This window comes from Apteryx rowi, unplaced genomic scaffold, assembly GCF_003343035.1.
Source record: "Apteryx rowi isolate R43461 unplaced genomic scaffold, aptRow1 scaffold_11, whole genome shotgun sequence".
Classification (NCBI taxonomy): Eukaryota; Metazoa; Chordata; class Aves; order Apterygiformes; family Apterygidae; genus Apteryx; species Apteryx rowi.
Window position 1 is genome coordinate 4,572,778 of NW_020447308.1, and position 70,820 is coordinate 4,643,597.

Consider the following 70,820-nt stretch of genomic DNA (forward strand, 5'->3'; position numbering starts at 1 on the left):
CGGCCCCGGGCCGGGGCGCTCCCCGGCAGACGGGACGCGTTGCAGATTGGGCAAGGGCGAAACCGTGCGCAAGGGCAGAGGGAAAGAGGAGCCGGGCGAGAGCCGGAGCTGCAGGTCTGGGCACGGCCGCGCCGCAGCCAGGGATTTTGCAAGCCCGCGGTTGCCTGGTGGCGGTGCTGGTGTTGCCATCGCRGAGCAGGGAAAAGAGGCGAGCCGGGCTGGAAAACAGCACGAGGCAACGAGGCCCTTCGGGTGCCTCCGCCTTTCCCGACCCGAGTGGGCAGCGCTCGGGCGCTTTGCGCGTGGGGGCGACRCTGCCTCCCGCCCCGGCCTCCAGCTTTTCTTCGATCCGTCGCTCTGGATTTTTGGTCGTCCCTTAAAGTTTTCTCCATCGGGCTGACRGCAGAGAAATAGAAACTGCAAAATCCCTCTCCGTTTCCGAGAGCGGCTCTGCCTTCCCGTGTGAACGGGATTTACTTGGGATGGGGAGGCTTTTCCCTCGGGCACCGGCTCTGCACCCTCTGCCGTAACCCGCCCTGCCACCGTTCCCGCATCGGCCGCCTCTGCGGACGGGGGGAGCCAGGCGTTTTGGGGGGGATTTCTGCTTTTTTCRGTTTTATGGCAGTATATCGGAGACGCGCATTCAAAGGTGAGAAAATTCCCACGTGGTCACGACTGTAGGCGAAACACGCGGAGACGCTCCCAAGGCTTCGCCGCGGCGCGGGCTGCTCCCCGACCTGCTCCTCCCCCCGGACATCCCGAATTGCCTCACGCTTTGGGAAGTGCTAGCGTCTAAAGGGCTGCACTGCYGAGTTTTAATTATTTCAAAGTAACTGTGAGCACTGGGAATTTGGGAACCTACAAAGAGGCTTCACCCCCTGCGCATCATCTTTTACATTATGGGTTTTGTTAGAGCAAAGAACACGCAGCAATGAATAATTTCTCATTTCTGCGCGGTTTGCAAGAGACAATAAAACACCCCAAGATATTAGATAACATTTCGTAGCAGAATACAAATTAATCGCTGTTTAGCCAAGCGGGGGATATACCACTCGAAAATTAAATGCTGCAGTCCTAAAAAGTAATAAAAGTATTACATACTGCCACTGACAAGGACGTCTAACGGGCAGTTTTCTCTGTTCCCATCATACGTAGCTCTTCACATGCACTTTTGATTATTCATTTCTGTTTTATTTTCTTGCTTGCAAAAAAAAGTAACAGAATTGTATTGTTACTTCCATATTAAGAAATCTTGCTCCGTACTAAACTAAGCATTTTTACTGTATTGTTGAAATGTAAGCAATACCTACTTCTGTCCAAAAAGTATCACATGCGAAAGCATGGAAACTCTCATGGAAAGAGGATGGTAGAACTATTCGACTTGCAGGGTCTGAGTTCTTCTTTGGAACTACTGGACCATTTTCAATAGAAATATTTGTCTGTCCACTTCATGAAGAATCATTAAAGAGTTTCTAACTGGTTCCTTAATATCAGATTTAATCTCTTCTTTTTCAGATGAAATTATTTTTAAGCACAGACGTAATGTAAAAATTATCTAGCCCACACATCAGTTGTCATAGTTAAACCACTACACAAATGATATACCTGTCAACTGTCCAGAAAACGGTACAGCTAATTCTTACTTTCCGACTCACAGAATATTTTGGTTTTGTCTTTGTTACCCCTATAAAAAGAACGTGTTTTTTCCAATGCAGGATTTTTTTAAGGGACTAGTCAATAAGCGGAATTAAACTGATTACGTTTTCCAATAGCCTTCTGCAGGGGCTTTGCTGCCTCAGTGACAGCAAACAGCTCTCAAAAAGAGCAAATTTTCCCCTTCTGCATCCCACACGCGGGTGTCTGCTAGCGAGGGCCCGGATACGCACATCCGAGTCCTTACAAACCTCTGTTCCAAGGACTCGTCAAAGCAGCAGCTGCCCAAGCGCAGTCGCGCGGTGGGGGGACACCCGCAGCACCTGGGCACAAATTCCCCAGCCTCAGGAATTCGCACTGATTTTTCGGGAACTGATTGCAGGGTGGGCGGTATTGGCTTCGACGGCGATTTCGACTTTACGTTTTTGATGGCGAATCCACTTGCTCAGGCAAAGCTAAAATAAAATTATACTTTTCTTTAGACCATGAAAAGGTGCTTCGGGCAAAATTTTCCCATCACAGTTTTGTTTACATGATTGCATATGTTGCTTAGGCTTGCGTCAAAATGGGAAATAATAATAACATCCTACATTACGGRCATTTTTTTAGAAAATGAAAAATAAAAGCGTAAAAATATATACTTTTAATTCACACGATTTGCAAGTAAACTAGTAACCTTTTACTCTGCTATGCATTTCTCCCATTGGCTCTTGCATTTCCTGACTGCAGCCACCGCCAGGGTCAGAAACACTGAAATTCAGTGAGAAAGGACCATTCTCGGAGGTGTCCGAGCCAATATTTTCTGCCTCAGAGGTCGGGATCATTCAGACGAAGGTCAGCCCCGTGTCAGAACTTTGGGGGTTCTACCCAAGCAGCCGGCTCCTTGCCAGCTGGCCCATCACCGCTCAATAGTCATGTCGAGTTATATTCGTGGTGCTCATTCGTATTTCACAGGCTATAATAACCACAGCAAAAATTAGCCGAGGGTCCATCTGAGGTTAAATGTTTCCGTGAGATAATAATTTCTGTTTATAACAAGAAAAAAAAACCCAAAGCGCACTATTTTTAAAACCCGGTTTAGACCCCGTGGCCGCAACGTCGGTTCGCGGCAGGCCGTGGACGACTCGGGACGATGCTCTGTGCCGGGGCCGCGGGAGAGGGCGACGCTCGCTCCGCGACGTTTCCCGCGTGCTGCTTCGTTCCTAAAACCTGGCGTCGCCCTAAAGGCAAAGGGCCGGCTTCCCAGGCCTCGCGGTACGGTTTGGAAACGGCAGCCGGAGCGTACGCGGGGGGTTTTCCCCAAGGTCCTACCACGCGCCCAAGGTAAAGGTCGACCGGCGCCTCCAGCATCCGGCTCTTCTCCCAGCATCGGGCTCGCGGCTGCGTTTCCCGCCCTAGAATGAATGAAACTTCCACGATTACAGACACGGACACGTGAAAGAGCACCCAAAACGCCTTGCTCTGGTCTTGCGCTGGTGCAAGAAGGCAGAGTTTCTCCTCCCCTAAATCAAGCAGTTATTGGGAATTTAGAGATTCCTGCTTCCGGAGCCGCAGATCCTGGTTTTTCGTTTGCGAGCCCTGGTCTGAAGTCTCTTTTCAATGAGAAAACAATGAAACGACTTGCTTTTTTGTTTCTTTGGGGACACTGAACATTATACTCGCTAAAAAGTGCCTTTTGGTCCTCTTTGCCCATGGAAGGGGACTATTAACATGTTACCCCGTACTCCAGCAACTGTGATTCATTGCACCGTTAACACTGTGTCACCGACCGGTAGCAAAACAGATAGCTACGAGAAAGCGTCCGGGAGATTATTTTGCAGCTCGAGTTTATTAAAAGCACATCCTTTAGCCTATCTGCCCGAGTAAAATCGAGATAAGACAAGTGGGGCTGATCCCGTCTCCGCGGGGTCGACTGAAGGCTTCCCCGGGAACGCGGTTGCGGCTCTTCTCCCGCGGGACGGCGCGCGGGCGCCRCGTAACGCTGCCCAGTCCCTCGCCACAAGTAACTTTTGCCCAGGCACGAGGCTCGAATTAATGCGCTAAAGGAAAAACATACATTAACGCAGGTGGAAACCCCAGGGAAATGCATGTCTGCTCCTTCCAGGAGACGTAGCTTATGGAGACCCTCCAGTACCGCCGGCGGGAAAAACCGGGGGTCCCGGGAGTTGGGGCTAAGAGGCACTTTATGCATTGGGGTGGTTCAGCCCAGCTGCTTCTTTATGAACTTTACGGATGTATTTGTGTCGCGGCAGAAGTCCAGAGCCCCACGAGAGATCTCAGGGTGCAGGTTCCCACCGCGCCTGGGAAAAGCCCAGATCTCCTGCCAGGAGATTTGAAACTTCCAGGTGGAAAGGCTCGGCTGCCTGCGAGACAGAAAACACCCTCGGCGGTTTCCTCCGCTCCGAGACTTCTACACTGAACGTAATTGATTATTTTAGTTACGAAGGGTACTTGGAATAGAGAGACAACACGAGAGCGTGAATGAAGATTAAATTTTAACTCTGTTTTGCAACCCTAGGAAATTTTTGAAAGAGTTACCAGAGTATTTGAAAATATTTTTAATAGTTTGGAACAACTAAATTTAGCTAAGCTGCAGATAGGCCTCTCTGTATTACAGCTAGAGTCACTATGGCAACAGGCTACAATTATTTATCGCCATGACGATCCAATGTAGATTTTTTAAACGCATTATCTATTTCTGTTTGCACCGGCGTTGCTGCCCGCGGAGGGACGCCCCGGCTCCGGCGGGCTGCGAAGCGGCGCCCACCTCGTCCAGGCCACGCGAGGCGGCAGGGCCGGCGGCTGTGAGACCAGCAGCAGTAACAGCCGATGAACAACCACTCTCGGGATTTTTTTTTTACTCGGAAGGGGGTTACCATTCCTCGGTGGCAAGCGAACGGGAACTTCTTCTGGCTGCTGACGGCACCCCGACAATCGGAGCTACCAGACATGAGCACGAACGGATGAAGGTCTGCGGCGAGCACGAACAGATGAAGGTCTGCAGTGATAGTGAATGGATGAAGGTCTGCAGCAAACACGAATGGATGAAGGTCTGCAGCGAGCACGAACGGATGAAGGTCTGCGGCGAGCACGAACGGATGAAGGTCTGCAGCGAGCACGAACGGATGAAGGTCTGCAGCGAACACGAACGGATGAAGGTCTGCAGCGAACACGAACGGATGAAGGTCTGCAGCGAACATGAACGGATGAAGGTCTGCAGCGAACGGATGAATGCAGCGAACACGAACAGATGAAGGTCTGCAGCGAGCATGAACAGATGAAGGTCTGCAGCGAGCATGAACGGATGAAGGTCTGCAGCAAACACGAACGGATGAAGGTCTGCAGCGAACATGAACGGATGAAGGTCTGCAGCGATAGCGAACAGATGAAGGTCTGCAGCGAACATGAACAGCCGCTGTCTCTGCTCTGAAGAAAGGGAAGTGGGAACTAGAAATATGAGGCACCTTCCCTGCGCTCACGCAACTCGTCGGTGGGAAGGAGAAGATGAGGACCTCGGCCAGGTCCTCCTGGTGGCCAGCAGCGCTTCAAAGGCAGCTCTGGCTCTGTGTCCCCCCAAGTGGCGCTGGGGGTCCGGGCTCGACCGAGACGCGGCACAGCCCTCCCCGAGGCCCCAACATCGCTGCAGAATTTGGCTCTGCCGGGCCCGCCGGGGTGACGGTTAGCTAAGCCCCAGGAGGACGGGGAAGGAGCTCCCTTGTGGTCCTCCTCGGATCAGAGGGCCACCTCAAAGACGAGGTCAATGATGCTTTTATGAAATGAAGACCAGCTCTCTGGTCTTCTCGCGCTCCGGGTCTGGGGAGAAGCAATTCACCGTCCACCAACAAATGCCACCAGCTGCTGGGGGAACGGGAGTGCTCGGGCGCTGCACCTGGTGAAACACCCCCCGGAGGAGCACGGACCGTTCGGGAACACCTCAGCCCAACCAACACCATTTCAATGCTTGGGAAAAAAAAAAATAAAGAAATAACAAATCTTATGCAACGGTTTCGAAAGCATCCTCCTCAGGGAGCCCTCGGGTCCCGCGTCTCCGGCCGCGCAGCCGACGCGGGGGGCTGAACGAGCCGTTCCCGTTCCTGTGCCGGGGCAGAGACGCTAATAGCCACTGATCTGGTACTTTTTCCGCACCTTCCAAGGCTCGGTCGTTGCTAAATATATGCACTGTTTTATATATGCACTATAATACGCAATTTCTTTTTTTTCCCCTGACAATACGAAATACAGGTCTGAGCGCAAAAATCCACCTGCGACTTTGGCTAGCGACGAAAGCCGAAGGAGGAAGGAGTTAGCAGAAAGCCTGGGCACCGCCGGGCTCTTTGCACAGGGCGGTCGGTGGGAACCGGTTGAGCGACCTGGAAACACATTCCCGTTTCCATCTAGCCCTGGAAACATCACTTGAAGGCAGAGAAAGAGGCAGGAGCAAAGCCTGAGCGAGGAGCTCCCGAACGCCGCCATGGTCGCTGCCAGCCGGGGGGCCGGGGGCAGGCGAGGAGGCTGCAAGGCAGGTGGTTCCCCAAGTCGTTCTGCAGCTGTGGGTGGATTATGTTTTATGGAGTTTTGCAGGTCAACGGAGAACCTATGGGAATTATTGATCTTCTTATGGCTCTTATTGGACTAAGCGCTGCAAATGTGCCACGTAAAGGAGAGCATCTGCCTCCAGCTAYTTACGATCTGTACAAAGAAAGGTGGAATTTCAACGAGACGCTGGGAAGGGGGTATATTCCAGGATTTTCCACAGGTGGCACACAAGGCATAGTGTTTTCCTTGGCCAGACTATTTACCTGTGTGGAAAAAAAAAAAAGATCCTGCTCATAAAATCAGACTCAGCCTCTTTGGAAAGGTCTTCCAAGAATGAGATCTAACGAAAGTCCTGAAGCAGCCTGCGGCTAGTGCCTYGGATGCAGGAGGACAGAGCCGGGCTTGGAGCAAGCCTGCGAGCCGGCAGCGAGCCCTCTGATGCTCCCGAAGCGAGGAGCTGCTCCTGCGAGCGGGTGAGCAGCGGCACCAGCCATGGGCAGGCAGCGGCGGGGCGAGACGAGGGGGAAACGGCAGCGGGAGGCAGAAGCAATTCCCTGCGAGAAGGACCGAGAGCGCGAGCTGGGCGCTGGGGCCGCTCCTTTCTGCTAGCTCTGCCTGTTCGACACCCTTCCAAAGTCCCTCTTGCCTTCTCTTTCCGGCCGTCTTCGGGGCTGTGTTTAGACCGTGATTCCCCATCTTCCGGCCTGGGATTGTTTTTAAGCGCAGCACGGTCCAGCGATGCTCCACGCGTTGCAGCCCCGAAAGCTCCTGCGGGCAAACGCCRCCGTGGGGAGAGGGCGGCAGGGCTCCGAGCGACCCTATAAAATTTAGGTGTAAAACCAGACATGTTTGCCTCGTTTATGTGGATCCAGGGCCGTTCCTATCTCCTTTATACAAATGTGGCCACAGGAGAAGGGGGGAGGAAGGAGGGATAAGAGCGAAAGCTGCCGAAACAAACGGAGGGGCTGCAGTTAATCAGGTAATTGCAGTATTTGCATGGAGCGTCTGCAAATATCACCTCCATTTCCAAGTGCAGCACGTTGGACCACGTATCTTATCACAGACCACACTGCCGAAWAGAAAACGCACACACGCCGCTGGAGTGCAATGGATACATGGATAATGGTCAGCCAAAATGCAAAGCCACTGAATTAACTCGTAGCTGTGTACGGAGCGATGCCGATGCGATGATTTAATGAAGCCCTTCCAATAAACGTGCAGGACCGTGGGGTGGCTGTGCGGCCCCGGAGAGCCAACGGCAAGGGAGCAGCCGTGGCGGCTTTTTTGGAAGAGCCAGGTTGGRGGCAGCCGCTGCGGAGCGACGGGACACGACCGCAGACCCTTCCGCAAAAAGCTGCCCCGAGCGGTTTTCGCCGCTGGGCTCCTCCGAGGCCGCTGGCAGCCGGACCGGCAAATCGGCATCTCTCCGAGCTGGCGGATCATCTCCCACGCGCAGGTCTCGCTCCTGCAGGCCGGGCGCCGTCCCAAAGCAGTTAGCTGTTCCCTGCTGCGGAGGCCCGTCGCTGGCCCTTCCCGCTCCCGGCGGAGACGCCCTTCGCTCTCCGGTCCGGGCATCGGTTCCGGTTTTGTTGGCGCAAAGGGAGAAGCGAGCAGGATCGATCGCTAAGGAGCTGCTCCGGCAGCTGGCGAGTGGAAAGTCCTGGGAGCCGACACGGCACCGAGCCYGGGGTGGGGACGCCAATCCGGGGGTGCCCCGTAGAGCTGCGCTGCTCCGGCTCCGCCTCGGGCCGCCTCTCGGCCGGGCTCCTGCCRGGAACTGCGGGAACGCTGCTGCGCCGAATTCCCACGGCCTGCTCGCCGGAGCCCGTAATGCTCCGGTCGAAGGTCTACCAGGCGCCCTCCGACCATAACCTGCGCGCACACCCGCAGACGGAGGTTAACGTGGGGCCGGGGAGCGCTGGGAGCGCCGGGGCAGGCCGCGGCACGTCCGAGCTGACACCAACCTCTCCCTCTCCTCTGGCGGCGGCGGCGGCGCGTCCCGCTCGCGCGCTGTCCCGGATGGTGGCGTGGGACCTGCATATCAGCAGCTCCAGTGAGGACACCAAAGAGGTGGAGGGCACCTAAGCAAGGTCGTTGCTCGCAGCTTTGCCCGGAGCGTTTGCCGTCCCTCCCTGCCCCGTGCTAAGGGGACGGGGATGACCAGCTGGTGCAACGTCTACCTGGCGGCCGGTGGGGATCCTCCCCATTCCCAAAGCTGCTTGTGATTGAAAGCGTTTGGGTTTTTGCATTCCTAAATACCATTAGAAAACGTTGTTCATGAAGAAGATACCTAAGTGACAGGTGATAATTCACATTAAATACTGTATAATAGCGTATTTGGCGAACAGCAAAGGAGTAAAGCCAGGTTTCCTCTRGATTTATGAGCTACATCATCCGCTGTATTGGCTCTTTTCCTCTGTGTCCTCCAAAGCTCCTTCCCTCATGCCCTCWCCTTCCACGTCTCTACCCACCGGCGGGCCAGGACGTGCTGGCTCAGAGCTGCGGACGTGCTGGTGAACCATTGGTCCCGCTGGTTGGCAGAGCAGGTGACTGGGGCGTCAGCTTTTCGCACAGCTGCTGATTTTCTAAAACCTGTAGAAATTTAGTATCTTCACATCTCTTCTCCTCTATCAAGAGTGATTTTGAAGTTCAGAAATTACTGTGGGGAGAGATGGGAGTGATGGTAGACAGGCAGACAAACCTCTTGCGTGTGACCATAGGGAGAAGTAAGAGCCAGCAAACCAGCAGATTAAAATATCGGATGTCTGATGGTCAGTGCTGGCTTTGTGTGTGAGTGTATATGCGTGTGTATCCTTCTGTGCGTCTCTTTAATAAACCCTGTTAGACGTGATGAGTGCAGGAGCTTGAACTTCCCCCAAGCCCAGCAGTGAGCACCAGACTGGCAAGCGATAAGAACTAGCAGGGAGGTTTGGAGATGACGTGGATTTTTCCATGCAGCATGTTTGCAGCCAGGACTTCGGTGAGGTCATGTCTTAGATAAGTCGATTTGCTTTGCTGTCATAGCCGGCTTTGGCTTTCGTTGCACCTGTGATAAGAGCGGTCGGTCTGAGTCTCCCGCCCTGGGTGCAACGCCATTGCCATCGCTGGCGCGACCAGCAGGAGCCAGAGCAGAGCTAGACTTTGGGTTTTGAAGTGTCCTTGTGCCAGCGGATTTATCACCAGGGCCAAACGAATGCTTTGAAAGAAAGGAAGCGTTTCTGATTCACTGGCCTTTCCTCCGCCAGCTCGTTTGCCGTTGCCCTTTATTGCGATTTTAGCTCCAGTGATTACACACATGGGGCCCTTTTGGCTTTGAGGTTCCTCTGCTCTGTTGGCATCTCGGGGCCGTTAATGAAAGGGCCGTTTAAAAACAAAAATCCCTTGTCAAGTGGGTTTAGCTGATTGTAGACCTGGTACCAGATTTGACTGCGCAAGGCTTGGTTATTCACTGCAGAAGAATTGGAGAGTGGGAGGCAAAGGGTTAAGAGCGAGCGCTGGAGAAGGGAAAGATACATATCATTAAATAAAAATGTGACCACCCATGATTACAAGTGTTGCAGTCCTCCTTTTAACAAGCACACCCCGTACTTTCATTAACCCGGGCCTGCTTGAATAGCAGCCTGCCTGGCCGAGCGGCTAGCGACTCTGTAGAAGCTGTCCCCGGTGACAAAGACGGGGCCACCTACCATGAACTTTTCTCTACGACTTGATTCTTCGGCAGTGCTCAAGTGTAAATAAACTTGTTTACTCCCATCAGGACGGTAACGATAATGAAGCCGTATTTGTTTCGCCACAAYGACGGCGTAATTTGTGCGGCGCTGAAGGGGAGCGAGGGGCAGAGCGGGCGCAGTTAGGCTTTAYGGTTTCTCCGTGGCCGGAGCTGCCGCGGTCACTGCTTCCCCTGCTCCTGCCTGCGCGCGATGCACCCCGAGCGCGGCCGGCGAGGGTGGGCTCGCTCGGAAACGGCAACCCCCCCCCCCCCCGAGGAATAACAACGCAGGAACTAACGGAGGAGCCAGACGAGCGTCTGCGGCAGGAGCGAGTGACTAAGTGCGAGGGGTGGGGAGTTATCTGGCCRGGCTCGTGAGTCACTACGGAACACTGCACGGAACAGCACAACCTGATGTTTGAGGAGTTTTTTTTCCATTCAGGCTGGTTGCTTTGAGACATTAATGAATCACAGCAAAGAYGGCGAGAGGAGGCAAAGAGGGGGGACAGGGAACTTGGGATGGGAAGGAGAGAGGGTGCAGTTGGGGTGCACCATGGAGGAGAAGGCCAAGAGGAGCAAGCCGAGAGCTGGAAGGGGAGGGGGCGTCTCCGAAGCCAGGAGGGTGGTTCAAGCTGACTTAAGGTTGTGCTGTGAAGGACAGGACACCTCACCCTTTTGCTCCTGGTGTTTGTGTCCCGTCTCTCCCTCACCTGGGGACCAGGGTTTGCCCAGCCTTGCAGGCAATGACCCGACCCGGAGGGAAATGGATCCTTTCTGTACAGTTACTTTTCAGCTGATCATGCCCGACTGAAGAAAGCACATCTAGGAAAAGATTTGTTTAAAATGTTAAAACAAACAGTCTAAAGTTGACTCTTGCGACTGTTGTTTGAACTAAGACTAGAGATGGGGCAACGTAGTCCTAGTTCTCTGTACCCGTAATGAGGCAGGCGATGCTTGTGTTTATTATTTGCAACTTCCTGGAAAGCCATGTTTAATTAAAAAAAAGTCATTAAAAAAAAAAAAAACAGAATTGAAAGAAAATGCCAGCCCTGATAAAATGCTTGTTGGCAGGCTCCGTGAGAAACCTAGCCAGCAGCTAGGCTTCTTCTCCCACGGTGGGAGAGGCCAAGGTAGCTGGCTGCCCGAGCGGAGTTTGCAGGGGAAGCATCTTATGGGGTCTCGCCCGCGCCGAGGCGGGTCGAGGGCTCAGGGATGGGGAGCTCGAACACAACCCGCAYGTGCAGAGGCGCCCGCCGCGCTCCGCGAGTCCGCACGCGCTGGCCTGGCAGCTCAGTGGCAGTCGCGCGCACCATGAATTCGCTGTTGATGGAGAAGGGCGTAGCGGTGCTGAGCATGACGGACGTCTGTCTGTTCCTCACGTGCTTGATTCGTCTCTGCAAATCCAGCCCTCCCTAAGGAGAGCTTTGCTCTTTGACTAAACCTGCCCGCTGGTTGCTAGCACCAGGCGTTTGGAGGCAGAGTGTGTCCATTTAAGCCAGGCATTCACCGAGCGCAAGTGCAGGGCACTGGGGGGGGGATGTTTTTATCCCAAGATTCACGTGCATCTGCTTGCAAACCCGGCCTTCCCATGGCTGCATGGGCACACAGCTCCATGTGTGCCCAGGGGAGCGTCCAAGGACACCTTGCAAGGTAGGTACCGCTGCTGGGGACTTCAGGGCTGGTGGGGGACAGCAGTGGATCCCCAGGTCACCCTAGTGTGCCGAGTGCTGCGAGCGCAGGAGACACCCTGCCTATTCCAGAATGTATTCCTTGGCTGACGGCAGTCGCAGAAGTTTTGGTGAGACTCCTCCTCGATGTCAGAGCGACCTTCTGCAGCAGGGATGTGGTGGCAGAAGAGCTCTCCAAGAGGCAGTCTGTGACGAGGAGACCCGTCCCCGTTATCCCCGCTTCCACCACGCGCGGTCAAMAAGCGCAGCTAGGACACCAGGGCAAAACGAAAACTGTCGATCCGAGGTAATAGCACTTTGCTCTTCTCTAGCGCCTTCCTCAAGGGCCACGAAGTGCTTCTCAGACGTTAATGAATTCGGGCTTCGCAGCCATCCTGCGGGAAGCAGATGGGCGGGCGAAACGCAGCGGCTGCTTCCCAGCGCACAGCAACGCTGCACGAGCTCGAAACCTCTCCAAACTGTTTCCATGGGGACTGCGGAGCAGCCCGCTCCGCTGCCGGCRCCGGGGCAGGCCCACCCCACCGAACACAGCGGGAGCCGGGAGCAGGGAAGGGGCGCGAGGAGCCCTCGTCGGGGAGAGGCTGAGGAGCGTTATTTGTACAACTGTCTCTGCCCGGTGATGCCTGCAAATCACATCACTGAATCCTCCTGAACAGGCACCTGCTCTGACTCCTCTGGGAAATGACGGTTCCCGTGAAGCTTCTTAATTTGCATGAACAAGAAAGTCCACACCACGCGCGCTCTCGCTCAGGAACAACAACAGTGTCACCTGCGAAATCTCTGGCACCACTTCAAACGCTTCTGCCAGGGCTTTCACCCCAGACCTGCCTGCTTTTGACCTTGCCCAGCAAGGAAAACCTGACAGGAACCCTACCAAGGGGAAATTTAGGAATCAAACTCCTTCCAAAAGTCACCTTTGTTGCACGATTAAGGACGCAAATGTTCTTAGTCTGCAGCTACATCCAAAAATTACAATGTCTTTGTGGATCTTCACTCTTCAGCCAACTGTTTTCATGTCCTCACATGGTCTGCAAGTAGGACCGAGCGCGGGTTTCCGAGGGTCCAGCTCTGCAGCCTTTGTAACCCAGAGCTGCAGCCTTCCTCAGCGAGGCTGAGGTTTAGTCTCCCGGGATGAAGTATGTTGGCAGCTCCGGTGCTATAAAAGAGATCCCAGAGCAGAAATCCGGCGGTCATAATTTTGGCTCTTAACACAGCAATGCACCCCAGTATTGTTTCTGAGATACTGATGAAGGTGAAGTAAGGACCAGGTAAATTTAATATGGAATCTTAATCTTAATATGGAAGAAAATGTTTCCAGAACAAAAGCTGAAAGTTGGACTTAGACTCTGAAACTTGGAAAGACAAAATAATTCCGTGTATTAATGCCTTTGAACAACAGAACTCCTCGCTCCAGTATGGCTAAACTTTAGTTCCTCACTCAGTTTTGTTTCATCTGCTGAATTGGAACTATATTTAAAACAGTAAATCCAGCCTGCTTTATAGGGAGGTCTGTCTTTCAATTACTAAACCAGAGCTAAATATGATGAGCACCACTAGGTAAACGAAAAGGCCAGATAGATTATTAGAAATGAGGATAACACACATAATGAGCACGGAGATCAATAAAAATCGCACAATACAATTTAATTATGGGGCTCTATTATAGATTATTGAGTTATGTGTATCTTGGAATTAATTGCCACTAATAAAACAATGACTATCTTGAAGATGTTCCTGTTGTTACCTTTAAAGGCTTGAAGCAGGACAAATGGCTGAGATTCTCAATTTATTAAAACAACCCCACTCAAGGATTTTTAAACTTGTGCTTAAATGTTGTCCTAAATGAGAATCCTAAGGTTAAAAATCAATTTGCTGGAATAAGAAATTAAATTCACCTCCCTTAGCTTACCATCAAAGTTGGTAAGGGCATGGGAGAAGGAAAATTAAGATATCTCCCTCAAATCTAATTGATGGAGCTTTATACAAGTCTGAGATAAAACTGAGGTAGATCTGAGCTGCTCGGTCCAGCCACTGCTCCTTATCATGCTGACAATAATCATATGGCTTGGAAAGCGCATTTTTTCCTACACGAAGAAACGTAAAACGTGACTTCCATGTGAAAACAAGGGGTACGCTCCCAGCCAGAGCGATACGAAGGGCTGGGTGGGATGCAGACAATTTGGGGGAGAAGATGCTTCATCAGCGTGTGGGGTGAAAACACCCTTGCTGGGAGGCTGCCCGTCCTCAGAGACAGCCTGCCAGGTCCTCTCGCATGGCAGAAATGCTTTTCTCCCTAAAAAACACGTACGGCAGATGTTAAGCTCTGGCTAGAAGACTGTGGGCTGCAGACGAGCGAGGAAATAAGCCTAATTTCGGAGACGATGTATCTGTGCAGGAGCAGCTATAACCCTTCTCAGCACAGCAGACTGTGGAGATGTCCCGTTAACGGCAGCCCAGTTGCTGATGTTTCTCTGAATATTTAGGGCCTGATTAAAATCCTGTTGCAAAAGCTCTTGGCAGTTTCCTTTACARAGTCTGGCAAACACCTCGTTTTGCTACCGTTACAAACGTGCTCAGCAGCCGCTCAGGTGTGTTTTCCATAGCTTAAAATACCCCGGCTGCCTGGCTGGCCCTTCAGGCTGCCCCGCAGAGGCGCAGGTTTCCTGGGCCCCGGGCAGGGGGGCACTGCCRTATGTTGGTGTGACCCCACATCTCTCCAGGACGGAGCCCTCAGACCCCGCACGCTGCTTCTCCCGCAGCCGTTTGCACCTCCCTGCCTCCAGCACCCTGGCGTGGAGGCATCGTCTGAGGAGACGTTTGCCATTTCAGGGTGCTCCTTGTTCTCCGTGAAAATCTAAGCCCATGTCGGCCTTGCCCGTGCAATGCAAACCCTGCTTGGAAACAGGCAAGCATCCATTTTTGTCAGTGCCTTTCTTTTTTCTTTTTTCTTTTTTCAGACGGCTCCTCCATCCGGGCAAGGAATGCCCATAACCCATGCTAAAACTGGGGGGAAAAGAAAGAAAAAACCCAAATCACGTAGGACAGAATCTATAGCACACTTTAATGCCCATCTCCAGAACCAAAGCATCTTAAACCAGCCAAGGAAACTGTCCCATTAAATGAAAACCCAGCAGCAGCCACGTGCTTGCTCAGACGCGGTCCCAGCAACCCGGGTTCTGAGCAGATAGAGATGGGGCTGGGCAGGAACGGGACCTGCCTCTCCGCCAGCACTGCTCTCAGCCGTCAGGAGGAAAAAATCTCATGGTAAAGAGCTAAATGAAAACCTCTAGCAACACTCTGCAACAACCACATGAAAGACTAATTCCTGTGCGGTGGCCTTTTGGCACGAACCTGGGAGCGGAGTGTGAAATGTTGCGTGCCGCAGTGAAACATTCCTCTCTGCGCTCTCCCTCCTCTTTAGGCTGCTACCAGCGAAAACAGGATATTTAAGTAGCTGTAACAAAGCTGTTTATATCCTAAAGTGTTCTTTTGCAGTCGGGAACTGAGACTGTAGCCTCAGCATCAAAGCTAGCTTCATAATAGCCTTTTAGTGGAAATAACCCTTATTTACAAGAAAGTTCTACTGCGAAGCTAAGATGTAAAATAAAAGCAGTAGATAGTATTCATAATGCACTATAAACGTTGCTTCCATACAAGGCTCTTTTTTTTTTTAACTTCTAAAAGCTGCAGTTTCAGGTTGTAAATCATGGGGAAAATCTTGGACCCATTGAAGTCAACGTGAGTAATTTCCTTACCGGTGTTATGAATAATATTTTAGCTTATGAAAGCCTAGCAGATTTTTTTATCTAATTTCTTTTTCATCATTTATTCTATTTGATTCCTTTTTGTACACTGCAGTTGGACAGTGCCAGCAGATTAGTGTCTTTTCTGGTCCAAGTTAACTTAACCGTATCATTTCTGCACCCGAGACCAGTGAAAACAACTACACTTCCTTTCAATTTCTAAAAACAGGGAAAATGAACCAAGCCACCCTTATCCCTCAGCCAAGCCTGGTGATGCTAATTCTCTAAGTCTTCCTCATTTCTTTGCTAAAGCAGCCAAAACTGGGGTTTAAACTCTCTCGCATTGCTCCTCCAATGCAACGAAATACTGATATTCAGAGGGAAATCTCTCAGAATAGAATCAAAAGTAGAAAAAATAGAATCACAGGCCCAGGGACATATGTATGACTACCCTGAGAGCTGTGCATGCCACCACCCAAATTCGGTTTGCAGGGGGTTATAATCCTGCTCCATGATGTCGATCAGATACTCATTTTCTTTAATTCCTGCCCTGCCGTGCGGCGTAGCTGCGTATTGCGAGCTGCTGCCACGTCCTGCTCGGGGCCCAGGACATGAAGAGTACGTCGGGATCACTTAAGCTGCTTCACAGACGGGTTTTAAGTCTTCACGAATTAATATCTGGAAAAGGTGCTTTAGCTTTTTGGGCAGCGCGCCCTGCAGAAACCATCTTCTGGCAGCCAGCAATCATCTGCCCAAGCAGCCGCAGACCTTACCTTTCTGCTCGGTGAGCTGAAAAAGTTTGTGGGAACGTTACGCACTTGCTGAAAGGTTATTTTTCCTCCAAATCTTCGTAGCCTCATTCTCTGCTGTCCAGAGAAAAATGTAAATACTGTGGACGGAGTTAGTTATTGCAGCAACCACCGCCACTTAGGCTTATTTTATCACCAGTCCTTGTCCCTTCCCTCTCTCCTTACATTCAAGTCCAAGAGCAGAGGCATTACATTAGAAAATAATTCGATTTTGTTTTAATTCAGTTAGCACCGGAAGGAACCCAGAAGTCATGCAACACTATCGATTACGCAGGAGAGGCCTCACACGTCCAACCACGTGGCATACACTAMACTTTCTTTGAGCTGCCGAAGTAACGCGTTCTTCTCATTTCTGCCTTACGCTGCAGTCTGATCCTCACGTTGGAAAACAAGGAAATGCTCGGACCTGTTTTGGCTCTCCAGGGTTTGCAACCTGCGTCGGACGAGGAAGGAAAAGCTCCGCCGAGGCCTGGACGTAAAGCTCTCCTGGGTGAAAGGCACCATCTAGAGGTGGGCGCCACTCGTGCAAGCGCTCCGCGAGAGGAGCCGCCGCCGCGGGAGCCACCGAGCAGCCCGCGGAGGCGGAAAAGCCCCCGTCCGCAGGGGCAGCGAAAGCCGCCGGCCCGAACCGCAGGCTTCTGCTCCTCAAAGCGGATATTTCGGGGGCAGACCCAAAAAAAGGGAGCGGCGCGGGCTGGGCGGCCCCGGTGACACCTGCCTGCGGTGCCCACGCCGGCGCAGCCCCGCGGGCGCGCTGCGGGCACGGAGGCAGCTGCCCAGCATCCCCCCTTCCCCGGCCTGGAAGCGGAGGGAGGATCCAGCCCAGGTGGAAACACCCCCTCCGCCGGTAACGATTTAGCCCGTTTTGGGGAGCTCCCGAACTTCGTGGAGCTCAGGGAAAGGGATGCGGAGTGCTGAGGTCCGGCTTCCCCCTGCAAACACCCCTGAGTCCACGGAGCAATGCAAGGTGCAAAGATGAAGCGTGTCCCACTGTGGATTTGGCAGACCCTCCGCCGGCTTCCACTGCAGGCCCCAGGCCTTACCACCCGCACCGGTGTCTCTTTGGAGAGGCAGTCACCAAAATCTCGAAAAAAGAACCTGAAACACCGGGAGAAATGCAACGGCTTGCCTGATTTTAGTGCAACTCTCTACATTGAATAAAAATAAGATGTTGATTTATAATACRTTTGCCCTTCATGTCTGAATAGGTTCTAGCACATATCGGTTATTTATTGAAATAGTAAATAATTGAGGTTTGCTTTATTATCACTATTATAAATGCGGGGGAGCCATAAAAGCCAGCAAGTGAAGATGAAGAATATTGCACTTTACACCCCGTCCCCACCCAGATATGTGTGTGGGGGGAATATTCCTGCATTGATCTAGTTGCAGGATTGTCCGTAAATAAACCTGTACTTTGAAACTCACACATAAAAAGAAACTCCAACATCTTGCACCGTTTTAATAAACGATCTATTTTCTTGGTGCCAATCCGTCTCAGGAGCATCGGGATCAGATCATTTCCCCAGTGACAGCTTTATCTTTCRAGCTTCGCAACCAAGATGATAGCATGCAGAACAGGCTGTGCCGAAACAAGATTAAGAGTTACCAGGGCGACACCTTATAATTTGTGGGATCCTGACAGTGAACCTCCCCAAAGCACATGACCTTCGCTGGAGCTGAAGAGACCGTGGGGACATGATTTGCCTCTGCTCTCGGAGAAATGAGAGTGAAACTGTGAATCCCCCTCGTCCGGGGGCAGGACATGGCCCCAGCACCGCGGTTTTCCCGTGGAAAGAGGGAGGCTCCAGGCTGTGGCTGGTCTCTTGTGCTCAAGGTCCACTGCTTCACCTTCTTTTCCGCCAGGCTCTGCTACTTGTTTGCATTTCGGCTATCCGGGTACCCGCACTGCTGCGGGGACTCTCGGCGGGCTCCCGAGTGCTTGAATCCAGTTCAAGACTTCCAGCTCTGCATCAGAAATGATTTGCCCAGACTTTGCACCTTTCCGTCTTTCCCTGCCCCAGACCACAGGTTTCTCATCTAGCTGCCGACGGTCCTGCAGCTCCAGGCCCGGCAGCGAACCGCAGGCCGTTTAGCAGATGTCAGTGTACAAAACCTCGAAGGAAAAATGTATCCACCAGGCTGAGAAAGCTGGCCAGCGTCTAGAGAGAGTTTTATGGTGTATTTTCAAGAAAGATAAAAAGAGAGGTTCAGCAGCTACTGTATTTTCCACAATGCAATCGTAAAAATGTATGAATACAGTTGCAGTAAAGAATTAGTAAAATTGTCAGTAAGCAAAGATAAGCAATTGCTGGCATGACATTTGGCAGGGTGTTTACAGTAAACCCCGGAAAGCTTGTTCAAACCAGTCACCCTGCTCGTGTCAATGCCGCATTGCTCTGTGCAGCATGTTGGTTGTCAGTTTGCTCTTTATTGGTTTTTTTTTAGGAAAACAGTGACATAAGAGGTAGGAAAAGTCTGGTAAGCCACAGGGACATACCTCCTCCCGGATGCATAGCACTTTCCCTCATAAAAGCACAGCAGGTGTTAAAGTGTCACTGGGGCACTTGGTTTTGACCACAAGGCCAAGAAAAAGCAAGTGTCTTTAGTAAATCTCAGCTTCTCAGTGACCTCTGACACAGCAAATCTGCCAAGGCTAAATTGGCTGACTTTTAGGCCAAGGCCAATGATTTATCTGTGTTGGTTGAGCTCAAATCCTGCAGGCTTTATTGAGATTAAAGGGACACTTAGCGGAGAGCGAAGCAGCAGCCAAAATTTGGCCTTCTCACAGGAGGAAGACGTGCTGCCGAGGCGAAAGGTTTCAGGGAAGGTGGAGGAGAGCAGAGAACGGGGCGCAGCACCGGGAGCTGGCTGGCGCGGGACAGCCGTGCCCCGATTCCCAGCGCCGAGGGCTTGTCCCAAACGCCAGCAGCTTCTCAGGGCGAGCACAGTTTGGGAACAGCCCTGGGGACCGAGCGTCGAGGTGGTGGCTGGGCGAAGCCACCTTCCCGTGCAAAAGCAGCGAACCTTTGCAAAACTCCCAGTGCTGCAGCGCTCGGGGAAATTGAAATGTGCATGTGCACGCGCGCGCGAGAGAGAGGCAGGCAGAGAAAGAGTGCCTGGTGAGACGAAAAAGGTTGAAATGAGTCACTCCTCATCTTTTTCTCTAATTTGGTAGATAGCGCAGAGTGCGATGCTCCGCTGTCTCCTCGCCGAGCAGCTTGCGCAGAGCTAATTCCAGGGCAGTCGCTGGAAGCGCTTCTCTGGGATCCAGCCCATATATGGTGCAAACCGAGGCCGAGGAGCACCAGGCCCAGCGGACGTGCTGGCGGCCGGCGCTCCCACCGCACCGGGGATGCTCTGCTGCTGCGCAAAGCTGTTTTGAGCTGTGCCGCCAGCTCGAAGCTGGTAGCACTTCAGTGACTTCCCCAACTTAAAAGTGTTGTGTTTTTTTTTTTAAAATGACACTGGACACTTTGTATTAATTTAAGCCCGGCAGGGTGCAGTGATGGTGAGCAGTGAAACACAAACTGAATAAATATCCCCCCAGGAGCGGAGTTAGCGCGGTGAGGCCCGGAGAGGCAGGCTGGACGGCAGCCGGTTTGTCCCCGCGGCTCCCCCCGGGGCACGGGAGGAAAAGGGCGACCCGGGGGGCTTCTCGCGGCGCCCCGCGCCCCCCCGGCAGGGCCCTGCCCCGAACCGCGGGGCCCGAGCGCGGCGCAGCGCTGCAGCGCGGCGGCCTCTCCGCCAGGGGGCGCCGCAGGGCAGCGGCGGCGGCGCGGGCGGCGCTGGGCGGTGGCGCGGGGGGGCCGGGCCGGGGCGGCGGCGGCAGCGGCGGCAGCGGCGGGCGGACGGCAGCGCCCCGCAGAGCTCCGCGGCCAGGCGGCAGCTGCGCAGCGCTCGCAGCCCCCGGGGCTCCCGCGGCCTCGTCCTCCAGCCCGGGCAAGATGTGGCGGCGCTGGGAAGCGGGATGGGACGAGAAGCGGGAGCTGCAGGAGCTCAACTCCCGGCTGCGGCTCTTCGTGGCCCGCGTGCGGGAGCTGGAGGAGGAGAACCGCTTTCTGGCGCGGGAGCTGGCGGAGCTGCGGCAGCAGGAGCTGGTGGGGCTGCGGGTGCCCGAGCAGGAGCTGGCCGTGCTGCGCGAGCAGCTGGACGAGCTGACGCGGGCCAAGCTGGAAGCGGAGCTGGAGCGGGACGGGCTGCGGCGGGAGCTGGAGCAGCTGCAGCTGCTGGGCGCCGAGGTGCTGGCGACGCGGCGCCGCCTGGAGCCCGAGCTGGCGGCGCAGCGGCAGCTGCTGGAGCGGCTGCGGGGCGAGTGCGCCGCGCTGGAGGAGCTGCTGCTGCGGCTGCGGGCCGAGCACGGGCACCTGGCGGAGCGGCAGCGGCGGGAGGCGGCGGAGGTGCGGGCGCTGCGGGTCGACCTGGCCGCCCTGCCGCCCCCCTTGGCCGGGCTGAGCCTGGAGGAGCTGGAGGAGACCTACGAGCTGCTGCTCGGCCAGAGCTGCCGGGAGACCCTGCTGCGCTACCAGGAGCAGATCCAGGCGCTGCAGGAGCAGGAGGCGCGGCGGGAGCGGGAGAGCCTGGAGCTGCTGCGGGAGGAGAGCCGGCAGTGCCGCCAGCACCTGGAGGACCTGCAGCGCCAGGGCCGCGAGCTGTGCGGGCTGCGGCAGCGCCTGGAGCGGGAGCTGCTCGCGCTGCAGGACCGCCACGGCGCCGAGGTGCAGGAGTACCAGGTGCGCGGCGGCCCCCGGCGGCCCCGGCCCCGGCCGCGCCGCTCCCCTCCCCTCCCCTCCCCTCCGTTCCCGCCCTCGGGGCTCGCCTGGGTGCTCCCCCCCGGCTGTGGCCCCCCCGCGTTACCTCAGGACCCCGGTTCTCCCCCCTCCCCCCGCTCCCCGGGTTACCTCAGGCCCAGGTTACCTCAGGGCCCCCCAGGTTCCCCCCTGCTCCTGCGTTACCTCAGGGCCCCGGTTCCCCCTCCCGCTCCCCAGGTTACCTCAGGCCCGGGTTACCTCAGGCCCAGGTTACCTCAGGGCCCGGTTCCCCCCAGCCCCTCAGGCCTGGTTGACCCTGCTCCCTCAGGCCTCAGCCCCACGGCTCCCGCTCCCTCCGCTGTGGGAAGCGCCTAAAATCCTCGGCGGGCCCCTTCCTTGCCCCCGCTGGACCCGCTCGGGATGGATGGAGGAGCAGGTGGCCGGGCAAGAGCTGGGCGCTGCAGAGGAGTGGATGAGGCCACGGCCTCTACCGGGGGCTCCCCGCGAGACCCCCAGCGCCGTTCGGGGCAGCCGGCTGGCAGGGTGGGGGACGGCGACCCCGAGGACGTCTTCTGGGTGGCAGGTGCTCCCGTCCCCGCTCGCCCTCTGCCAGGCACCGGCAGCGCTTGCCAGAGCTCCCCAGGCGAGCTGGGGCCAGCACACGGGATGCAGCGCCATCCTGCCAGGGCGCAGCGAGTCCCCGTGCCGCGGGACGTGGCACTTGTGGTGGGCGGATGAGCTGGGTTTTCTCCCCGCTCCGCGCACACCGCTTCCGTGTGCCTTGAGCTTAGGGAAGAGCTGGTGGGCCCTGTGCGAACGAGGAAACTTCTGGCCTTTCGAAGGCGGGAGGCTCGTTACTGTGCTGTGGATTGGGGGCCGAGCRAGAATTTTTCAAAATAAAACTTCAACAGTTAGGAGACCAATATCTGTTTGAGGTGGATGTTAAAGTGTTTGGTGTTTTTAAGCAGAGGGTTATCGCAGCATCTGTAGCTGAGAACTTGCTGCCAGAGTCACGTTTGGTACCGTGCGTAATCACCACAGATACGCGGGGACAGCAAAGCATCAGTCCATCAGATTTTGAGGGGAAAGCACGTACCGGCTCATCCAGGCCATCGCTCCGTTTCCCGAGCGCGACATTTCTCTTGTTCGTTGTTAGCCCTCTTATGAACGCTCTGCTGGAGCTCCCGGTTGGGCTGAGCCCGCAGTGTTAACAACCGCGTTGTGCACGACAGCCGCGGCAGGTTAGGGAGATGCTGGCCACCGCGGAAGGGCTGGGACCTGTCGCTGCGTGTYGGGGTTTCGTAAATTCGTAGATTGTTTGCGAGTTGTGTAGTTTGCAGGTTGCTGTGAACTGAGGCAGGTTAGGTATGTAAGAAGTGATCAGAAGGACTTTTAACTTTGAAGTCAACGTTTTTTGATTTTTGACAGGCTAGTTTATTCTTCTTCTGAACATATATGTAAACATATCCAAGGCTTCAGAAGAAGATGTTACATGTAAATCCCTCACTAATTAAATCTGTCCATCAGTCAAAACCCTGTGAAAAAGCAAAAAGGAAAAAAAMCCCTTTTTCTTTTTCTTTTTCTTTTTTTTTTTAGGAGTATAAATTTACATAAAAGTACATATGCCTACGAGTAGTTAAAGTTCCTTTGTTTTCCAAAATGTGTTCTCCTAACTGTCTATAAAACTGTCTAAGAAACAATTTATAATAGTTTAATATCCAACTTGAAAACATATGAGCAGTCTCATCTTTGAATATATATCTAGGTAGTATTTAAGTTCTGGTATAAATTCAATCATAAGGTTTATTACTTCTGAATGGTTCCATATTTAAACTGTTCAGTTAACAATGAAAAAGATCTTTTCTAATGGCCAGTCTATTTCACATGAGAAAGAAATGATTTTCGTTCATGTCCAGAAAGAAAAATTACAGAATGTGTAGAAGCAAATCTTTTAGGTTTTGTTCTTGTGATAAGTTTCTTTTTCCTCATTGTTTCTTTTATTGGTGAAAATATGTTTAGCACGRACTCTTTAAAAAGCATCTCTTGCATGCTTATTTATTTTAGAGTGTCACATAGAAATGATATGTATGTACAGATTTAAGTCAAGTGATTATTGTGTGAGTGTCCATTGCAGCTGCAATAACAATGAGATTTATTCATATTTTCCATATATCATCCAGTCGCCTTATATGTCCATCTTTGTCTCCTGCACCGTCTCTATGCTCACTAAAGCTTGGGCAATGTTAAATAGAAATATCTGTTTGCAGTTGTAATTAAGCTGAACCAAGCAAGCTCTAAATCATATATTGTAGGGAAAATTTTCGCTGGTCCTGGGTGCTGAGGGATAAACTCAGTAGATCAGTTGTGTCTTACTTCTGTTCCTCCAGCTGTGTGGTGTGACAATACTTGTGCAAAACCTCAGTGAGTTGAGTGGCAGCTCCCATATGGAATGACAGCAGCAGAAAGCCCCATATTTTTTGGTTGTAAAAAGAGGCCATGGCTCATCCTGCTTCCTTGAAAGCAAGAAGATATTTTTCACTAATCCAGCGGGTTTAGGATTGGTTCCCATATCTGATCAATGGGGCTGCGAGCTTCCAAAGAAGAAGAAATCATCTTGCCTAATTAACATTTAATACCAATACGTCACATGCATTTTTTGGTACCAGTTTCCAGCCAGTTAAGCACAGTGTCAGAGTGTCCCTCTGAATAAATTGTAGATCAGTAAATAGTACCAGGTGGAAAGTGCTGGAGCCTGGAATCCTGTCTTTATTCCCTGAGCAAGTACAGCTTGGACAGCCACGTTCGTTCTCTTCCCCCCACTGCCCTTCTAAAATTTCCTCCTGCTGGCCAGTAAGGAACATCTGAACGATGAGAAAATCACTTCTATTCAGTTCTAGTGGAACTTCATTGGGATTCTTTTTTTTTTTCTTTTGGGGGGTGGGCAGAGCTGATGTGGATGAGAAACAAATCTTTCCAAGCTAATCCCTTTGAGGAGGCTCCTGGGCCAAGAAAACATGGATGCAACAATACAGGTCACCTTTTACAAGATGGAAGTTTGTCAGCTTCTGATCTCCTGAACTTTGCCGAAGTGGTTTATATACCCTTTCAGCATGCTTGGAAATGGGACTTAAAACCAGTTGTCCTCTGCATTACGTTTAAATGTCAGTAACTGGAGGGCTGTATGGGTGGCTGTCTGCCATCCAGTCTATGCAACGTCTGCCCTGGTGGAATGAGTTCCTTTGGAAATATTACGCAGCTGGCCAAGTTCTGCATCCCCTTATGGTAATCATTAGGATACTGTATTTAACTCAGGCTTTTGGATCCCACGTGCTTTCCAAATCCAGTGAATGACATCTAGGTAACTTCTCAAAGTCTGATTCTGCAATCAGACCTTAGACCTTAGAGAATGAGGGACTAGAGTTCATATGTCTTAAGATAGGAATGAATATCCCAAGTCTTTCAGAGCTCCACCACTTTGTTTAGTCCAGTGTACAGATTCATTGTATAGATTTTTCTGTGACTGTGGCAAGACCTGTGCACTGTGAAGCTCTTCTTAACATATGCATGCATATATACACTTTAGTCTCAGTTTAAGAAATTTGTATATTTAATGGGGAGACAACAAACACCTGAATCACTTCATGCTTTACATCAGAGTTCTTACCACCTTTTGGAATCCTTTAAGGCTTGGTCCCATAGAAATCCTTTTTTTTGTTTTGTTTTGTCTTATGCCCCTTTTGCTGAGTCTTCTGGTCTTGGCAACACTCAGTCCAGTCTTCTTAGATAGCCTGTCCCTTTTAAAAGCAGGGCCTGGCACTTTCCTTCTTCCCTTCTCGTCTTGGCATTTTCCATTGTGTCAGTTCTTGAATAGGACTGTTGCCTCAGCGTTGTTAAAGGTCAGTGGTTCAGCTTGCCATCCTACGTGGCAATACAAGACATTACCTCCACCGTAGTCTGGATTAGGCTGTTGGATAGTTGATAGTGCTGTTGCAGACATACAGATGTGATTTGTCTTTTGCCATAAAATGGGAGTCTTCATGAATATCCGAATATCAGCTTAATCATATAGCAACATCTGCAAGTGCAAATGAAGGAGTCAATGAACATGTGTAGTATATAGAGGGATAAACACACCTATATATCAAAGCAATTATAARCAGCTTCCTTCATAGTGCTCTCTTTTCACTCTTATTTAAAAAAAACTATTAAATATCACATTGGTATTAACCGATCTGGAGGGTCCCCTGCTTTATCTTAGTTTTTATGCTGTTGCCCATACTGTGATACTTGAACTTCTGCTGCATAAGAACAATGTATTTTGAATTTTTGAAAACTAGGCTACCAGTGCCTTGCTTTTTTCCAGGTTGTATYGCAAAGCATTTGTTAAGATGCCACACAAAACACGTTGTCCTGAATTCCTTCAGTGTTGTACATGTGTGAGGTTTTGCTCTGTAAATGACAGTTTTGTGGCCTCGCAGAGTGATGTGAACAAAGCAGAAACTGGCCTTTGCTGAGATTTCGCTTCCACTTCCTTAGCCTCCAGGTGAAGGCCTGATCTCCATCACGTTGGTTAGTGTCAGTCTGCCAGCTGGGGAGGGTTAGTCTGGGTTAGTAGATCCTGGCCGTGGAGAGGAAGCCGTTAAGGACAGCATGCAGGAGGTAACTCTGATACTTCCAGTTCTGAGCCTGTGCTGAGCAAACGCCTCTTCGTTAGCTGGGGAGGGCTTTTCTGGAGCTGCGAATTCACCCTTCGTGTGAGTGGTAACACTGGGATTAAAGCACTTACATTCTGTGATGTGCTTTTCGAGAGCAGGAGAGGCAGTTGTCTCGATCTAAATCGGATCTTAACGTTCTGTTGCGTGACCTTGCTTTTGCTGTTGTGTACGGTTATTCGGTGCTCAAACTTCTGTCTAGTATTTCAGTGTACTTTCACATTTAGACGACTTCGGTATTTTTCTGATCGTCGGTCCCTTGCTACTTTTCCACAGCTTGTTAAGGAAAAGGTGGACAGCCCTTACCCTCCATCCCATCAGTGCTGCTCCCAAGTCTTTTATAAGAGCCATATAAACTACCTAGTATTTCCCCCCTCTCCCCCATAAAGGTACAAAGTTATACGCAGTTAAATTTCACAAGATGAAAATGAGCAATCACTGCTGTATCTCCCGAGTAGCAGGCAGGACAAAGCTGGGTGCGGACGACAAAGGTGTCCAAATATTGTAGACAACTGGGCTGGAAGGGACCTGTGGAGGGAGGTTCATCATTCACCATCTAGGCACGATGAATATCCCCAGATGCTAGAATCCAAAACTGGCTTGGCCCCACGTGTCTACAGAACTGAAAATGCTAATGAAGAGAATTAGGCCCTGTTCTTGTGGCAAAGCAACTGCCAGAATTCATGAGCATCTCAAGTATGATTTAAAACATGTACATCTGAGCCTTTAAAATGACAAAATGAGCCACAGTTAAGTTGCATTTATAAAGGAGCATATTCTTCTTGCTGTGCATACTGATAACTCTTGTACAGGGCATCTGAATGGGTTTTGCTTAAATTTTTAACTAGCTTAGTAAGGCATAAAATGAAATCTTAACATAAAAATCTGCTTCAGCAGCAATGTATTACAGGTTGTATATGGGGAGGTCCTAGGGTAGTTTTGTTCTGTTTACTGAAGTGATAGAATATGTTGATTTATTGCTCTTTTAGATTTTATTAATTAAAACTTTTAAGTTGCTAGGCATTCAAGTGTGACTTTTTTGTTTCTTCAAAACTAAAAAGCAGTATTTCTCTTTAGCGGATAATCGATGCCCTAGAAGAAGAAAAGCAGTTCCTGACCATGTCGATCACAGATTACCTAAAGGACTATCAAGAACTACTGCAAGTGAAAGCAGGCCTCATCCTTGAAATTGAAACTTACAGGTAAGAATTTCAATCGCACTGAGCTGTCTAATGATAGGAAAATTTAAATCACTTTTTACAGACATGGGAACCCCATTCATCCTTTTCCAGCATTTTAGAATGTAGACAGCTACTCTTAGGGTCTCAGATCAAGATTCCGTCTTGTTTGTTTGAACAGAGTGAATGGAGTCCTAATATCAGTTCTTAGCTTGCTCTTGGCTTGTTCTGTGACTTTGGGTCACCAAGCCATCCTGTGCTTGACTGTGCTGTCTGTGAAAGGAAGATATGCCCCTTCAAAAGGCTGTTAATACAGGACGGTTCTCAGAGATCTCTGGGGAGACTGTAAGAATTGCAAAATACCCTTATTCTAACATGTTAGAGAAGCCAATATTATCCATAAAATCATTTTAAATTTGCACAAATATGTTGGTACTTAAGAAACCTTTTTAGTCCTGGTCAAGTTGATATCAAGTTGATGTAAATTGTTGATACAATATTTGAATGCAAGCTGAAGAGCCAGTGTCTCTAAACTGTAATCAGTAAAACATGAGGTAGCGTAGCTGCCGTCTGTCAACTTACAGGCCACATTTTGTTGTTTGAATGTGTTGCTTAGTGTCCACTTATGGCACTGATATAGGTAGCGAGTTCCCCATTCTTGTCTTGTTTCAGTTGTAGAATAACAGGAGGATAACAGAAAAGTCTATTTGATAAATCCTAGCTTTCTCCATCCTTGGTTTGTTATGAAAACATGTCTGGGTTTGAGATGTCAACATACAACATCTCTGCTAATAAATCCTCGGTACTGTATATCTCTCTAGCCGCTTGCTAGTTGTGCAGTTGAAAAGCCRGAGTAATTCTACTGTCTGGAGAATCAGGATGTGTCAGTTGGCACATGGCATAAAAGTGACTCAGAAGAGGAAAAATAGGAGAGAAGCTTATGGATTAGAGATGGATACTAATTTTATTGTAAAGATCATGTTTTTTCTACAGCTAGCACAATATTTTCAATAAACGTCACAGAGATATTGATCTTCAAATACAGAGGAATGCAGTTYTTACTGAGCAAAGCAATAATCTGCAAGTTTAATATCAGCCTACTTTCATGTTCTTTGTAAGCAGTGTGTCCAGATATTCATTATTTTGTTTACCTAGTGTGCATTATTCATATTCAACCTGTGTAAACACACAGTGTGGCTACAGGTTATATATATGTGCTTCTGTGCCCTGTAAACATTGTGTAATGTTGCTATGAACCAATAAGCACCTAGTCTGCATAAAGATGGCACCATCTGAATTATGGGTGAAGTGCACAGATGAAAGTGATACACTGAAATAGATGAAATTTAATTGTAGTTGTACTATTGAAAATGTGAGGAGCTTGAAAGAGTAACTTATGAGCAAGCTGATAATAGACTAATGAGCAAAGCATGTCTGTAGCCCATCAAAGAGCAAAGGGGGTCCATGCAAAATGCCCAGGGTTGTATGTTATGATGTGCAGACCAGAAGGTTACAAGCATGGTATTTAAAGATACATATCATGACCTAAATGCAGAACTTCTAATTGCCGGCGCTCATATATATATATGCTTTGTGTATAATGGGAGCAATGTGTAAGAAACTCCATGACACGTACCAAGGAAGGTCCCAGAGCTTGGATTTTTCAAATTCAAGTTGCTGTGAAGTTAGGCACCACTGTGTGATATTTGGTTACTTTTTATAAAGAGTTCTACTCTGTATAAAGAAACTTGCTAAACTGAATTGTACAGCTAGGAAAGAGTGAGCGAGTCTGGCTTCTGGAAGGGAGGAAATCAGAAACAGTATCTGGGACAAGTCATCTGCGGTGAATTGATGAGTAGCAGTACCTAGAGGTTCAGTGGGATCCCTGTGATCCTTGGAAGGCTGGTAATGTTTGGAGTATCACTAGTGGAAGAAGCAGACCCTGGAAAAGGCAGCCAACAGTGATCCTTTTGTGTGTGAATTCTGTTATCTTTGCTAAACCATATGATACTTCTATAATTAATCCTAGCTCCGATGTTGTCCTTTAACCATTCCCATAGTTTATTCACCCATAAAATGGGATTATGCGCTTCCACAATAACAGAAGTTTCATGATTGCTTGATTCATGACTGTTAGTATTCACCCAGAAGTAGGAATGACGATGCTCAGATATTTAGTTGTTTTGACACATTCTTAGCTAATAAGTGAACCATCAATATTTCTGCTCTGTAAAAACTTGTTAGCCCAGTCAGTCCTGGAGCTTCTCCAGAGGCTGTTTCACTGATTATCTATAGCATTATTGGTTGGTCTGAGGATTCCCAGCCCTTGTTAATGAGAAGGGAACAATTTGGCATCACCTGCAGCATATGTTCATTGTCTGATTAAGATACTTCCTGAACCTGTAGGGTTTCTTCATCTGTTTAGAGAATGCAACTTGTCAGTATAACCGATTACCTAGGCAAGGCAGACTTCAGTGGACAAATGAGCATCTACCCCCTGAAGAAGATCTAGAGATGAAAACAGAGAAGTGGCCCTTCCTACATGTCAGAAAACAGGCTCTGTAATGCCTGCAAAAAAAGTTCTTTTAAAATCTCAGAGGCTAAAAAGTGATTGCTTTGATCCCCCCCCCCCAAACACACACACATTTTATGTGTTTTTCCCTCCTCCCTTCTCATTCTCTCTTCAATTAAAAGTGTAATGCTTTCCCTACTGGATAACCTGTATCAGCACTGCTGTGGGAGGGGAACAGTATGGATCCAGTTAATAAGCTGTTTAGTAAGAGAGTTCTGGACTGCTGATGTTCTTTTGTATCCAGTTTTATCTGCCAGGCTTTTTTCATCTGTGATAACCAGGGCATGTGAAGCCAGCTTCAGTTCATCTTCAGGAAGGATACTGGCATGTACCCTTGCTTATTCTTATAGGGAGCCAAAGGTGCCTATACACACCCAAGTTCAGCATTCGGAACTTTCCGTTGAGAAGTTTCCATGAGGGCTTTGGCACCTCTTCTCCTGCTGGCATTGCAGGCTAAGGATGTGGTGTCTGGCCAACTTCTTTCCATGGAGCTTCCTTTGTACCTCACACCCTGTATTTTCCCTTTGTTTTACAACTCCTACAGATCCTGATTTAAGGTTAGTTTCTTCCACTAGTAAACGTTGCTCCTGAACTGGCAAGAAGGATCACTGTTGCAAAGAACACCCTTCCCCAAGGACCAGGCGTACTTCCTCTCTGATTCTGCCCACCCTTCCTGCTTTGGGAGCTGAGACTCAGGAAGTGAAATGTATCTTATGTGGCTTTATGAAGTTGTACCTCGTAGAAGCCTTCCTTGCGATCCTTTTTCTCCAGTCCCAAAGTAAATATTTATCAAATACCTCGCAGTTTTGTTCTGTGATGCTGGAAACCTGCAAAACCACAAAAACTCAAACTATGCCTACTTTTATTTCCAAAAAGAATTGGTGAGCTATCCATCATTAAGACTCTCAGAAGTAGATGAAAAATCTGCCTAGGATCAGCATTACCATCAAGCCTCTTCCCCCAACTGCCAGAAGTTCCTTATCTTCAAATATCAGAGGATGCCTAGAGCCTGTCTTAGGATAAATATTTTTTTGCCCTCTCTAACCTGTGTTATTGTTCAAAGGTAAAAAGTTTTGCCTTGAAATCCTAGTGTCATGCAAGTGTTCTAGGTTACTGCCCTGTATTTTGAAGCAGCTGCTTCCCAGAGCCTACAAAGCATCTTTTTGGTCTTGGTCATTTTCAGGGCGTCTTGCTATACCTGTGAGACCTACTTTCCAATCCTTCTTAGGTTGGTTTCCTCTGCCAATGCTTATCCTAAACCTTTCCACTTGTCTTCCTCTCAAGAAACCATCACCAGCATTTAGGCCTCCTCAGCTACTTACTGTAGTTTTTCCAGTCAGATTTACTTTTTCCTGTTTATACTTGTACCATCCAATATGTCATCATTCCTGTCTTTCTTTTCTTTCCTGGAGAACATTCAGCATCTTTTACGTCCAGGGCACTTACTGTGTAGTTACCTGATTTCCTTCACACACTTCTTGTCCTCCCATGCCATGATGGAAAAAAGATGTGTTGGAGTAGCCTTTCCCCCCTAAAAGTGCTTCCTCCATTCCACTTCTTGGAGAGGTTATTTTATAATTCTTTCCCACATAACCAAAATAGAGAGGCTGAATTGTTATAGCCTGTTGGCTAAGTGCCCCTATCTGAGGTTTTGGGTTTCTGTAACTGAGATGGAACCAGCTACTGCTGTATGTGAATGACCATGATAGCGTTTGCACTGCATCCTTTTGGTTTTGGTAACTTCTCTCTCCCCATCCCGACCAGTTTATCTCATCCACCCGCTCCTGAGGACCGTCAAGTTCTAGTTATTTCTATTATCATGCAGCACACAACGAGGYTCCAGGTCGACTAGCCCGTAACTGCTAATATTAGATAAATGACTCTAACAATGAGATGAATTAATGGTGCAGTTGGATTTTTTTTCTGGCAACATTTAAACTAAGCCTTAGCACAGCGTGGGTATATGTCATTTGGGATATGATTTCTGGGAAGTGTCTGACATGGTTTCTTTATAAGATGCTGCTGCTTGGAGAAATGTTTTTTGACATTACTCTGAATACTTAGAGTTCATACAGCTGAGACTGATACCCTATTCTGAAGGTTGTTTAAATGCATAGTACAAACAGTTCTTACCACGAAGAGCTTATGGCTTAAATAATTAAGATTAGAAAAGATCATAGAGGAACACAGAAGTAAAATGACTTGCCTAAAGTGAAGCTTTAAGCTATTGTCAAACCTGGAACAGAACCCGAGTTTGCTGGCTTCCAGGCTGGTCCGCAGTACATTACACTACAGTTTCCTATGCTAATTGATTAAGCCAAAGTCAGTTTAACATTTTCTTGTTTACATTATAAGGTTGCGGAAATACATTATGAACGGTGTGCAATAAAACACCGATTCACTGTCCAGTTTTATAGAGGCTTCATGAAGTTTTGCCTTTGGTTTTCAATTACAACATATTTTCAGTAGTAATATTTCAGATCCGGCTTTTCTGTCTGCTATTGCCCTTTGCCATATACAGTTACCTCTTGGAACTTATTTTTAGTGACTTCATACGTTGCTCCAGCAACTGAACAACTGTTGCTTTAACAGCAGCCAAAAATCCTTAGTCAAACTACCCACATTCCTAGTTTCCTTCGTCACGGTTAACACTTTCAGTGCCAACTCCTTGATATGTTTCTCTAACATCAGCATCAGCCTCTCTAGCGCCTGTCTGTCAGAGCAGTTTGCTTGGCACTCACGTCATCAGATGAGATGTTTGGTCTTGGAAATGTTCTTTAGATGTGTTGAAGTGATCTCATTCCAGCCAAGCTTCTCTTAACTTGGACAAAGTCAAGTAGCTTATACTTTAATTTTACCTGATAAAGCTTATCCTAGGATTGATTTTGACTAACAAAATAAAAGTAAAGGTATTCATCTGAGCCTGTACCAAGGGGGAAAGTGAGCTGTTAACATGCTAGGTAATTCTAACCTGGCTTTTCTTCTGAATCTAGGCACATCTGTGGTTGCAAAGAAACCTTATAAAGGATATTTGCTGATGTAGCATTGTCCTACTAGATCTAGATGTAGTCAGAAACCAAAAGAAGCATGAAATGTCCCAAGTGATCAGTCAGGTATAATGTGAAATTTACAGGTGACATTTAAAATGCCTGTGTTGTTGTTCATTTTGACAGAAATGCCCAGGAAACGTGTTTATCCCACAATCTTAAATTGCTTTCAGCTCCCCACTAGGGAGTCAGAAGCCTCCGCTATCACAATCCTCCAGCCTCACCCATGACAACTTTTATGTTGCAGCTGTATGTTATCACTGCAAAACATCCGGCATTTCCAAAACTGGAATTGATGAAACAGTTATCTTGCTAGCAGAACTGAGTATAAAAACAGCAAGGTTTCTGTACTGATTATAGCATTCAGTTGCATATTTAAAGAACCTGCCATGGAATTTCTGGTCTGTTGCACCAGAAATGCTGCAGTTTAGCACGTTTTGGGGGGAGAACATAGCTCACACCCCCTAGAAAAAGGGACAAATTCTTTTTTTTTTTCTCCCCTCCTTTGAAGTACAGCTGGACATATTTCATGTTGTATAAAACAAACATGTGGGCAGCAGGAGAGAAGAATGCACACAGAGAATTTAACCGAAATTCTGCAACTTATTGGATCACTGTATCTAGAAACTGTAGGAGTGAATAAGATGTCACTCTGGTATCTACCTTTTGTATTTGGCATACAGAAGTCAACAATTTCATTTTGTGTGGCGACTCTAGAGAATGTACTTAAAGCCCTTTTGTTTCCTTCCCCAGGGGCACAAAAGCATGTCGTGTGCCTGTCTGGATATTCTTAACATAGAGCAATTACTGTTGAAAATGGTTTATCCCTTAGCGGTGCTAATCTCWATGGGAACTGTACTTCTGAAGTATTCTTCACCCTTGTAGAAAGCAAGTTATGCAGGAATTGAACCAGTCTGTGGCTGATGTCAGGTTGGTCTAGAGATGAGCAGTTGTCTTAGTACMTACATGCTGTGTAGGGAACAAAGTTTGGTATAAAGGTATGATAGCTAGTGTTCTCAAGCAGTCCGCTGGATATAATGTCTTCAAGAACAGCTAATGCATGTCCCTAGCGTAGAGGAAGCAACTTAACCGACTCCATTCTGTCCATTAGCACCCTGAGAACAGATAGTAGACAAAACCGTGAAGCAGATTATCAACAATTGTTGCCTCCTGCAGAATCTTTTATTCAGGCTCTTTTGCTTGTGGTTATAAAATTTCCTTATAGTGAAGGTAAATAAAATTAGTGTCCTGTCCATTTCTGATAAACTGCTGCTGAGCTAGCATGATGTCTAGGTCATTCAACACAAGCAAGCTTTGGCCAGGATAATCCTGTGGCAGTGGTGGCTTCCTGGAACTACAGAAGCTGTTACAGAGGCACTGCAAGAAAAAGGGATGGAAGGCTGAGGAACAGAAGGGGAAAACCAGAGATGTCTATTAAAAAACCAAGCAGTTGCTATCACAAAGAATTTTCCTCATTCTTTGTAGTAAAATATGTTGCATTTATTTCAGCCTGAATGAGAACAGAGCATACTTTAAAAGTGTTCTCCTCCAGGCTAGCCAGTGTGTTTGACAGCAGAAGTAATACTTTCCTCCCATTTTCATTTGAAAATAAGATGGGATAGAACTTAGGAATCCTGGGTGTAACAATTCCCTAATATACCACACTGCAACAACACTTTTTACCGCATTAGCAGCAGAAAAGCCACTGACTGTTTGTTAACACTTACTCATTTTTGCCTTTTCTCTCTAAAAACATCTGCATGTTTTTCTCTGAGAAAACTGTCCTGAATATTTGTTGAGTTTTGTTTGGCTTTGTTTTCTCCTGACTCTGTCACAGGTCACGCTTCTGGAAAAATTTGCTAGTTTATGTTATTCAATAGCGCCATTCCGTGAACCTTGTCAATGTCAGGAAGCAGCATATTGACTAATTTGGAAGATTTTCTGTACTGTTTCTGCTGCTATCGCCTGCTGTAAGCTTATTACACTCTTCTCAAGACCTGGACTTGGAAAACTAAGAGTCTGAAAGATGCTGAAGATTTCACACTCCCATTAATAAAAATAAAGGATAATAAAAGCACTCAGGATCAGCCCCAACTGCATGATGATTGTTTCAGTTTGTAAGACTTAAAAATTTTAGATATTATGACTATTCTTCCCATTATTTTAATTGAATGCCTTTTATGTGTTTTGCAGAGCTTTGTTAGAAGGGGAGAGCAACCAGTGGATTATTACATGGACAGATGAGCATTTAGGGAAAATCCCTCAAGGTAAAAAATGAACATTAAAAGATTAATGTTAAATGAAATTAAATATAACTGGAAACTATTGTGCTATAGTATTTCTGAAGCATACTTTTTTTTACCAGTGTACTGCAAAGTGAATATTGAATTGTTTTTCAGTTTTAGTCAGGGTAGTACTATACTATATGACAGAAGTTTAGAAAATCATGACTCGGGTGGAGAAGGAAAGTAGGGAGTGATGTTTCATATCTCTTCTAGTGCAAGAACCTGGGGATAATCAGAATTCTTAGGAAAGTTTCAAGCTATATAGCAAGAGGTATTTAATAGAACATGTARTTAAAACCATGGCATTCATTTGTACAAGATGTTGTGAGTGTTAAAAATTTACATGGGTTTAAAAAGAAAACTTAACAGAGTAATGAAAGAAAATGCAAAGACTTATTCAACATGAAGATACCATTTTTGTCTTAGGAGCTGCAAATCTCTGGAGGCTGTGAGAGTATACCAGGGAAGTATCACTACTTACTTTCCCTGTTCTTATACTCTTCCATATGTATCTATTCCTGGTCACTGTGACCAGGATACTACATGAGATGGACCTTTGATCTGACTGCTATGGCCATTCTCACTAATAACAGAATTAGTCTGGATAATACCCCTGAGTTTAGCAGTGTGTGACCTTAAAATCATCAGGCTATCATAGAATGTAGCTCTGGAAGAGATTTGAAGACTGTGTACTAATAAATTAAACAGGGCTAGGGTCAGGGCTGAAACGCTGGCATAGAGTTGCCTATGCTGTTAAATTGTTAGCGCTGTCCCTGGCATAGTTTTGATCTGGACCAGCCAGTACCTTTGCAGACGATGTTCAGGTGTGTTCAGTGGTTACCAGACCAGAAAGCACTCCCCAAAGTCAGTGCAGATGTGGTACTCTTTCAGGAGTAGAGAGATTTGAGCTGTGCAATGCTAGTTGGTCTTAGAGCCAGGGAATGATTCCTGGTCCATTTAATTAACTTGTATAGGTATAGTCTAAGAGGTTTTTTGTTCTTCTCCCTTGTTGTGTCTTGTGGCTATGAAGAGTTGTATTTGTATTTTCAATTTCCAGCATATGGTGCTAGGTATTTTTCACATCCAAGGTGCCATTAATTCGCAGTAGGAACTGTGAAACTTCAGGCCACTTTGACTAAAGAAGCAGAAAACCAAACAAGCCTAGGATATTTAGCATATATTATTTAATAATAAATTGTAAACATAAATGAACATTAAGAGAAATCTGAAAGGTGTAATTCTTAAGTAAATACCATAACAGCTAGTAGCTCGCAATGAGTTAAAATTAGCAAGTATTTGCCACTTAGTAAAAAGCTTTGCTTTTAGTTTTAATATAATTCATGCACAGGCATAATTATCATGTAAAACCTACAGAAATGCCTATCCAAAGCTGCACTGAAAATGAAGAGACATTGTTTCTTTCAAAATCTTAGTCTAAAATAATATTTCTTAGTTCATGCCACCTTTTATGTAAGTTATTGTATATTATTTTTAGATACAAGCCATTATCTTAACTTTTGCTCATCTATGTTCTGTTGCAGATGTTATAAACACTTCATATAACTATACCGATATTTATTCTACTTATCAAGAAAGGAATAAAAAGAAAGCCTTTCCAGCTATYAGGAGCACTGATACAAGACGCAGAATACCAATGACAAATATTAGCAGCTCTGCACGTTATTCAGCTCAGTCAACGCAGGCTGGATCACAGACAACAGCTAGTGGAAAATCTTTTGGAAGAGATGTGCTTGGTTCAATATATCATCCTTCCACAACTGTTAAAAAGGATGAAAGGATTGTGACAGACCACAGAGAAATGAGAACATTTACTCCAGCTTACAGTAGCTGGAAAAACACTGAAATGCAGCAAAAAACATTTCCAGAAACAAAGAAAACTGAAGTTACAACTTCATCCACAGTATCTTTTTCAAAAGAATCAGCACACATTGAGAAATCAAACAAGGACCACAAAGTTGACACAACGCCAGGAATTGCTGGAAATATAAGGACAAAACCAAGCTTCACCAAATCATCTAAATATGAAGAAACCATAACTGAAACTCAGACCTCACTAAAAGAAAAAAGAGGAGGCAGTAAACCAGCTGAAGAAAAAAAGATTCTGTTGAAAGAAAAAGATAAACTAGAAAAACAAACAAAGGAGGAGAAAGATAGTGTACTGGAGAAAAAGAAAATGGACGAGAAGCCTTTTATGGAAAACAGAAGTGTTAATTTTGGGAAGAAGACTGAGGCTAAAACAGGAATAGAGCAGAAAAAATATGTCCGTGAGGAAGTGATTACCCAGAAGGTAACAGAGGATGATATTCCTAATGCAAGAACTTGGAAAAGTGAATCAACCAGAAAAGATACAAATGTGACCTTGGAATCAAGAAACAGAGAAGTTACTGAGATGCCCATCCGTTCTGAAGTGCCTGCTCCTGACAAAGTATCTCAGAATAAAAACAAAGACATAAGGTTGCAAGGTTTAAAAACTTCCATAGAAAGAGAAACTGATGAGCATGTAACTAAGCCTGTTGAAATTCACAAAGTGACTGTTTCAGAAGCAGAATCTGTTCTGAAAGATGAAGAGAGAATTAGTGACAGAAGTCATAAAACGAGGTCTCTGTCAACTGAAAACATAGCGGAAAATATTGTTGCTGATATTCTTAAAAGTTTTGCGCAGTCTTCTAGTTCACAGATATCATCAGACACAAAAGTGACTTATTTCAGCAAGAAAGAACAGCCAGATGATGGGAAAATAAAGACTGAGATCACAGTACAGTCTCAAGTTCAAGAAAACATAGACATTTCTGATGAAGTTGATCTCAGAGGTCTATCAAGCCAGGATATTAAAAAAGTGGTTCTAGAGGGTGTTGAGGGAACTCCTTCGAAAGAGGAGATTGAAGATATAGTACATCATGGCCTGAAAGGAAGTGAGGGTGGAAAGAATGTATCTGTTAATGTTGAGATTGTAGAGGAGCCACTAGATTATGCCACTGATGAAAGGACTGATTTTTCAACACCTTTTGAAGTAGAGGAAGTGGAAGATGCATTCCCTGAAACAGAGAGGCATTATGGTGATGAGGAGGAACAAATCATAACGTCTACATATGAAGATCTTAAAAAGAAGAAACAACGCCATGAGAGTTACACTCATGTGGAAGAAGTAACTGAGGAAGATGACTCACCTATTGAACAGAAATATTTTGTATCTGTTCCTGACGATCATCCTATTATTCATGAAAAAGGCGATGACTCACTATATGGGCAAATTCATATAGAAGAAGAATCAACTATTAAGTATTCTTGGCAAGATGAATTTTTGCAAGGCACGCAAGGTAAGAGAGATGAAGGTGCAAGCTCTCCAGATGTAACATATCAAGTGGTAGGAGAGGAAGCAAGTGCCCATATTTTAAAAGAAGAACGTCCAAAAGCTGAAACATCCCACGTTGAATCCATTGTTATTGAAAAAGAAATTAAAATACCCCATGAATTTCAGACCTCAATAAAAGGTCTTTTATCAAAGGAAACTAAGGACCCTAAGCATCAACTGAAAGAAGCTTTGGAGCAGTTGGAGGGCAGTCTCCCAGAAAGTGTGAAAGAGGAGTTGTCTGCTTTAACAAAAGAAAATCAAGCTGACTCCAGGAGCTTAGAATTTGATATCAAAAAAGTTGATCAAACAGAGGATGGTGGCTTGGTGACAATTGTTGCTGAAGTCAATCTGTCACAGACCCTAAATACTGATGAGTTTGATGTAGCTCAGCTTGATGAAGTAATTGCAGGTGAGAAGAAGATACCATTCCATTCCCTGAAAAAAGAGAGCTCGGAAAGAGTTGTTGATGATAAAAGCAACATAGAAATAAATGTTTCTTCAGGCAGTGATAAATACACTCCTCTGGCTAATCAAGAAGTCTATAGCTCATCCACAATGAGAAGGAGTGGTGGCACAGGGTATCATACCACTGAACAAGTTATTTATGACAGTTCAGGTTTGGAAACTGCACATTTTGGAGAAGTCTCTCACTTGCCAGAATCAACAGATAAGAGCAACTCCATAAGGCAAGTTAAGATTGGTCCAGCAGAAATACAGAAAATAGAGCAGATTGTATATGAAAGGCCTGGTTCTGGAACTGTAGAGCTCAGGGGTACAGAAGATCTTGTTCATACAGAAGGTTCATCAGAGATTAGCAGGTCTGTCAGGCATTTTAAACTGAGTCCTAAAGAAATCCAAACCACAGAAGAAATAATTTATAGAGGCCCTGTTACTACCACTGTAGAGGAAATAGAATCTGGAAATCTTTCTCAGCAGAAGTTTTCAACAGACTTTAACAGGTCCACAAGACATGTCACAGTAGGATCAAGGCAAGTAACTGAAGAAGTCACTTTTGAAGGGCCTGTTTCAGACTCTCTGGAGCTCAATACCTCAGAGAATCTTTCTCAGACAGAAGGGTCTGTGGATGTCAACAGATCAATAAGGCACTTTAGATTAGGTCCAAAAGAGATTCATACTGAGCAAGTTATCTTTGAAGGACCAATCTCTAGTAAAGTGGAAGTCAGTGATACTGGAGACTTTTCACAGACAGCAAGTTCAGTAAGGCACATTCAGTTAGGTCCCAAAGAGTTTATGACAACTGAACAGATCATCTACCAGGGGCCTGTTTCAGAGCACATAGAAGTCAGTGAATCGGGAGACCAGATTCTTTCAGAAGGTTCAATAAAGCACATTAGACTAGGTCAAAGAGGAGTTAAAACTACTGAACAAATCATATATCAGGGCTCCCTTTCTGAAACTCCAGAGCTCTTTAACAAAGGAGAACGTCTTTCCGAGAATGAAGGAAGCTCAGATATTAACAGATCCTTGAGGCACATTAAAATAAGTCCCGCAGAAACTCATGCTGAGCAAGTAATCTTTAGCAAGCCTATTTCTGAAATGCTGGAAGATCTTTCACAAACAGAGTCATCTGAGAGCAGTAGATCAGTAAAGCACATTAAATTAGGATCCAAGGAAACATCTTTTACTTTTCAAATGGATGTTTCCAATATGGGTGGAGTATCTACAGTGGCAGGTGGAGAACAAGCAACAGTCTTCATATCCAATAAGCAAGATCCCTCTGTTAGTCAATCACAGGTTACAGCTGGAAGTGACCAGATTGTAGAAAATGAACCTGACAGAGGAGGTTCTGTTCTCTCCAATTCTTCCCATGATCATGGTGAAAAGGTAGTGGAGAAATCATTTTTTGATAAAACTGTACAATTGCAAAGAATGGTAGACCAACGGTCAGTTATTTCTGATGAAAAGAAAATTGCCCTTCTCTATTTGGACCATGAGGAGGAAGAAGATGATGATAATGATGGACAGTGGTTCTGAAAGGACTTTTTAATGAAAATTACCTAGTAATTTGTTTATACAGATTTCTGATTATCTTTTTTTAAAAAAAGAATTTAAAAAGGTAGGGAGGCACTCAAACTATTTAGGTACTAATAGTGGACTGAAGTATTGAATCTAAGCCTCTACCTATTCAGCAAACTTTTCATTTCATTAAAAAATTTATTTTAGGGAGAAATCATGCTCTCAGTATGCTTTTCCTCAGAGACCTGTTTCCAATAACTTCAGATTTTTCTACCCATAGAGACAGGAATTTTCTACTGGGGAATTCAAAATATTGTATTTTTGTTTGTTTTATAGCAGGTTAATCAACAAGTATGTGTTTGAATAGGATTTTTTCATTTTTTTAAATACTGTATTGTATTTAGATACTAAAATACTCAGCAGTTGTGTTTAAATCTCAAGCTACTAATCACAAACATAACAATATAAGACTAATGAGAGTGATAGGTAGCTGATTTTCAGTTCCATGTCCATATGCTTATGTGCAATACCTAATGAAAACATTTTAAGAAAAGATACAGTTATTACAGCTATTAAAAACTAAATACAACTCTGTAGGATGAAACCATGCATAGCAAGAATTGACAAAAATGATGCTATTTATATAGTTAAAATGAAATGTAAAAAGAAAAGGGGTAACACTGAAGCAAGAATTCCTCACAATATTCATTGTGAGGAATAATGATTCGGTGTTTAGAGTAGTGCATTTTAAATATTTTAAAAGAAAGCAAAAAAAAAAAAAAAGGCTAGATACTAGTTTCACTGAAGTAAGCAGAACTCTTTACAGCTTCAGTGGCCATACACATTAATAAGCTCAACTCATTATTTTGGGATATAGCGTTACCTTGATATTAGGTATTGCTAATAAGGTTAAGTGTGCAGTGTCAAACATCATATAATACATAATTCCTTAACACAGAGGAGTTAGCTAATATGTGTTTTATTCTGAAGAAAACTTGTAAAATTGCATTGATTGGTTCTATGTTSATTGTGTGTCAAATAATTTCCAGATCATCCCTTCTTCGCATACAGATGACAAGATGCCCTTTCCAATTACTGGTCCTGCAAACCCAACCTGAGATCTGAATGTTCCTTTTTTTTTCCTGGTTGTAATGTTTTTTTCTCAGGCCAAAGTTTATATCTACTTACATCATTTGAAAAGCCCCGAATTTCACTTGTACTGCACAGCTGGCTAAATGAAGGCTGTAATTCAGCTTTACAATTATAAGTCAGTGACTTCAAAGTCCAGATTGGAAGCCAGCTCCGATAACTGTACGAAACTGTGCAAGTGCTAGCAAAAGTAAAAATAGCAACCAAAATATTTTTGTCACTGGGGTAAGAAGATACGATTCTGGACGCATACAGGAAATAAGATACACAAATGAGAAGCTGCTATTTTTACACGCGCACACCCCTGCTCACTCGCTCACTCGCGCTTTTCTGCGGAGCCGAGCCCCACCTGTGCCYGGTGGCCGCGCTGTGCCATCTGGTAGCTTTTCACTCTGAATTCCTTTCCTGTGGTTATGTAAGCATGGTTTTGTGTGTGCTAACCCAAATTAGAATCCAGCTGATCCATTTTAGTCTGGCGTGCCTATTCACCTTTCAGTTTCCTTCAGATTAACAGAAGCTAGGCTTTTCAAAACTGACTGCTACTTTATAACACAAATGTAGATGCAAAGCTATGATCATGTCTGCTGTTTCAGGTATGGGGCAGATGAATTCCTTGCTGTGTGCCTTAGTTACCAAGCCTGAAACTGTACAAAGTATTTTAAAGCTGCTATCAGTATTCCAAAGATTAATTCATGAGGTTTGTCTACATTGCAAAAACTTCTGTCTATTTTCCTGACTTTGTGTAAGTACAGCAGTGCGAGTACCAGCGTAGATCAGGATCAGATATTTTTCAGTCACGTACTTTGAAATCATCCTTTGAACTAGGAAGGGTAATGAACAGCTGGAAAATGAACAGGAAACTGAGTTGTGTCGAAGCGCCGAAGGCATGTGTACCAAACTGATTTATACCATTCAGCATAATGGATAATAATAATTTTGAAAATTATTCATATGTACTCATAAAAGATCTTTTGCTTCCATTTATAAATAGGATGTTATTAACAGTCATACCTCTAATATCATCCTATGCTATTTGTTTCCTTAGTTGATCATCTGCTTATTTAAATAATCCTATATAAGCCAGATTTTTCCAGCTAGATGCCTAACTGTAAGCACTCAAACTCTGTACTTGAAGTATTAAATATTTGCATAAAGACAGGAATCAGGCCTGTAATAAGCCCCAGAGTTGGAAAAATATCAGTGTTAGTTTTCTGAAACTTTGGTTGTAAGTTGAAACTTAAGCAGTCCTCTGTAAAATAGATATAAGAATATCTGCAGAAAATATATTTTGTAATCCACAAAAAAGCTGCTTATAAGGTCAAGCCTATTTATTGATACCTCGTGGATCTTTGACAGACATTCTCCTTAGGAACAACCATACTGACACTCTATTATGTTTATCTTCACCTGCTCAGAGGATTATAGTGTCAGATGATGGAATAAAGCAGTAAGGAGCAAGTGAATCGTAACATGAAGATGTCCTTAGCATTGCAGGAGGAAAAATATCAGTATTGTTTCCACTGAGGCAGTAACAGCTCTTTAAAAATTCCTGTAGACGTCACTGTCAGATGTAGCAGCTTATACCAACAAGTATTTCTGCATAACTGATTGATTGTCTGGAGGGAAAATTTATTCTGCGTACTTATTTTAGTTCCATTTAAGATCAGGATTTTAATCAGCTGTTGGAACGTTAGTTTATTGCAAGGAACTGGAAATGTGCATTAACATAACATTAGAAGATGTGAACAGTTCCTGTGCGTGAATACTTCCGTGCTTTTGCACGAATACTTTCAGGCTGCTTTGAAAACACAGAAATGTTATGAAAAAAGGGTACAAGTTTTAAAAACATTTTTATAAGCAGCCCATTCTCCATTTAGCTCTCATTAATCTGAGACATTTTGGCATAACGATAGCTTTGCTAACGCTACCTCCAGGCAACACGATGTGGCGAGGTGGACAGTCACGTTCTGCAGTCCCAATGGCTGCATGTGCACAACTGGGGCCATAGGTACGTGCACTACTAGTAAAAGCAAATATAACCTACTGTCTAATGTACTAACTCACCCTGTATAATCACTTTGTGTGCAAGTATTATAGCCTGAGGCTGAAAGGACTGGTGATATAACCTTGGTCAGCATGCACCTCTGAAGCTTACTCATATAAGTTGTGCTTTTCATTAAATACAAATAAGATGAACTTTGCTGAGTTTGGATTCAACCAAATACTTTTAAAATATAATTACTAATTTTGAGGGTAAAAATATATATATTTATATGCTGAGATAGATCAGAACTGGGGCACTCTTTTCTAAAAGTGTAAACCACTGGTCTAGAAAACAAATATAATATAGAGCATAAAGAAAGATGTACGAGAGACCTAGAACTTTTGACTGACGTTTGTGAATAGCAGGTGTTTAAAAGACAGTAAGGATGTTGAAACAGGGTTTGCTGATGTTAGCTATGTGAGACTTTGCAGGCAGCTTGTGTTTTGGTCATTTGCAATGAAACTGCGTTTGCGGGGTGGTATCAGCTTTGTGATTTTACACTTTTTCACTCTTGAGTATTAAACAATCAAAATCAATGCAGATGTTTCTCTTTCTTCCTGACTGATATTTTTAAGGCTGCGTTGTCAAAGCAAAAGGAATTCAGGTTTAAAATTAACTTGTTCTGAGGCCTCTCAGATTGGCGAGTTCATTTCAGTTCAAAGAACGAATCCAGCGTACCTCTTTCGCCTCGATAATAGAAACGATGGTCAAACGTAGCACGTTCCTTATTGCACTACGCATAACACGGATGGACAAGCAGTGGTTCTCGAGTTCAGCAGCAGGTTGCAGGAGGGGCAGGATACGTTACAGCAACGAAGGTGGACCTCCTGGAGCCGAGAGCATCGTCATTTCCCTTGGGATCCTCGGACTGGACCGAGGCAAGTCATCCCGTAGCTTTTACCCTTTCAACTAACCTTTTACCCTTTGACTTGCCTAAAAACCTTTTTATGCATGTTTAAACCTTAATGGAAAAGGTGGGGGGGGGGTTGTTTTTTTTTACAGTACCTGTCTATGTGCTGTCAAGTTTATTTTTCTCTTTCATCACAGACTTCATTTTTAATGAAGTAAAACATCAGACCTTTAACCCAGTGCAGGCATTTTGGAGAGCTTCCTGGTGATTTAAGAAATGGGTCATGAGTTTTGCGTGAAGAAATGAGGTTTTATATAGAGATCCGCCAGTTTTAATACACTGAGGAAAAATACTTAGTTCTACGTTTGCTGCAAAAGGGGGGAAAAAAGGTATCTGAAACTACTGACAAATCACAGCATATTCTGAAGAGGGTTAAACGGTCAGCAAAGTTTCCACTGAAACTGGCCTTTGTCAGAAAAGTGTTTTCTGCCTTCATCTACTAAATGAACAAGTATTGCTGCTTAAAACGTCAACCGTGAAGATGTAATTTCTCTGAAATTTGAGGCATCTCTCTGAATAGTAAGGAACGGCTCTCGGTGGGTTGGAGTTCAATACTCTGTCTAAGATTTCTTTTCAGTTTCCTGGTTTTGACAGACTTGTCAGCTGTACTAACATTTGAAAGATGCAATGAAAGTATGCTTGGTCTGGAAGTTAAAATCTTGAAAGGGACACTTAATGAAACAAAATCCATGAATATTCATTCATACTCCAAATGTAAATACTTTCAAAGCTGAAATTCTTTCTCCTGATGTGTCCCTGGACCAAATGTGAGCGCAGAGAGTGTCACACCCACCAAACGAGGGAAAGCTTTCTGGCTAGGAAGAGCTCTGTGTTTCAAATGATGTTTTCTCTAGCTTGTGTTTATCACAAACCACTGGTATTGTTTTTATTTTTCATTTCCAAAAATCACTTCATGGTGTGAAGTTGGTGTGGCTGCGATTTGCAGCTGGAATCAAGCCCACGTTGTTCAGCTCCCAGCCCTTTTCGGGTGAGAGAGTTATGACGTTCTGAACCCTAATACTAGGCAGAATTTGCTACAAATTTTATAGGTCTGATGGGAAAAGCGATCCGTTCTCTTCTAACCAAAATGTCTCTGACAGTCTAAAATTACTACTTTCAGTTTATTTTTGTAATTCATTCTGCAGTAGGAAAAGTGCCATAAATAGACTAGAAAACTAAAATCCAGATTTATGGAAGAAGCTAATAAGTAGACTTGCAATCCAGAAGCAGCTACGCCTGCTTGAATTTTAGTCTGGTTTTACTTCTTTACTGAATTTCAGCACATTTTCTTCCCCACAAGAAGAAATAGAGGCTGCAACTAATATGCTGAAAAGACCCGGACTGGTTTAAAAAAAGCTTTTTTTATTTTCTCTCCTGTACTCATCTACATAACCAGTTTATCCTTAAAGAAAATTATCTTCTACTCAGTATTTCATGCAAAGGAGAGACACTGGGTCTTCTCAATGGATAAGAGATGGGGAACAAATTCAGTCAGCTTTGCTAAGGCTGGGAAGGCTGCCTTGTACTGGCCTTGGTTCGTGACTCTAACACGGTTGCTTGGGGCAATAGTCTCGCCGTGGCTTGGGGTTTCAGCATGTCCGTCTGTCTTATCTGATCTCTGTTTTGTCAATATATTTGGGGCCCTGAAAAATGGGGAAGCTACAGGTTATTACCGAGTCAACATTGTTTGCTTATTCAATATTGTAGTATTTACAGTTGCTGCAGTGTGCGTGTGCCTGCAAGATGCCCAGCTATTTCATACAGCTCTGTATAATAAGGCAAATTCTTTTCATAACTGGAAACTGCTGCTATCAGTAGGTTTTTTGGTTTTTTTCATAATTCTGACTTTCCTTTCACTTTCTATCTTATTGTGTTGTCCTGTGAAAGCAATAAGATGCTGTATGACCACCTCTGGCAATATTTGCTATTATCACTGAAGCAGAGGAGTTAACCCCGTGAATTTTTCCTATAAGGTAGAAATAACACTGAAGGTGAACATACTGTCGTCCGATTCTTTCACTTGGTGCTTTGATTTATCAAGAGGGGTGATAGAGGCACGTAATCAAATCTCTTCAGGCAACGGCTGTTAAATCACTGACACGTCTGACATTTAGCGAAGGGAAAAGTCTGAGGAGTTAGCTGTCTGAACTGCTGCCCTGGGAACTTTCTGACGGTTTGACTCATCTGTCTTTTCCATCAGGCGTTTGTGCGACTCTTGTGCCTAAGCATCTCTGACAAGTGCCAAGGAAGGTAGTTTCTAATAAGATGCAAAAGGATGCTCAGCCAACAAGAGATCTAATTAAAAACTCACTCTGAATATAAGTCAGCAGTTTCTTGTATTGCTATCAGTCTTTTTTTTTTTTTTTTTTTGTGGGTGCCGAACATATTTGTAAGTGAAGGAACTGCATGATACGATTGAATACCATACACTTTTTAGACTCTCGTTGGAGTAAACATAAAGAAAAAACCCTAATACATCAATTTTCCCCTAATAAAAGCAGATATATTGAAAAACACCATTAGTTTTATTAGAGTTAGCTATATGATGGTCAAATTAAATAAGGATATGTCTAATTTCATTTGGCCTCTTAGCTTTCATGAAGGTATTGCCTCTGGAGCTGTGAATTGAGGAGGGAGAGTGGTTCAGATAGCTGCTTGTATTTGCTATCAGAGTACTCGGAAGTGAAATGTATTTTTTCTTAAATGGCTTTGATTATACAGTGGTGTATATTTAGGTAAACACAGGTTGTTATTTAGCTATCATTGAAAATGCAGAGCAGGTTCTGTTCGGCAAGGGGTTTTGGCAAGAGCTTCGCGTAAGGTTTGTTCCAGGCAAAGGGAATTGCTCTTACAGCAGAGCCTTATATCATTTCATAAGGATTTTTTAGAGTAAGAAATTACTCTAAAATCCTTAAATTACCAACCAAATCTAGGAAAGAAAGAATAGCCTGAAAATGAACGAGTAACCTTCATACTACTAACTACTGTGTGTGGGGGGGGGGGCTGTTTTTTTTTTTTTTTTTTTTTGAACCTGTGAGCTAATGTTTGTTTTCCCTCTTTTATCCTAATTCTGTGAAAGCTAAAGGATGCTTAGGTGGCCTGAACAATCTGAGGTCACAATGTTTTAAAACTGCATTTACTTAATGTAGAAATGGAGACTGTAGAAAAAATATGTACTTTTCTAAATCAACTGATGTAGTTAAAAATAGAACAGACATGATTTCAGGTACATGGATCTCTTAAAGAAAAGATTTAAAGGTTTTAAAGAAACCAATTTTTAAGAAGTATTTTTATGGTTGGTTTTAAATGCAATATTATAAAATGTGAACCTTTGATTTTGCTGTTCAGTAACATACGAAGTTACGAGTTTTCAGAGATCCACGTTTTAAATGCCAGTGATACTTCATATGAGGGTATTTCTTGTTCCTGTAGTGGGAGGAAATCTGAATGCTTTCAGCCAGCCTTAAATGTCAAGGTTTAATTTCAACACTTGATCTATTTAAAAGAAGTTATTTACACCCCCCAAACTTTGAGTGGCAGTAACTGAGTAAATGATGGACATTAAAAATGTGATAATCAGCACTACTTCTGAAAAATCAGATTTTTTTTTTTTAATAATCTGGGTGACTGACTCTAAGTATAACGTACATCTAAGGGGCCTGCGGTGGTTTGAAGAGGAGAGTGAGAGAAAGGAGGAGGAGGAAAAGGAGGGTCCGGAAGGCAACGCTGTAACATTATGCTGCAGAACATCTGGGAATACATCTATCCCCCTCACTGAATACTTCAGTAAGAGCCTCCAGCTTTCTCTAATAAAATAGTCTGAATTACAGACTAGGTGAGATAATTTAAAAGCTGTAAATTTTTCAGTTAGGAGGCTCAGAAGAAGACAGCTGGAACCTTTTCCATGTGCCAAAACTGAGCAAGAATGTGCCATTAGCTGATAATAGACTAAAGGCAGCCTTGACACCTGCAGTTACTGGACATGCCTGAAAATTAACTACTACTTGTCTTACTTGGAAGGAAATTGATCCTGCAATACTGCAAGGAATACTGTCTTGAAAAATCACGTTTCTCTATAATAGCATTTAAAAAATCAGAGATTTTGATTTTAGCTTTTTYTATTTTGTTCAAGTGAGAATATCTTATGCATATGCAGTTAAATTCAAAAGCTGATTCTTCTTTGATAACATGTACGAAATCCTCTAAATGAAGAAATGCATTTATTTGTCAAAAGTGAAGCAAAAAAAATGCCTACAGAACTTCTTAAAGGAATTTAAAAAATAATCAGGTTGATCTTTTTAAGAATGGATTCAAGGACTCAGTTTGTAAAACCCCAAAACATACAAATGCAAGCTGAAGGGATGATTTTAAGCCCAAGGAGACTTTAATGACTGCAGATGACGTGGCATATTCACCCAGCCTGGCGTCATTTCAATAGGTATGTGGTGCTGGCACAGGGCAAGGAAAATCCAGGCTTCCTAGGTTCCTGGAGATACTTAATATAAAAATGACCAGCTAAACATAATATGGCATTTGCCATTTATCTTTATTTTAGATGGTATTAATCGCAGCTTAAGGTGCTTAATACCCTCACACTACAGTGGTTAATCATTTTAAACCATTCCTCCTTTCACTTACCAGTTCGTAGTGCTCGAGTATCTGCGGCTTCCAGAGCGCAGAGGTTTGAGCGGAGGGGAGGTAGGATGGGAAAYAAGCCGCAAAGTACCTGGCTGTTTGGTTCAGATCCATCACATGCTGCTGTGTTAGAGAAGTTTAGAATACCAGATTGTAAAATACTGTCTCAAACGTACTCAGCAAGACTTGAGCTAATTATAGGATATTGTATAAACATTGGTCTTTGCTAGTCCTTTTTTTTTTTTTTTAAGTGGGAGTGTTAATGCTTATAATTTCTATAGCCTGAGAACTAGCTATGTTACAAAAATGCTTTTCAGATAGGTAAGTTTTACCCTGGCAGAATTTGTTTTTTTCTGTAAGATCCCATCTTGTTTCATGGTATATAATTTGGATTGTTGGATAATTGGTAATCTATACTTTCCTTGTATGACAGAGTAAATACGTAAAATGTACAGTATTAACAGGGATATTTTTATGCTTTGTCCTGCAAACAGTCATTACTAGAAACATAATAATATACTACATAATTTTTTTGTGGTAATTACTGATTGGGTACAATATTTATTCTCTGAAGCATCCATGTAAAGCCTTCTAACTTTATACAGAGATCGGGCAATTCTATATTACTGGGGGAATGGGGAGAAAGGGGCGCAAATGTTTTCCTCCCTCCCCCCCCCCCTTTTCAAAGGCTTTGACACATTTTTTTTATCCGTCTCCAAATTAAGCCCTATGGAACCATTACACTCCTTCATGGCAGGCAGGTTCTTTGAGCTGAGCATTCGTTAAAGCTGCTTACTGCTAAAGCAACACAGACTCAACTTCCAGCTTGTTTTTCACACTGAAGAGCCAGACCATTTGGCACATTCAAAGCTACATCTGGAAAAACTTCTATTCAAATGGGTCCCATGCAGCTACACTGGAAACTACCGCTGCCGCCGCCGTTAGGATGCGGAACGGCCAGTTAAAACAGACTGCAAACCCAGCCCACGCAAAGGGACCGTGCTCTCGCCTTGTGAAGCCGCATCAAGCAGCCTCGGTGACGCCCAAGTTCCGTGTTTTTGTTAGCTGTCGCTGCTCAGCGTTTGACTGTAGTTATTACAAAGGAACAGTCTGCACAATGCTCATTGAGGAATCTGTCTCTAACGCCTGCTGGGCTTAATAAAATTCTTCCAGTTAGGCCAGTAAGAGCACGTTATGCTGTAAAGCACAAGGAAAATATCTGCTGCTGAGCAGTGTGTGAAAAAACCCTACTTTGTTACAGTGTTCTGTATTCTTTTTTAAAATGAAGCAAGCCATAAAATTGCTTAAGCTGCTACAGATGTTCTTGAAATGAAGTCAATGACTACGCTTCCATAAAATCAAACTATTTACTTTTTTATAGAAATTTTTTGTAACAAATGATTGTTACTTTACATGCTGAATTTACCAAAGCAAACATAGCAAGCTAATTCTTTGCTTTCTTTAAAAGAAGAAAATTAATGAGAATATAAATTAACATACTAATTCCTTAAAGGGATATGCAACACAGCCCAATTTTTCTTTATTTATAACTAATTTTACCTCTTTTGCACCATAATTCAGTTAGCGTAAATAACAATGGGTTCAACTGGTGTTATAAAACCTGATTTGGAGATAGGCTGTTTAATTTGGATATCAAATATGTTTTGCTTACTTGGAGCTGAAAACAGATTAAACCTCATTTGAAGCATGGGAATTCACTTTAACTGTACATTAACAGTATGGAAAAACAAAAAGATAAATACAGCTTGTCTTGCTAGTGTTTCTAAGGGAATACCACTTGTGTCAGGAACAAAAGGGTGCAACACAGGGTTCTGCAATAACTCTATTCGTTTTCCTGTTCCTGGAAACCTACAGGGCCCATAGCCATTGCTAAAATCACCCCACTGATCTGCTAAATTGAATTAAAATTGTTTCATGTAAATCAGTTGCTGGCAGGCTTTCGATATATTGATGGTTACTGATGACCGTTCTCCTGGCACGAATGCTTTCCAGTTTAAGAGGGGGAAGAAGGGGGGGGGGGATGTTTCTCACCAGTGATTGACTGTGGTATGACTTGCAAAGAACTGCTGGTAGTTGGGCCCTCTTCCCACATCATCAAAGTCAATAGTAAGCTGGACATTAACTTCATGGCAGCAGATGACCAGACCCATAGCAATGTAACCCGGCAGCTCCCTTTTAGGACTTGTTTTCAGAAGAGTAAGGCTGAAACAATTATTTTTGGAAAGCAAGCAGCGATAAACCCTTTTTTTTTTTTTTTTTTTTGTCTTGAAGCAGAGCAAATATTTTTGTGAGATCATAAATAAAACACTTCCTGCAGGCTGGAGCAGAGGGCAGGAAGCTCCGTTATCAGCGCCTGAGAACCACCGGCCAAATTCCCAAGAGTGTAGGAAGGCTCTGGCAGATGGGCCCTGTCACTTGAGGAGATTATTGCATCCAGCTATCTGCCAGCAATTAGCTGACACTGCATCAAGGACAACAGAAGGGGACACGGACAAATTCTTCAGCCTCTGCAGTTCGCAGACCCGAGTTGCAGCTTAGACTGAAACAGGCAATGTTAAATTTCTATTAAACCATGTAGCTGACTCTGAGGTCTGGATGGGAGCAGATGAAGAGCCTGCGGTGGTACTCCTGCAGGAACCCAGTGGCTCAGTCCCGCAGGCTGATGTCCTAACGCTGATGTCCTCACGCTGGTGCCTGCCTGTAGCATCAGGGCCATGATTCACAGGAGGGAAAAGTAGGGAAGTTAGCAGAGTTCATGAGAAAGTCCAGTACCCCCGATGGAGGAGAGACCTGGACTCCTACCACAGCAAAGTTTTTTGGAAGTGCTGGCAGAATTAGAAATAAGTTAAATAGAGGATAGTATTAGACGGCAGAGCTGAAAAGCTGAGCTTTTTTCCTCGAGTTATGGAGCACAGATGCCAGTGCCAGATCCTCCAGCAGGATCAGTCAGCACCAACTACAAATATGGGATTTATCTCCCCCACTTCTTTTTGCACTTCCCTAATTCTGCAGATGATTTGGATGAGCCAAGTTCCTGTTACTGAGATGAAGAGCCCTGGCTCATTACGAAGAGTCAGCCAGAGTAAGTTCTGCCAGGGTATAACTTACCTAACTGAAAAGCATCTTTATAACATTGCCAACTCTTAAGCTAATGGTTTTACCTGCTTAGGTTTCATCTATGCTGTATTTGTGTGCCCTTTTACCCCTTCTGTCACTTCCCGGCGCCAGTCTGTCTTGGCTGCTCCTGGGCTAAGATCCCTGTAYGTAGCCAGCCTGGTTCCTAGCCCTCCTTTCAGCAGCAGAGCTGCTTTTTGTGAGAGAAACGAGGGCCAAAGCATTTAAGAACACATGGTCAGGGACAGCRAAAAATATCAATTCTGAGAGGAGCTAACTAACTTCTATTCTTATTACGAGATAAGATGAAAATAAATCCTACTTATTACACTTACAAAAAAACAAACTTTCTCTGAATATGCCCTAATCTCAAAATGTTGTTAGGACAGGATATAAGTACCTAAACTGTATGTGCAAGACCACATAGGATGTTGCCATCTGAACCTCTTTATTTTAACACAGAGAGGCCACCAAAAAAAAAAAAGAAAAATTAAAGCTCACTTGTTGGCATTTAACTAAGCCAGGTAATACAGTTTCCTCTGTTTCTGCCAGCTTCCCTTTGCATACTGCCTCATCCAAAGCCTTTTTGGCAGTGCAGAGCCTGCCATTGTCTTCCCTGAGCTTTGGTTTGGTACTGTAACAATCATCCGTAAATATAATCCAAATGCGTATGTCAGAGTTTTTGTCTGTAAAGCCTGTTGATCCACTGCGTTGATATTTGCAACCTCTAGCATTTGGAAAAATGCAGCTGAGCTCTTCATTAGTAACAATAGAGGAAGTACATTGTGACTACCAGAGCAAATACATAGTTGTGCAAGTTTTCCACTATGGAAGTGCTCTCCTAGCGTTTTGAAAATCTGTATAATGCATTCAAGAGTATTCGAATCTTGTCTACCAAGACAACACAGGGTGCCCGAGGTAACCCATTGCTTTCTACTCGCATCAGCACGTGAGATAGCTTGCTCATGTATTGGTGCGCTGAGCTAGTACTGAAGCATGGCAAATAAAATTCTTACAAATCGCAACTGATGTTAGTATTAGCTGTGCGCATTAACTAATTCGGTGGGAGGAAAAAGACCAAATTATTACATACTTCTCTCTTCTCTGTCTCCTCTTTCTTTATTGCTGTTCTATGGTAAGCTGAGTGGAAAAGTGGTCTTTTTATGGAAATATTATACCAAAGAAATTATATTTATATTTATAGATATACACTGCTACTGGTGAATGATGTTGATGAGTGAAGATGGACAAGCTGTTCCAATGACCTTTTCTTGTTTCTTGTAAGAAACAGCTAGAAACAATCCTCAGTTGTAAAGCATTAGTTTTCTCCATATTGCATACCTTCAGCTTCYTTGAAAGAATATATGCTCTTTAGTAAATATTTTCCAGCCACTTAAACAAAATCTAAATGCAGTCTCTTGAATTCTATGCAGATGCTTCCATTAACTCCATTATCTAAGATATCACAAAATACAACTCTAATGCTAAAACATTTTTTTAAATACAATTTTCCAACAAACTTGGGGTTAAAATAAATCCTATTCCAATAATCTGGTCTCTAAATTTATTGTTAATCAAATGTTGTTTTTTACCAGTTTTACTAGGAATCAGACTGAAATATATCGTAGCTCCTTATAATAGTGAAGAATAAAGCAATTCACTACTCTTCAGTATGAATGATATAAATTGCCTATTTCAATCTGAAAAAAGGGAAGACCATAATCTTTGCTTTTAACAATAGACATATAAGTGAAGAGTACTAGGAACAGGTTAAGAATTATTTAATAATTTCTAAATATTGAATGCTTTCATTAGATCAAGGCAATAATGCAGTATTCTTCTGGATTTCTATTAGAACATTTTTGTTGCATTTCTTTAAAAAGATCTCAACTTGAAGGAACACAGAAGTATTGATTTATTTCTGGTGAGTGGAAGAATTAGCAAAATTTCCCATACAAATTATTTGGGTTTTGGCTCTTTGCACTCAGCAACTGCCCAGTTAAAGATCATGCTTGGGGCTTTTTCCTTTCTGCTGTCCTGTCCCTGTGCCCCCAGAAATTGCGCATATGGTATGTTTTCGCTTTTTACCTTTCAGTACAGTTTAAACAAGCTTTCCCCTTGCTCACAGGGAAGTTTTAGAGCAGCAGAGAGGCAGTGACTGCTCTGGTGCACTTTGAGAGAAAGAGGTATATGCAACTTCTACATTTCATTAGCTGAAGCAAAAATAAGTTATTTGTGCATGTGCATCTGATGTCCTATTTTTCTAACTGAAAAGGAAGCTACGAAACATTTAATTCGGCCCCTGTTCAAAACTAAACAATCAGGTTGTAGTTGCTTTCTGTGTTCCTGTTACTGAGCAGCATTAAATTCTGTTCTTGACTCATGAGTTACCTAATATATATAGTCTTGTTTAGGGTGTTAGCTCACTTTCTAAACCCCTGGCATGCGGGTCACTCTGTAACTGGTACCTCAGTGGTAGCTATTTTAATCTTTGCAATGATCAGTCCTCACTACCTGGTTATATTAAGGAGCTCCTCCTGTTTTATTCAGGAGCTGTGCGAGAGGAAAAAAGTATTTCTCCAGCAGCTCCTTACCATTATCTTAATTCTGTGCATGGCACCTCAGCTCGGCGAAGTAGGAGGTGGTTTCTCTTCCTATATTTGGTGTGTGGTATTTGTTTGTACATACAAATATGTATATCAAAATTCCCTTTCTAGTCTGTTGTACTCAGCCACATACTATTTTAGGCTGACATTTTCAAACCAGGCCTGAGGGAGTTAGATGTCTAAATTAAATTCAATTTGACTGATTTGGACATTCAGCATCTCTGAGTTAAAATCCTGGCAATAGACAGCGGGTCAGTGCCTAAATGACATTATTAGCTCTTCAGTAATGCAAGTAAATTTACATCTACTGTTTTAATTATTTTATGAAGATGGCCATATAATTGAATTGTGAATGCAAAAAGTAGGGCTTGAAGACTAGGATAATATCTTTATTAAATGAACCTGGAAGATATTTACACTGAAAGTGAAACGGTCACGGTGTCATTCTGAGGTGTTTTGCTTTGGAGATGAAAGAAGCACTTTCTATGAAAATATTACAGTCTTGTTGATTCAAATTTGCATGTACTTTAAGTGACAAGTCCTTATAGCTAGTTGTCTCATAAAAAGGAATTCATATTTTTTATGCTTGACTTCTGATGGTAGAGGTTAGATCTTGAAAACCAGTAACATTGAACATGATCCATGTTAAACCTCTGATCACGGTCTCAGACTAGTATTATACAGGTATATTTCTGGGCAGAAATGTGAAGAAGTAGGTCCTGAGCAAGAACTTGAGTTCTGTTCCCAAATCCCCACTTATTATTCTGAGCATTTTGAGCAAAATAACATGAGTATTCTGAATCCCAGTTTAATTATCTCTCAAATGCATTTTAAAGGCTTGACAAGATTAATAAGACATGGTAGTGTTTATGAAGTGTTTTAAGAGCCTCAGATCAAAGGTGCTATAAAAGTGTAATACCATAATTTATATAATAAATTATATGGAAAGTACTAATGTGTTTTGCATGGCATAAAGGATGACGTGTATATATATATATATATATGCTTAAATTCTGAAAGTTTACAGCAAATAGAACTGATTCCAAAATAACTGTGAACATGGTCCACATCCGCTATTAAAATTCAGTACAATCAGCCGTGTACTGAACTGTAGCAATTGCAACCTGGGGAAGAACAGCAAAGTTAAAGAAATGTCTGTCTGCCTGGTGCCTGCTGTGTTGTGCAGACTTTATATTCAAATGCTCTTTAAAGAACACAGCCTGGAAGAGGCTCAAGCATTGAAAAGCAAAGAGGGAAACAATTCCAAACAAGGCTGCCTGTGTGCAGCTCTGCTTTTGGTATCACCCTTTGAAGGTTTACACTGAAGTGCTCTTTGTCTCACAAGCTACTTTATATCAATATCATTTATGGAAAAAGCTATAAACAAAAGGCAAATGTCTTGAATGCTTTTCAGTGCTGGGGAGAAGTGTTATTATAAAAGTCTGACACCAGCTGACACTGGCTGCCCTAGCAGGCTGGTCTCACTCAGGTTATCACTGCTTTGCAGGCAGCATTGTAGAAAATAACTAATAAGTTGTAATCCTTTGACTTCCTCTCTCCAAATTAATTGTGCATCCAGCAGAAGTGTACTGAAAAAGACCCAAACTTGTCTGATATAGCTGCTTCTGCAGTCATCTAAACCAGTAGGAAGCAGTTACCCAGTGGAGCATGTAAAATCTGAAAGGACATTTTATCTGCTATGGAATTGGGAAAAAATACTTATATTCTGAAGGCTTAGAGAAGATGATTATTTGTGATCTGTATGTCCTTGGAGTATTAGAAAGTCTACTGCACATAGTGATAGTGATAACATGAGGACCTCGAGAGGCAGCCTCAGAACAGACGTCTATGCCCTTCCTGCCTGCAGACCACCCAGCCACGCTATGTATATATAAGCATTAGAACTTCCTTGGAAAGGAGCTGAAGTTTAGGATGGGTGAAGTTGCCAGCATATTCTACCTCAGTGTGCACTGTCAATTGGCTTTTGGCACAATTCAAGCTTTGAATTACAATTTCATAAGCCTTGAATGTTCTGAGAGCTTTACCTGGGTGATCCCTTCTCATCACCACTGTTAATTAAGTCAGGACATTTGTTTTAATGGCATCTACAACTGACTGTCTTTTGTGATAGAAAACAAAAGTCTTTGCAGAAAGTTCTCACCTTTGGGGCTAATCATTCAAGGGACTTCTGTGCTGTAGGGCCTGATCCAAAACATTTTGAATTCTTTTCCCCATCTTTCTTCTGTTGACCTAACAATAGCAGGACAGTCTGACTGCAGAAACTTTTCTGGCTGCAACAAGAGCAGTGGCTTTTCTTACCCTTTTAAGGAAGTTCTCTCTGTGGTCTTTAAGATTTGTAAATAGCTCCAAGAAATTAAAGCACTTAAAATTCTCAAGTGGATAATTTAAATGGACACTTCCATTTTGCTGGGAAAAGAGCTGACTAGTAATCTGCAGCTGGAACTTACAGGGCATTGAGGTTGTCAAATGTTGCTACCCTAATCAGATGCACTGGAGAATTTGACTTTAGACTGTTTGCCGTTTTAATATGTTCAGCACTGTCCCCTCACTGCAGATTAAGTGCAGCTGTAAAGTCCCAGCAGGGGAATAATCCTAATGGGTTTATGTAAATTGGTATGTTAGCCTGGAGCACAAACTGTTCACTGTGCTGGCTACATATAGGTTCCTTCCTGCCTCTCCAGGGAGGGTTAGACACGGAGGAGGTTTGTACCCAAGCCCTCCTTCCAAGAGTGGTGTGGATGCCACTAGCTAGAGCTATGCAGAGCAGTGAATATGAGCCCACATCTGGGTATAATACAGACAGAGCCAATGGAAGCTCTCCCCAGAACTGGAAATTGGCTGGAAAGGAACCAAAAATGAAAGGGGTAAGGTGCTACCTGATGAGGGATAGCCCCTGCTAAAAAAGATCTACAGGAAAGCTCTAGTGTGCAATGGAAGATAAAATTAGCTCTGACAACCCAGGAGACAAATATTGCTGTTCCAGCCCATCAAAGTGTAGGTCTGAATCAAGGCTATAGTGTCCTGAAATGATCAAAGCTCTTTGCTGCAATGCTCAGGAAAAATTGAAAGATTTTGTTTAGAACAGAAGATGTTGCTATGGTTTCATCCTCAGTACTAAAAGCAAGGAAGCAAAACTCCAGATAATCCAACTACTAAGTGAAGATAAGAAGACAAATACACAGAAAAGCACAAGGAAAATATAAAGGTTTCCTGGCTAAAATACTGATAAGATTAATGTAAATTTAGATGTAATAGTAAGTTTGCTTTTCTGATTAGTACATATTCCTACTTCTGTAATTTCTCTGCACTTAAAATAATATCTATGCCTTTTGAAGATAACATCTCTTCATTGAGGGCTGGGAAAGAAGAAAGTCCAAGGGATTTGAGAACAGTGGGGATCACTGTTAAGTATCATAAGAAATGCTGAAAGTGTGCTAATGCCCATCACATGGATTAGGAAAGTCGAATACTGCTGGAAAGAATTTGTATTTTCCCTCCATTTATTTTCCTTTTATAAATTTGCCATCCACAAATCTTTCATGGCCTTCCTGTCTCTGGTCACTTGAAATAGCCTTTTAAAATATGCATGAAACTACTTTGCTAGTAGCACTTCTATAAACCAATGAAATACTAAGCATAAATCATTCTGTGGAAATATTATCTTCTCCCCACACATTGCATATAACTGATCTGCTTAAACTGGATAGCTAGTGCATATAGGAAAGTCAAAGTAGGTGGGCCTGTCTTTAGCTCTGAGTGACCCTATGTCTGCAGCAAAGGTATTAGAAATATTTTAAAATAATTTTCTCAATTCTGCAGAATCCCTGTTTTATTTTGGTTCAGCATAGTAAATAAACATGGTTTCTTCCTTGTGCTAATGCTCACTAAAATTTGCTCTTATTACACTTCCTTCCAGAGGTGAGTCTGTTCAACGCCCCACATTTCACATTGTTGCGTGTAGAACTATAATGTGGAGTACAATATTATGAAGCACATTCCAGATTTCTCTGCACTGAATTGAATTTCAGCTTTACTGTGTAATGTATTTTTTGCAATAACATCCTCTCTGGTTCTAACTTTGTATCCAAAGAATCATAGAAAAAAATTATAGAGAAATACTGCTAGCTTTGGGGTCGTGTTGCAATATTGTGATTGCAATATTTGCATATTGGAGAGTTTTGTACCATAGACAGAATTTAAAGTGTAAAGATAAAACTAAAAGATCCCAATTAAAAAAAAAAAAGCCACCATGCCAGTTGTGGAAGAATCCTAAGCAGACCTTAGTTAGGATGGTAAAATTTGATGGAGTCGACCCTGAGACCAATGTTTTTCAGTTGTAGCAAACTTGTATAGCAATTTACTCAAACTTATAGTCAATTTGATTCTACACAAAGAAACAGCAAACCCTTATCATCATTTTATGACCTGTCACAAAGTAGCTGTTCATGTTGCTTCAAGTCTCTCTCTATAGCTCCATCTGGTAATTTAGATACTGCTCATGAAAGCCATGGATTAGACAGAGGAAGGGCAGAGTAATACATAGCACTGAAAACTGCCAAGATGCCCTGAGAAAAAATAATTCATCAAAGGTACACTGCAAAATGAAATAAGAAATGCAAGAAGTCTGAAGAGTTGACATAATGCCACAAATATGATCACCCTCTGTGGGATAAAAAAAAAAAGTCAGTAATAATATTTTTTTGAGGGAATCAAACTTTATAAATGCAATGCTCTACACATACTAAAATGAATTTTCTTACTGCCTTCAGCTGACTTTGTATCAGATATTCAGCTACCAAATCCATTTTTTAGTCATGTGAATCAGCTTCCTTTCTGAAGTAAAGTCCTCAGTGTATGGAGCAGCTTCCTACCAACTTGCTGAATTAACTAAATAGTCATGTCATTTATAAGACATAAATGAGCTCACATACTTTGTAACAGTCACTAAAACGTTTAACAGAAGGGAAAATAGCAAATTCCTTCTTACCTACCCACCTGAGTTACTGTCATTCAGGGGAAAATGTATTTACTGCAACAACAGCAAAACCTCAGCAGTATTTTGAGAGACTTAAATCAGTAAGATGAATGGCAATAATAATCTTCCACTTATTACAGACCTTCTAAATCTGACAGATTCAAAATTGGTTTTAAACTAGTATATAACCTGTGCAAAGAGGCTTGGTCTTCCAATATTGAAAATAAGCCGTTCAATAGTGCTGTGTCACAACCCATGACAAACACAGAAAAATAACAATACCCCTTGAAGAAGGGGAAGGAATGTAATTATGTATCTTAACGTGAAGCCACAATACTAAATTTAACAAGGTGCCTTAGAGCAGATGTCTGTTGCTAGTTCTCTTTAAGATGGTGCTTCTGACTGAAAAGTGCCGTCTCTCAGGGCCTAACTTCCATCCTTCCTGGAGAAGGAGAATTCCCCCTGCATACTAAATCCTCTGTATTTTTTGAACTCTCTTCCATCGGGTACTGAACAAACTCAAATACTTTATGACAGCAGCTAAGGCCAGAGCGCTATGAGACTCACCTAAGCACTTATGTTGTGATGCTTTTATCTGCTAAACTTTGCTCCTCTCCCTTTTTGTTCTTATCTTTCAATATTGCTGTTGTGCATTGATCCTTGACTTTGTCTTTCTGCAGGAAAAAAATCTTTAGTAGTTATTTCATGTTGTTTCAGTACAGTCCTTCCCCCGAGGAACTGAAGGAGAAGGTTTGGAGATTTTCACACACAGGATTTGATGTTCGCCCTGCATTGCTTTGAAAGTCACATACATGTGGTAACGAGGTCAGAGAGGGATCACCTGCAACTGGAAGCAGGAAAACATTATTTGCTTCACTGACACAGCTTTCTCTGTAACAAGGATGGCCAAATCATTGGGAGCTGAGCCCCCACTTCAGGAAAATAAAACTTATCCTGTCATCAACCCATGCAAACTTGACCTATGTTGTTAAATGTTGGCATATTGTACCACATTAATCTTCCAGGGAAGTGTGCCTCTCTGTTTTGTAATATCACAACACCTTAGCAGTTTCCTATCTTTCTCCCCTTGTTCAAAGGTATATTATGACTATTTAGACTGATATTTTAAAACCTAAGAAAAGGCCAAACCATGATGCATTTATGTACCTGTTTTCCAGATCCAGACCGAACTATTTCTCATCACAATAAGGGAGGGGTCCCTCTGGGGAGGGACCTCACCTTGGGTGAGCTCTGAAAAGCCTGAGAGCGAAAGCCTGAAAGGCTTTTTCAAATTTCAGCACTACTCATTGCAAAGATTTTGTGCCCAATCTATAACAAGAATTTATTAATGCTATAACAATGACCACATTAGTTATAATAGCAGCAAGAACTCTAGTACACAAGAGAAATAAGGAGGTTATCTGGTCTGACCCCCTGCTCAGAGCAGGACTGTTCTTAGAGCAGGTTTCACTTAGATCAGGTTTCTCACTACTTTAATTCTTCTTATTTAGAAACTCTGTCTAAAATATAAGCAGCAGCAGGGAGGTTGTTTATTAGAATGAACTTCTCTGCGAAGTCCTGTGTCTATAGCTTAGAAATTGAATTTGTGCCAGATGGCTGTTTAGCTGCCTGATCATAGTGTTCAGAAAACTATAAGAGAACAGTAAGATAATTGATAAATCTAGAGTGAGCCCATGTTTCTTTCACAATATACTCTGATTCCTGCTTTCTTTTTTAGATTATGTTAGCCTGCAGAACTTGGTCATCTGTCCTTTATTTAGGCAACAGGAAAAAAAATGTTCATTTTTCTACTCTTGGTTCTAGAATGTAATTGGAACCTGCCAAAAGAGTAAAAGTTTGAATGAATAGTCTCTTTGTTTGTTGGATAGAATGTTAAAGTCATATAGTAATAATAGTACTGAAAAAAAAGTACTTCCTCATCTTGGAAGTTTTGTATCCCAAAAGAAAACTAGAGAGGAAAATATGGCATAGAAAAGTGAACAGATCTTCAGTAGCACCCAAGTCATGAATGAAGCTGTAGCAGCTTCAAGGTTCTATAAGAAGGTGACCAATGCATAAGCCGAGTCTGAGATGTAAATGTGTTTTATTGCACTTTTCTATGAAGAGATTAACAGAAGTGTTTTTATGTGTTGAGACAATTTTGGGGTTCATATAGACTTTGTAGTGCAAGTCGGCAACCTGAAGTTATGCCTTTCTTTTGTCTGTTGATACCAAATTACTCAAGTTAGAATTTCAGTCTGAATTATGGCTCTCTTTAAATCTTGATTCTTTCAAACATTTAGTAGTGCGATTAGTCTTTTCTGTAGGGAATAGTCCCGCTCATGTACAACAAGATTACTGAATATTTCTTCTGTGTTTGTGGTAATGAGTACAAAAAATGTTGTTACTTGATTAATGCAATGACTAAAAATCTTTTAGAGGTGATAGCCAAAACCACACGTTTGATAATGATAACAGAAATATACAAGGAAACAGTATTTGCCCCAAAATATTTCTATTCATAAATGTAGCATAATATTGGTAAACTCAGATCCTTATTTATTTTTGATTTTTTTCTCCATATTTCAATGGAGAATTGGAAAAATGGAGAAATGGAAAAACTGCTTTTGACTTTAAAAGGCAGACTGTAGACCTTTAAATTAGATTAATTACAGACATTATATTCTTGTAGCAAAATAACAAATAGAAGTTCAGAGCATCTTTTGAATTAGTTTTCTTCCCTGTATTGTCCTAAGAGACCCTCAGCAATTCCCTGAGGTGGCACTGCTTACTGATCCACCAGTTCAAGGCAGTGTAAAACGTGACAGAAACAAAAGCTCACCTATGAAAAATCCATTTCAGTTCCACAGAAGAACGGCAGTGTTAGTACACTGACAGACATGTATTCTCCAGCAGCCAAATTTTGTAAATGTTTTGTATGTGTTTGTCTGTCTGGCTTGTATTTTATGAAGAAAACAAATACTAATTCAAGGATAATAACAAAGTTGCAGCTGTGGGTCTTCTGTAATCTGTACTGGTAGGGCTGTCTCTAATGCGTAGCTCTATCTATCTGTGGATTATCAGTATAAAGGTGCAATCACTCACTAGAGAATAGCTGTTCTAAGCATATCAGTGTGTATTTAAGAAACTTGAGTTCACTAAGCCTGACTTACCAACCTGATAGTTTTCTATGAAGGGGGAGCAGCGGATGTTGTTTACCTTGATTTTAGTAAGGCTTTTCACACTGTCTCCCATAGCATCTTCATACACAAGCTGATGAAGAGCAGGCTAGATAAGTGGTCAGTGAAGCGAACTGAAAACTGGCTGAACTCCCGGGCTCAGAGGGTTGTGATCAGTGGCACCAAGTCCAGCTGGAAGCCAATCACTAGTGGTGTCCCCAGGGGTAGATACTGGAACCAATACTGTTTAATATCTTCATTAATGACCTGAACGATGGGACCAAATGCACTCTCAGCAAGTTTGCAGTAGATACAAAACTGGGAGAAGTGGCTGATACACAGTGGCGGATGCACTGCTATTCAGAGGGACCTTGACAAGCTGGAGAAATGGGCAGAGAGGAACCTCATGAAGTTCAACGAAGGGAAGTGCAAAGTCCTGCACCCAGGGAGGAATAGCCCAATGCTGGGGGCCTGCTGGGGGCCGACCAGCGGCAGAGCAGCTTTGCAGAGAAGGACGTGGGGATCCTGGGAGGCAATAGGTTGAATATGGGCCAGTAATGCACCCTCACGGCAAGGATGGCCAACAGCACCCTGGGCTGCGTCAGGCAGAGCATTGCTAGCAGGTTGAGGGAGGAGATATTTCCCCTCTGCTCAGCACTGATGAGGCCACATCTGTAGAGCTGGGTCCAGTGCTGGGCTCCCCAGTGCAAGACAGACATGGACATACTGGAGCAAGTCCAGCAAAGGGCCACAAAAATGATGAAGGGATTGAGGGAAGGAGGTAAGGACTCAAAAAAACTACATATGCTAAGCAGTCATTACTACATGACTGATATATTGACCACTACCTTAGAACTGCCTTCAGGCAATTATGTATTATCGTGACTTCTGTTACCTGTTTTAGCTCAAATTTTGGCTGCTGGACTTTTCACTCAGAAAGTGTTCAGGAATTCACATCAAATATTTCTGAAAGGACACAAAGAGCATAATGAGAAAACAAATATCCATTCTCTTTGACTCTCCTGGTTTGCTCTTGAAAACTTTCACTGCAGCTAAAAGTTTTGCATTTAACAAGAAGCTGCCCATAGACTATCCCCCCCACGCATGGAACACCCGGTCATACATTTAAACTATTCCTAGTGCGTCCAACAACAAGGAAGGTTAGACCCTAGCTGTAACAACAGGGATGGTTTATGGGAGAAGGAGAAACTCTGCAAGTTCTTTACAAGCAAACCTCCCACTGGGCTCAGGTACAGAAGTTTTCTATATCTAACTTCACTATAACAGGTTCACAACATGCTTACATAAATCAAAAGTCTGTGCAGACACCATATTYCCCCCCCCCTTCACTATTTATATTCCCTTGGAATGAAAAATAGCTCACCACCTGCCTCATTTCTGTCATAATGTAACAGGCCACAGAGTTAACACTCTCCTGATATGAATGGCAGAATAAAATCACAAAAGTGGTCACTCTTACACAACTAAGATTTTTGGCACCTTACTTGAAACTTTTCCATAAGAAGTACAAACATTTCATAAAGATATGAAAATATGTTATTTCAAGTATGTGTACTATGTATAATTAAAACACAAGTGGAACGCACTTCCCTTTCAAGCTAACATGTACTGAAATTATGGAACAGTGTGGACAGGAGTATAAAAATTCAATATTTTAGCTAATTTTTAAAGTAAATTTATAGGAACAATGGATTTCTACTGTCCACATGGAGTCTCTCTACAAAACATGTCTGCATTCTGATACACAGAAGAGCATGGGACTTCTCCCTCAGAAAAATAAAGGGCTAAGAGGGAGACAGAAAAGAACATCAGGCAGCAACAGTGATATCAGACTAAAGAACTCGGGTAAATTTGATATCTGGAAGTAGGAACAGCTTTAGAACAACATTAAACCCACTGCTTTCAGGTAAATAAATAACAAACTTTGCTCTGCCTCCAATGAATCATCAGAACTGCTCAGGAAGCTTTTAACAGTTATTGCAGATCTCTGCAAATCTGTAAATAGAACTCAAAGCAAGTGCCATGAAGGTAAAAAGCAGGTCTTGGGCCAGRAAGAAGGAGAAATAACCACTGCACAGCCTCAATGACAGCAGAGGGCAGCAGTAAAAAATAATATTATTGAGGTCATATAAAAATAGACCAAAGAACATTTCATGGCATTTGCAGCCTGGAACTCAAAAACATCCATGTGCTACTTAAATCTGTTATTTAAGGTTTAATACTTCTTGGGTTAAAAGTGAAGGAAAATTCTGTGGATAATATTCTAAGTATAAGTGGCTTTAATTCAACCAAATCAATCAAGTTTAAGGATTATGATAAAGTGAAATCCAAAAGATAAGAAAAATGTTATTGATTAATGCATGTGTGACAGACAGAAAGGTCAGTAAGTTGAAAAATAATGCTTGGTCAATTGAAATTAATTTGGAAGCTTTGGGTATCTAGTCAACAAGGGATCACATTAAAAATCCCTGTATCAGCTACTTATATCTTTGGCAGTCTTTAAAGAAGGGCTAACAACTGACTGAGCCATGGAGAGCTGGCTGATTTGTTACCTTTGTGGTGGTCCCATATTGAGATTCCCTGATGGTGCTGTGGCAGAAAGTTGATTCAGCCTATTGTTATATCTGCGTATTGCATTAACAGAGGATTTTGGTTTGTGCGGCTGTCAGTGAGGCATTGTTCTTTTTCCATTCGAGACTAATTATATCAGTGGGAATTTAGAATGAGCACAGACTGCATGATCAGGGCCAAAATCCACTGCTCGCCTATTCTCTGTTAGGGTTGTTCCATTCAAATTGCAGTTTTGTCCAAATTACTAGTACTTTCCATTATCTCTTTGGAAATCCATTCCACAGCATAATCAATGTGAGTATCAGGAAATCTCCCTCAAATAACGAGCTCAGCCCAAATTAGAGATAGACATGTTTAAAAAGCTTCTATTTTGAGCAAAGCTGACTTGAACTATGTAATGAACTATGTAATAYAAGTAACTTTCTTTCAAATTAGGGCACTTAAGCTTTTTCCTTAGAATTACTGTGTCACTGAGACAAATCAGACTGAAAAAGGAGTTGGTTAAAGTTTAATAAATACATGCTAAATAAATAAATAAAAAGACAGACTAAAGGTGGATGATGCCTAAACATTAAATACTGGAATGTTGGCACTTGGCATGCAGGAGCTCCATCTGCCTTCCAGTTTTGGGTACTGCTGCAGAAGCCAGAGTTTTATAAGTAAAGGCATAGGAATCAAAGTTAGCGGTACTGTAATGWGTCACTCTAGTTTTGTTCCACTCAAATAACAGAGCTGTGCCACTACACCAAAATTGTTGACTGGAGGTTAGGAAAGACCTCCTAAGAAGATCCTTTAGACAACGGATTTTCTTCTGCATCAGTAAAAAAAGAATCTTTTAGTGAATTTATTTCTTCATGATGTGAGAAACAAATCAATGAGAGTATGTACAATAATAAAAAAAAAMTGTTGAAAGCAATAGATCCTAAGTTTTCAAAATTTGTACTAACTGAGATCTTGCATCACTGTGTATATGAAAGCTGTGTATACTGGAAAAGCTTTATCCAAGATATTGTAAAATGAAAACATGAATAAGTAGAATTAATAGATATGGAATTCTGGAAGAAAAAATGCAAACTAAAATYCTTAGTAGCAACAATCACACTATAGCACATATTGTCTCTCCAGGAAAGTAGGAAAGTTTGTTTCTTAAARTATCAAATTGTGGATCCAGTGATGACATAAGATCCTCAACTTTTATTAGAAGAAAAATATAAGTAACTAGTCCTTATAAGAGGCTAGTTTTCCCTCATGAGGGAAAAAAACCATCCTTATTGCAGAAAAATGTAATCTTGTACTGATTTGCATTAAGCACTTATGAAGTTCTAGGCAATATAAATCTTCTAGGAATAAGAAGGGTACAAAAAGACAGCACAGACCAGTGAGCCCCCATACTGGAATCCTGCCCTCTAAGGGAGAGCTCTGCCATTTTCCTCGACAGCTTCAAACATCCTTAAAAGTATTGTTAAGTGGCTTCTTCTCCCTCCTGACCACGGAAAAGTTGTTCTCTGGCTGCGAGGCCTGACAGCTATAACAGTCCATTGCAATACTATCRCCTTCCACACTAGTACGTGTCATACACTAACAATCTAGCCCACACCAATCTTTCAGCAAGCAGAAGCTAAGGAAGGCTGAAACTGCATCTGTTGAACACTGGATTGGTTGGTCGATACCGTGTGCCTAGGAGACTCCTCCAGCCTATGGGTCCTCCCTGTACCAAGTATAACTGCATGGGCTCCATGTTTAGTGATAGATGTTTGCCTGACTGTAATTCTCAGAACATAGTGATGTCCAAGAAGACCTATCTAACAGTGCCAGTTAACATGCTAGAGASTATAGGCTTTAACATGTGCTATCTGACAGGAAAGGAGAAACAGTCTTCTCCTGTTACTAATCAGTCACACTATAATTTCCTACTCATAAAACTGACCTCCGTTTGGCTGCTTAGTGAGCATTTGGAATATCAGACTCCAAGTTTACGACATCTAATTTAATGTGCATAATTCAGTATAAATCATATCCACAATACTGGCTGGAAAGGACTCACCCATTATTATTAGGGAGGCTGAACCTCAAATGTTCAGAACTTGAAGTTCAAAATCTCAGTAAGACATTTTGGACCTCCTGATTCTGCAAAATTTGGAACTATACATCTTGTCACAAAAACCTCAATTAAAAAAAAATTTATTCATGTTTCTACCTGTCTTATCAAATCAAAACAAAAGAAAATGGTTGTATAAAGCTTTACTAAATAGACTAGAGATACTTCCATTTGCATCTTCCAGACATTGCTAGGCTCAAAATAGTTACCTTGTGTAATAAATCTGATAACATATCCTCATCCATCTGTATTCAAGCTATATTCAGTTGGATTACATAACTTTGGCACAAACAGGGAAATGACTGATGGAGCTGTGCTCACTTACCTCAGTTACCGGATTTCTTCCAGCTGACCAACTGATGAAGGTGGGTCTTCAAGACATAGGCAACTAGACGCTATATAAATAAATCAACTTCTACAAAGTTGTTGCACTTCAGTACGAGTTTCATCATTCCTTTACGTGGGAACAGGTGAGATCAGCCACCCTTCTGAGAAGATGCAAATTTCAAGCCTCTCTGTTTCCTGCTCTCACAAGTGCAAAATTAAAAAGAAGTAGGTTAGGGTAAAGAAACAATAACAACATACTTAGCGAAGGGCTTCCCACTAGTCTCACTTGTTAGCTGGAAATGACTTGGCAACCATGAAGTAACACTCCCTGCCATGGAGGATCAGGTTCCAACGCTCGCTGTTCTGCTTATCATTTTTAGCCTTGTGACTACACAGGCAAGACTTTACACCTGTGCTGGGCAGGATAAAAACTTCAGAGAACGGCTTTCAGGTCAGAGAGATCAGTGCTTTCTAGAAGCRCTGCACGGAGTTTGGTGACATAAGCCTGGGAGACTGTGATGGCATCAGTCAGGAAAGAAAAAACAGACTGAGAATGACAGGGTGTGACGATTGTGGGCTACTCAAGCCAATAGAGAAACCTGAATGACTGCTTCAGGAGGAAAGACACAAGAAGAAGTGATGTCTGAACACTTACAGCAGATTAGGAATTCTTGTGGACACCATAAAGCCATGAGGTAACTGGCACTGACCTGTATATAGCTGATATGAACCTGATACAGCTCTGGAACAGGTGAGAAAAATRTAACAGTTGAAGTGGCAAGGTTGTTTGTTTGCAAAGAACAGTTCACCTCATTCTACAAAGACTCTTCTGCCGATCGGAAAGCAGTCTGTAGGGAATCATACACATATCACGTCTTACTTGCAAGTCAGAGAAGACATTTTAGAATACTGCTAGTAGGACCTTCTCACTCAGAGAACAAAAGAGAGATTAAAAAAACCCAACACTTTGAAATCCTCAGTTTTAAAACTCCCCACTGAAATATTGACCACCCCAATACTTAATACATATCATTAAGACCCTTAATTGTTTCAGTGATTTTAAACTGCTCCTGCAGCACTCAGAGAGCTGAATCTGTTTTCATGACAAAAAGGGGCCAAAGACATTTTATCATTGCTCTGATCGCTAGCTCTTCTGGTGGTGTGAGCAGAAAAGAGGAAACAGAAGAAAAAACCTGTTCTCAAAAAAAATCAGCATGCAGCAGTCTTATCTCCCTCCATGTTATTGACTCCAAATGAAACAAAAATAGCATTACAACATATGTATAAAGAAACAAATTAAGGATCCTGGCTATAACAAGTGTAGTCTCTCGAGAAGAAGCTTCATCCATACCATTTGTACTTTAGTAGACGATGGCAGAAACACTGCTTTCTCCCCCACGCTATGTTTCTGTCCAGTCCAACGACCTCATTTCCTGGATAAGAACTTTAGGTTTGACCCATCATTGAATTCCCTCCAAATGGGAATGTGTTGCTAACTGCTAACTGTGCTCATATTCAATTTCTGTGTTGTTCTGAAATACACTTTGAACTTCTCAGATATTTATAATGTGGGACTGAAATGACATTAAGAAGTGTGATGTAATTGCCTTTTTTAAAACAATGGTGGTATAGAAGCAGGCCACTTCCTGGAAATTAGCATCCCGCTGAGAAAAATAGACAAGTGCTATCGACCGCAACAAGAAATAATGTATGCGGTACGATATGATAAATAGGGAGGATGTAGAATTTTGAAGGGCAAATTATTTCAGCTCATATTATTTCAACAAAGTCCAACCTATTTATCTGAAAAAAACAACTTAAAAAAGATTGCAAGTGACAAGTTAAGACTGAGCAAGTATACTTATCAGAATCAATTAATGCCTTTCCAAGTGTAGGAAAATGACAGATGAATTAATTAAGGATGTCTGTTCTTTGTTTAGACCAGAAGAAGAGATAAATGAGTCTGCACAAAAAATCTTAAGCTTTTCCTACATGCTGCTTTGCTTGAAGTGCTGTGAATATACATGAAAGGAAATACTTCTGCAAGATATTCAGCTTCTGTGTTCAGCTTCTTGGTACTCCTGCAGACCTGCTATGTGAATCTTGCTTTTAAGACAAGTTTATGGGGAATTAAAGAGGATTTCTCTAGCTGGGATTCCTTTTAAGGCAGCTTATGGGGCTGATCTTCAGCAAAGGAGAACTTGTAAACTGCAGTAATGTTAAATATTCTGAGTATTAGGGAGTTTGCTGTCATTGGAGTCCTGACGTAACAAAAACAGGACCTTCCCTAGGATGGGATTTATGTATTGGGACATCTCAACATGTGCCAACAAATTCAGAATCAAAATGAGCTGAACAACATGTAGCAAGTTACATGAACAACATGTGAGCTGAGCTACCACAGGTCCCTTCCCTGTTTTAACTGGACCAACTATGGTGAGTAAAGATGGGCATGACGGGGGTGTGCGTGCTGTAGGCAGGATTGCCCTAGGCTGTTGACAGGGAAAATAAAAGCTCCTGTTCGTCCGTTACAGTCACACCTAGTTTGGCTGGGAAGACGGTCTCTGACCATCACAATTTTATGTGCAGGTGACGTTTTCCTTCAAGGGCTGGTGTGCCAGGGTCGCTGCTGTGCGCAGCTGAGCCCAGGAGCRGTCACGGCCTGCCGCTCACGGACTGGCAAGGGCTGAGGGGGCCCTCCCGACCCTGCCACAGGCCCCTCCGCGCCTGGCGCGGCGCAGACACCGGGAAGGCACGGCAGCCCACGCGCTGCCCTGAGGAGACCCGCCGGGAGGGAAGGCGGTGGCGGGCGCGGAGCGGCAACACCGCCCCGCTTCGCCCCAACGGCCGCGCGCCACGGCGCAGCGACGCCACCGCCGCGCGAGGCGCTGAGGAGAGCCGCCTTCTCATTGGCTGCGGTCGGGGGCCGAGGCTGTGAGGGGGGAGAACTTGTGATTGGGCGAGCGGCGGAGTGGGCGGTGGGGGGCCGCGTGATTGGGCGAGGGGCGGGCGCGAGGGTGCGGGAGGTGAGAGGAGGCGGTGCTGCGGCCGGGCCGACGTCTCGCGAGAGTCGCGCGCGGTCTCGCGCGGCTCCGGCCCGCCCCGCCCCCGGGTGC

General features: G+C 43.9%; 1 protein-coding gene and 2 long non-coding RNA genes across 3 annotated transcripts; 1 reads left to right on the forward strand and 2 right to left on the reverse strand.

The window, feature by feature from the left end:
* The first annotated feature begins 19,987 nt into the window (after positions 1–19,987).
* On the forward strand, positions 19,988–43,762 carry SYNM (synemin). Its single transcript, XM_026074460.1, has 4 exons — positions 19,988–20,871; positions 26,679–26,803; positions 34,592–34,665; positions 36,225–43,762. Exons 1-4 carry the CDS (start codon positions 20,086–20,088, stop codon positions 40,049–40,051), a joined length of 4,812 nt encoding a protein of 1,603 aa, XP_025930245.1. The 5' UTR covers positions 19,988–20,085; the 3' UTR covers positions 40,052–43,762.
* On the reverse strand, positions 22,454–26,637 carry LOC112970260. Its single transcript, XR_003254936.1, has 2 exons — positions 25,676–26,637; positions 22,454–24,964 (listed from the first exon to the last, which is right to left on the reverse strand). It is a non-coding gene; the product is annotated as an uncharacterized LOC112970260 (long non-coding RNA).
* Positions 43,763–67,831: 24,069 nt separating the features above from the next.
* LOC112970494 lies at positions 67,832–69,192 on the reverse strand. The gene is made up of 3 exons (XR_003255027.1): positions 69,056–69,192; positions 68,415–68,552; positions 67,832–67,899 (listed from the first exon to the last, which is right to left on the reverse strand). It is a non-coding gene; the product is annotated as an uncharacterized LOC112970494 (long non-coding RNA).
* Positions 69,193–70,820: the final 1,628 nt, after the last annotated feature.